At 40.1% G+C, this 72,089-nt stretch overlaps 1 long non-coding RNA gene across 2 annotated transcripts; it reads left to right on the top strand.

Moving 5' to 3' along the window:
• The first annotated feature begins 34,728 nt into the window (after positions 1-34,728).
• Positions 34,729-70,016, top strand: LOC311609258. Of its 2 annotated transcripts, XR_014783332.1 has the most exons (5): positions 36,106-36,145; positions 36,234-36,480; positions 38,124-38,253; positions 41,602-41,694; positions 69,897-70,016. It is a non-coding gene; the product is annotated as an uncharacterized lncRNA (long non-coding RNA). The 2 variants fall into 2 exon arrangements; XR_014783331.1 differs by having other exon boundaries at positions 34,729-36,480.
• Positions 70,017-72,089: the final 2,073 nt, after the last annotated feature.

The raw sequence follows: 72,089 nt of genomic DNA, 5'->3' as shown, positions 1-72,089 counted from the left end.
CATGTGGCTTTTCATGCATCCTTAATTCTACCTCATCCTCCTACTGACTCTCCTGCCTCTCTCATACTCGCTAAAACCTTTCTAACTTAGATGTTTCCTCCTCCAATGATGGCCTCTCCCCCCACCTCCCACCCCTGCTTTTTTTTCCCCCAGGGGCCTTTCTAGTGGCTTGGCTTCTACAGACATGCCGCATTAAACACACCAATTGGAAAAGTTGAAACTAGGATCTATAAAAAGAAAGTCAAAATTTGAACTCAGTTAGATACAAAGCTTGGGTTTTAGCCTATACTTACTTTTAAAAAGTGATGATTGGGTTTGCTTTCTAGTTTTGGAAGCTGATTGAGTTACGTATTTTGATGTTAGAGTTGTAAGCTATCCAAAACTTCATTTGCACAGGCATTTAAATACGTCAATCAGTGACCCGAGCTTTTAAAACAGGTTAGGCTGATTTAGCGTTACTATTAAACACCAAATTGGAGATCAAGGAGAACATAGTAAGCAAAATTTGCAATCATTTCCATGGCAATTTCACATCAATTTATTAATTAAAACTCTGGAAGGTGTTAGTGAAACACTCACTTAGGATATATGAGATCTTTGGTCTGGTCCTTATTACTAAAACATGTGACAGAGAGTAGACAGACTGTTAAATACATCATTGCAAATTATGATTGTTTGTGAAATTGTAAAATTCAGTCATTGCTGGCACATAGAAACATATTCAGAACTAGCCTTTATTGGTTGCATTCAAAGTAAAGCGTACATTTTATTCTGAGATGAGATCCTGTTGATTTGTTACAGCCACACCTTCCAGTTGTACTGGTGAGTTTTTGTAAAAGAGAAGCTCACTTTTCTCTGCCCTGGGTTTTCTTTTCATTAGAATATGTTTGAGCATCTCTTTATGAAATACAGATAGCTTGGGAAAACACATCCTCCTTGCTCACTTCCCTACTCCTTCCTTCCTTCCTTCCTTCCTTCCTTCCCCTCTTTCCCCTCCTCCCTCTCTTTCTCTCTCTCCTCTCACTTTATTCCCAGCTCTCTTAAAATTTTCCCTTAGTAGTTTTGGAAAGCATGCTTCTTCCAGGCATTTCAAAGGCTTTGGCATGCAGTGCAGCCAATGTTAACACTGGCAGTTGTTGTAATTTACAAGGGTGCATTGAATATAAATATGATTTTTTAATATCACTTGCTTAGGTCAATTTGTGATAAACTTGTCTTGGCAGTGGTGGACATGTGTTGGTGATTATTGCAGGTGAGTGAACCATATAGAAGTTGTAGTGAGTTCCTAAAAATTAATTTTGTAGTATGTTTTTTAGTTTTGGATAAAGCTATAGTGAGTTTCTACATCTTTCAATTGGGCAATTCCCCATCTGGGGAACATAACCGCTAAAATAAAGTATTTCAAGCACTTTCTGGAATTTCAAATTAAATTCTGTCCCACTAACTTCTCAGCCTTAAGATTCAGAGTGGCCTCCTAGTTTTTGTGTGTGATTAGAACCTCGTGGGGCGTGTGAGCATGCAGTGGTTTGTTTTGAATCTCTTGGAGTTCCTTCAGGAGTGCGAAGGATTAAAACAGTGTCAACTCTCTTTGGCCCATCGCCTTCTGTGAACTGGGGCATTCTGGCTTCATCTGCACTGTGCTTGATTTGAGTCTTGACTAGTATTTCTGCGGCCCTAACCTTGTGTAATTGTTTTGCTTAGAGCATTTACCTTCCGTGACTCTGACTTTCCTCTCTGCTTTCTTAGTTCTCCAGAGATTTTTATTTTCTTCAATTGTTGTGCCTTTACCAATTCAATTTCTTCTCCGGCTTAACATTCTTTTAGAAAAATAAATGGTGAAAATGACCCTGTCTCTAACTTTTACCAACTTATACCTGAGATTTTTCATGAGAGCTATGAACCCAACTGAAAAACAACTGGAGTTGTTGTTTCTACATCTCAGATTGATGTGTAGATAGTAGCCTTTGGAATGTGCAAGAGAGAGAGACCAATTCAGTATATACAATGATGCCTTTGGGCATTAAACCTTAATTCTCTTGCAGAATTCTAGCTTAGAAAGATAGTAACAGGAAAGAACAGGCTGAAAAGGGCCTTTTCAGTGCCTGTAAGAGTCGGTAACACAAAGCAAAGACCAGAAACAAGAGGAGATGGAGCCATAAGGAGAGGACCAGGAAACGTCAGGAGAAATGAGTTGGACCTAGGAGATGATTGAAAAGTAAGTGTAATGTAGGAATTATGAATGGGAGGAAGCTATACTAGCTCGGAGGTTTAGGATGAAGTACTTACTGCTCAGTAGTGTGCTCTAGGCTACTTAAATAAACCCTAGTCTGTCTGTGTGGTTATTTGGCTGGTTACTAATAACACAAATCAATATTAAATATTAATATTATTTCTACAAGATTATCATGGCAGTCTGCAAATTCACTTGAAGATGTGTGAAAATAGTTAAAACCACTGTTAGTGTTTCTGTGATTGAGTGTGCTTTGAGTGTTCCCCAATAGTTCACCGTGAGTAAAGTCTTGGTCCCCAGAGTGACACTGATGAAAGCTGCACTGCATAGTAAGAGGACCTAAGGTCATGGGGTGTGGGCACATTTCTTATGTGGTCTCTATAGCTGTCCTTACAAGAGAGATGCTATAAAAAGAACACACCTGGCCTCAGTCATTTGCTTTCAGCTCCTGTTTAAGATGTTGCCTCTTGATCCTATGCATGCTGTCACCATGCTGTGTCATCATACACTACCCTTACCCTAGGACAGACAAATGGGGCTCTCCCTCACCTGACCTTAGGCTTTGAACTTCTAAAACTGTTAATTGAATGCATCTTTATACAGTTAGCCACCTTAAATACTATGTTATTCTAATGTAAAGAGACTAATACAAACGTTGGTTACCTATTGCTTAATTATTTGGAGGGCTTATAGTAAACACAGGTTGGATCAACTATGCTGATCATACTGCAGTAGAATGATAAAGCAATAACTCAGTGACCTTTGACCTCTCTGAAGGTAAGGACCTTATCTTTTGCTCCTCTGTTAGTCTTAGCACCTATAGTTTCCAACTTATTAAAGGCATTTGATAAGGACTTTTCATAACAGAAAGATATAGCTGGATATACAGATACACCATACGCATTCATTTTAAATCTCCTCCAAGATGGCCTTACAAAATTTCCTTCACAAATTGAATAGATTATACAGGGAATGTGAGACTGGTCATGGTTGAGTTCCCAACCTTTCATAACACAGGCAAACACCCAGAGAATGCTAAGCCTGAACGGATTTGTTCCATGCATGGGGTGGGCAGGAGAGGTGGTCATGAGGAGGGGGATGTGGTGTTCGCTGTAAGTCAGCTGTGAGATAGGATGCCCTGGTCCCATGGCCTCTGCCCCTAGGGAGGTGAAGCTTTGATTTCAGGATGGTGTGCTCCTCTGAGGAATGATCGTGAATCACTTTTTATTGGGAAGACATTGTTCAGTGACATGAAGAGTCTCACACTAAAGTGACCATCACTGGCAGAGGAGTGTAAAAAGCTGGGAGTCGTTTCAAGATCCATTTGGAAGCAATTACGTTTAGAACAACATCACAGATGCTTCTCTCCATTATTTGCAGCAAGAACGATGTGACTTTGGTGACAGTGACTCAGGTGAAAACTTGACATCTTTCAGAAAATGGAACAAGCCCTCGTAGGCAGAAACATTTAGACAATTTCAACTATTGTGAAGTTTTTTTTTTCCTAAGCTATGTTAATTATGATAGTTATATCTTTATTGCCCTTGGTAAAAAGAAATCAGGGTATGATATAAAACTTCTTTTAAAACTTGTTATTCTATGTCTAAATCAGTATATCATCTTGTTAAATTACACACAGGGCCAAAATGTTGCTGATTTTCGTTTTTGGTTTTTAAATGCCGGAGCTAAGATATCTACATTTATTATCTTCAGAAATATAGCATCAATAGAAAAGATTTACATCTCTTTTTACAGAAAGAGTAAAGTAGAGGTATAGACAAATTTAGAGGGAGTAAATTATTATTAATTTTTATAGCCCAGAGGAACACACCATGGCCTGGGACCAAGTTCCTCTACACACTTATCTTTGAGATACCTTTCCTGTAATCTTAGTCTTTCCTGTTTAATATAATTTCAGGAAAAAAGACTGAAGACCAAGGCAGGGAATGTGCCTCAGCTGCTACAGTAATTGGCTATCATGCAAAAGGCTCTGTGTTCAAGCCACAGCTCTGCCTAATCGAGACATTTTAATTTAGGCCTATAGGAAGATAAAAGGTCAGAAGTTCAAAAGCCATCCTCAAATACATGAGTTCAAGGCCAGCCTGGGCTACATTCAGCTCTGTCTTAAAAACACAACAACAACAACTCCATTGTGCTATGTAGCAGTTATAGAGAGGGAGAACTTAGCTAAAGCCACTCCCTGGGCTGCGCAGGGACAACAGAATTGTCACTAACAGTGAGAAATGTAACTTGAATTGTGAATCGTAAACCCTGAGGAATTCCACATAGAGCCATTGGCGCTTTTACTCAGTTATACCAGGATCACCGTCATCTTATCATCTTTTCCCCAAAATTCTCTCTCTCTCCCTGTCCCTGTCCCTCCCTGTCCCTTTCTCATCTTCCCTCCCCTCCTGCCTCCCCTCTCTAGCTCAGACTCAGGTTTTTAGGCTTGTTATCAAGCACCTTTATATACTGAGCGATCTCACTGGCCCTTATAAATCTATTATTAATTAAATTTGTTCACTGGGAATTCCCCATGTCTATATAATGCAAACTAACCACCCTTCATCCTATTGCCCCAGTCTAACCCTATACGTCTCTTGCTCACATTCATGTCTTCCAACTTTGTGACCCACTGAATTGAATCAGGGCCCTTGGCGTGACCATGGTTTTGAAGTTACGTCTGTAATGGAGTCTGTTGGGTTCAGCAGTGGGCACACAACCAAAAATTACGACTCCCACCTCTTAGAATCTATAAACAGCAAATAGTTCAGCAGTAAGTGGTGAAGCCGCACGAGCCCCTCCCCATTCCGTGACTGATTGTGGGCAGGGCTAGAACTGGGCGGGGCTGGAGCACACATCCACAGTTGTGAGTTCATGACGGCGGTGGTTGGAACTTCACTGGTTTTGCTTTCGGGTGCAAAAGATAACACATCACAGTTCTTCACCTTATCTTCCAGCTGTTACGTCCTCCTCCTACACCCTCCTTAGCAATAGTCCTTGAGCCTTAGAGAGGGTGGCACAAATACCTTGTTTAGGATGAGACTCAACTGTCACTTATTCTCAGCATCTTCAGCATTGATGAGTCTATCCACTCACTACCGTTCACTGCAAAGGCAGGCTTCTTTACAAGGCTTCCCGCACCCCACCTAATGTTTGGCTGTGAATCCCAACATCTGCTTTGATCCATGCTGGGTGGAGCCTCTCAGAAGATAACTATGTTAGGCTCCTGTCTGCAAGCATAGCAGAATACTGTTAATAACCTCAGGGGTTGGCTCTCTCTCATGGGGTGGCTCTGAGGTTGGCCCACGCATTGGTTCGACATTTCCTCAATCTCTGCTCTAACTTTATCTCTGCACATCTTATAGGCAGGGTAAATTTTGAGTCAAAGTTTCTGTGGGTGGGTTGGTGTTCCCCTCCCTCCACTAGAAGTCCTGTCTGTCTAGAAGATGTCCTCTGCAGTCTCTATGAGTCTGTATTTGGGTGTGTGTGGGGGGGATCGAGACCATTAACACTGAGAGTTATCAATGAACCATATTTGTTAATTTCTGTGCTTTTTATTGTTATGATGTGGGTTTCTTCCAGCCTTTTGATTTCTTGGTCTGGGGTTATTTATTCCTTGTGTTTTATTGGGTATGGTTAAACTCCTCAGAGTGACAGCCCCCCTGGGTTTGTGGATGGATCCTGCTTAAATTTAGTTTGAACCTGAATTGCTTTTCTTTCTTCATCTATTGTGGTTGATAGGTTTTCTGGGTTTAGTAGCCTGGGCTGGCACCCGTGTCTCATAGACCATGTGGAACATCTATCTAGGTCCTTCTGGCTTTTACAGATTCCCTTGAGAAATCAGATGTTATTCTAATAGGTCTACCTTTATATGTTCTTTTTCCCTTGCAGCTTTTAAAATTTGTTTTTTTTTGTTGTCCTGTATCTTTAATGGTTTAATTATTATGTGTTGAATGATTAATACTATTGTTGAATGATTATTAATATTTAATATTGATTCATATAATTACTAGGGTGGCAGTTATTTCTTAACCCACTAATACATAAATAAAAGTCACAGAAACCTGTTCGATTTTTTTAAAACAAGCCTTAACGCACTGGGGCTGGGCAGATATTAACCCCGTAAGCTATCTTGCCTACTTTCTATCCTTTACCCCCATAAGTACATGCACATGTCTTCCATTTGGGCTGCTTCTCTCCATCATGTCAATCTTCAGATCAAGCTCCTCCCATCCAGGTGCTTCTAGTTCATGCTAGGCCATGGTGACCTGCTCCTTTCTCTTCCTCCTCCGTTCTCCCTGCCACATGAGCCTTGGCTCTACTTACTAGCCCAGGTGTAGGCAACCTTATTTGCCAGTCAGGGAGGATGGAAAGACAAGGTCCCTGTGATCAGGCTGCATACAGGGCTAATAATGAGGCTGGAACAATTATAGTGGGAATAAGAGTGAGAATGCCTTACCCTTGTCCCAGCCTGCTGTGTATGGACCCTGCTCCTACAGTCAGTTTGTGAGCCTCCTGACGTGGGTCCTGGGAACTGAGCTCAGGGATTTTGGAGGAACAGCAAGTGCTCACCACTAATCTGTTTCTCCAGCCCCATGACTTGGTTATTTCGTAAGAACATCAGTTTAATTTCTAAAGTGCCCTGAATTATTACAGGCCATGAAAAATCATCTCACGTTCTAAGAAGATGGCTATCTTGCTCACAGTCACCACATGCAGACAGACTTATTGGGCCATTTCTTTCATGTAGGTCTCTGATGATAATAAGCTACTTGTTGCTTTCTCTCCTGATGTAGGACGTAGGTTAGTGTGTTTCTGGGGAGAGCACCTTCTCATTTAGAAGGTGTTGCGGATACTCTGATAGGCGAGAAGCATTGCATATCAGTTATTCAAGCTCTGGAATTCATTATTTCTGCACACCCTCCCTATTAAATCATGAAAATCATTTTTTGGGGTTTTATTTTATTTTAGTATATACATATATAAGGAATATCAAGAGGTTATAGTTAAGGCTGCATCCTAGTGTATGACAACTGAAGTGAGTACATCATATAAATGTATACAATTCTAAAAAAAATACCGGAAACTTAAAAGATAGTGTCACATTATGTATATTACTCGGCAATTTTAGTTTGTCTTGTAGAGTGACTTCATGACCTATCTCCAGGTTAGCAAACACATCTTATACTCCAACAGCTGTGTAATAGCCTATAGTTTATAATACCTGGATTTACTTAAGCATTGTCCTACCGATGGACATAAAGATTGCTTCTAATTCTTCAACATTAATGCTATTGTTTTTGCAACATTATGATGTTACATCATGCGAGTATCTTCTCATTGTGTGTGTGTGTGTGTGTGTGTGTGTGTGTGTGTGTGTGTGTGTGTTTAATTACAGGAAAATAGATTCTCTGAAGTACAAGTGTTAGGCCAAAGTATATATGCTTTTTATTTTGGTAGATGTTGCCCCTGCATTGCAAAATATCATATTTATGTGTCTTATTCTACATCTTTGCAAACACTGGATACTTATTATTCTTTTTAATTACAAGACAAATTGATACTTAAGAAAGAGTACGATGTTTTAATTTCTCTTCTCCTTTGTCATCAGATGAGGCCTATACTTTCTTTTGGTTGTTTGGCTTCTTAATTTTATGATCATTTGGATTTCATTTCTTATAAATATCCCATTTATAGCCTTTGCCTATTCTTAGTTTGAATTGTGTTATTTCTTTTTCAACTTGTATGGCTTTGTATTTTAGAGCTAGCAATCTTTGTTGTTGATTTATTTTTGTTTTTTTTTTTTGAGACAGGGTTTCTCCATGTAGCCTTGGCTGATCTGGACTCACTTTGTAGACCAGGCTGGCCTCAAACTCACAGAGATATGTCTGCCTCTGTCTCCCTGAATGCTGAGATTACAGGCATGCACCACCATTTCTGGCTGAGCTAGGCATCTTACATGCATAATAAAAATTTGAGGGGGCCTGGTTAAATAAGCCTAGCTGACTCCATAATAGGCTTCAGTTTCTTGTTAGCTTAGAAGAGGCCTAGGCCCCATTCCTCAGAAATGAGCTCAGTAGTTACGGGAAATACTGCAGAAAATGGGCAGCCAATCAGAGACAGCCTAGCCACCTGCCGGAAGGAAGATACGATTGCTTAAGGTTGGTTTACTCCTGGTCTAATTGCTTAAGGATGATTTACTGCCAGTCTGGAAATCTCTTGTCTTATGATTAACTCATGACCACTGACTAAATTTGTCTGCACCTTTTCGTTTTGAATGCTCCAATTATGCTAAAGATTACCTAACCCCGCCAACCATCGGAATTCTCCCGAATACTGTTAAAAAGAGCCTGTGAGCTCACCTTGGGGTCTCCACTTTATCTAAGTGGTGACCCCAGCATGCAGAATAAACACCCTTTGCTGTTTGCATACTATTTAAGTCTGGAGTCTTTCCTTCAGCACGTTTCAGACCCTAACAAAAATAAGCTTTACAATTTTATTTTTATCTTACTGCTGTTATTTTAAATTTTTCTGTTTAGAGAACAATCATAATAGTAGCATAAAAAATCCCTTTAATACTTTTTTCTCATGCCCGTTACCCTTTCAGATACTATTATTGACACTTTGCATTTGTGGTACATTTGGTAGAAGTAGTGAGTCAGTACAGTGCATTATGATAAGCTATAGCCTGTGGATGCCAGAGATAGTGTCTCCTATTATTTTCTCTTTGCAGTATATCATCCAAAGACTATATTATAATTCATTGTCACTTGTCATTAGTCTCTTCTGTGCTGCTGACACTTTCAGACCTTCCTTGTTTTGGGTGATCTTAACAGAGTTAAGGAACACTCCTAAAGGTTTTATGGAGTGTCCCTAAATTGGAATTTGCTTGATTAAAAAAAAGATCATGACACTAATCACTTTATTCTGGTGCCTAACTCCTGGAAGCATTCCCCATGAACCGAAAAGCAGAAAGAGTGAAAAAGCTATAGGGGATGGAGGACATTGAGAAAATGAGGCCCTTTGAACCAACAGGGTGAAAATATATGATGTCACAGAGACTGAGGCAGCATGCATGGGCTTGCACAGGTCTGCACCAGATGGGAGCCTAGAGCTGAAAGGAGAAGTGACACACATCCTAACCCAGGGGCTATCTGCAATTTATAACCACTTGCAAGTGAAAATTTAATTTTCTCTGGGGGAATCTCACTGGAGACGCAACCTACTCTTAAGAGTAGGTCACATGGCCAGCAGTAGATGACCAACAGAAAATGAACTCAGTAGCATCTTTGGGGAAGTTTGTTGCCTCATAATGTTGTATCTTATTTGTGTGTGTGTGTGTGTGTGTGTGTGTGTGTGTGTGTGTGTGTGTGTGTGCATATATATATATATATGTACATATATGCATATATATGTATTCTCTCCCTTTTTATAATACAGTTCTTTTGCATCTATATTATGTCTTTCAGTTTAGTATTTTAAGGGGATTCCTGGGTATCTGATTCATACTGACCCTAGTTCCTTCTCTTTCAACTCCAGAGCCACGCTTAACACTCTACCCCAAACACTGTGTTCTTTTTGAAATATTTTTATTTTTACCTCTTAAATTTAATAAACCATCTATTCCAATTTGTACCACCCACAAACTCATACATGTGGGACCACTCCCTGAAGAGTGATCTTATCAAGAGCCACACTCTCGAAGGAAGCAAAATTCCCTTCTTGCAGACACCACCAGTTGTCTGTAGCTGTACATTTAGGCATGAGGGCTCATAACCCATTCCTCCTCCATGCTAAAATCTTGAGTGGGTTGGTCTTGTTCAGATATTATGCAGGCAGCCATAGTTCATACGTGTAGCTCTCTTGCCATCTCCAGAAGACACTGTGTTGCTTCAGTCTTCACCAACTTTTTTTTTTTTCTGAGACAGGGTTTCTCTGTGTAGCCTTGGCTGTCCTAAACTCACTTTGTAGATCAGGCTGGCCTCGAACTCACAGCGATCTGTCTGCCTTTGCCTCCTGAACGCTGTGATTAAAGGTGTATGCCACCACGTCTGGCACCAACTTCTTTATCTTAGAATCTTTCCAACTCCTCTTCTGCTATAGTGACCGAATCATGGAAAAGGGATGTGAAATAGATGTGTCATTTGTGGCTGAGTACTCTATAAACACTTATTTTTCTGGTTGTCCACCAGAAATTCTAAGACCCTATTGCTGCGGACAATTTAAAAAATATGTAGCACTAACTTTGCCATTTATAAAATGTGAATTGGATAAAAATTGGAATGATAGGGCATATAGTCTTTAGACTGGTTACTTTTACTTGGCATAATTTATGTAAGACTCAATACCATTTCATAGTTTTATTGTTTATATCTTTTAATTGCTGAATAAACTTCCATTATAAGACTTTACCACATTTGCCTGTCTATTTACTCAATGGGAATTTATTAGTTGCTTCCAGCTTTTGGTGCTCATAAACAGCTATATGCTAGAAAGCTGCTTAAAGCTTCTGTCAACATTCATATGTTGGTATTTTATGTGGACATAGAGAGTTCAGTTAGGTAAAGACCCAGGAGTGCAGCTATTGGACCAGATCGAAAAGCATCTGTCTTTGTAGAGAGTGTCAAAGTTTCTTCCAAAGCTGTTGACCTCACCATCCACCAATGGGAGCAGCATTGCTTTGTGCCCTTCCCAACAAAATTGGTGTTTTCCATTTTTAGATTTTAATTATTTTAGACACCTACACCTTGTTTTATTTTGCAACTCTCCAGAGATTAATTATTTTGACCAACTTTTCATAGAGTTAATTTCTATATGATTTTAGCCTTTCCTAAGGTATCTGTTCCATTTTTTTGTGTGTCATTTTTAAAGTTGATCTGTTCATTTACTGGTCACTTTTAAGAGTCCTTAATACATTTTGGATAAAAAATCTCTTGCTGCATATGCATCTTGCAAGTTTTAATTTTAGTGTGGTTTGTTTTTGTTGTTGTTGTTGTTTTTCACATTGTCTTTCATATAGAAGAAATTTCAAATCTTAGCTTTGAATATAATTTTCCCTTTGATGAGTTGCATTTTTGATGTAAAAATTAATCACTAAACCATAATGCACAAATATCTATTTTCCCATGTTTTCTTCTGAAATTTTTAGGGTTCCATTCGGTATTTGAGTCTGTTATATATTCTGATTAGGTTTTTGTGGCAAATATAAAACCTGAATCTAGATATTTTCTGGGCATGAATACACATATTTTTATTAGCAACATTTATTGATAAGACCATCCTTTTGTATTTAATAGTCCTTTCTGATTTAACCAAGTCCAGATGATTATATTCATAGGTTGATTTCTACTCTCTTTTCTGTTTATATGACAATCACCCTTGCTTGCTATTTAGAGTCAAAATTGGGTGGTGTTGGTCCGTAGGATGCTTTGAATAAGAATGGCCACCATCGGCTTATATATTGGGATTCTGAGTTACCAGGAAGCGGCTCTGTTGAAAAGGGTTAGGAGTGTGGCTTTCAAAAGCCCATGCCTCTATTTCTCTACCCCCTCCTCTGTCTGTGATTCAAGATGTGGGTCTCAGCTACTTCTCCAGCACCCCGCATGCCTGCCTGCCACCATGCTCTCTGCCGTGGTTAAGTGGACTAAGCCTCTCTAACTGTAAGTAAGGCCCCAATTCAATGCTTTCTCTTTTATTTATATGAGTTGCTTCTGTCATATCTTCATAGCAATAGGACAGTGACTAAGACAGTCTTCCTACTTTCTTCTATAGTATTATGGTGGCAATTCCAGAGCTTTTACACACACACACACACACACACACACACACACACACACACACACACACTGAAATACAGCTTTACTATGTGGTCTCCAGTAGTCTCAAACTCATAGTTGCTCTACCTCAGATTTCCAAGTAATGGGATTATTGGTTTTTGCCACTGTGTCTGGATTCCTTTCAAATCATGTAAGTTTAACCTTTGGAGTTTTGATTGTGCAGTGAAATTGTGGGCCGAGCTTAGAAGAACTGATGTCTTTAAAATGAATGTTTCAATTCATGAAACAATATTTCTCCATTTATTTGAATTTTCTTATTTCTTCCATCAAACTTGTGTTTTTTCTACATGTGGAATATATACATGTATATATTATATAGTATGTAATGTATAATGTTTATGGCCCTAGTATACATTGTTTGATTTTAGGTTTTAAAATTTTATTAAAATATATGATTTTATTAATTCTTTGATAATTTCATACAATGTATTTTTAATTTATTCAGCCTTACTCCTCCCCCAACTTCTCCCAGATTCACTCCTCACCCTCTCTAACTACATGTTCTGTGTTTCTTTCTTTTTGTAAAATAATCTATCAAGTTCAGTTTATATTGCCCACATACTTATGGGTGTGGGACCATCCACTGAATCATGGCTGATCTATTAGGGAGTACAGCTTTTAAAAAACAAAACCAAACACCGACCAAACAAAACTCCTCACTTTTTCTTTCCCAGAAGCTGTCAACTGTTGATAGCTTCTCAGTGAGGGGTGCCTGGGGCTCATGAGCCCCTTCCCACTCCATGCTAGTAAATGTATTTTAATTAATTAATTTTTGAATTTTTGACGGTCACTAAAAAGTTGAGTTTTATTCTGTCTTTTTGTGAATTTTTCTCATGTTTGTTTGGTCAATTCTTTGAGAATTTGACACGATGTGTATTGGTTATTTCAGTGTCCTCTTTCCATATCATCTCAGATATGCCTATGCCTCCACTTCTCTTAACCATCCAAGTTTATGCTCTCTATTCTCTTTGTCTTATTTTTAAAAAAATTAATCCATCAAGCTCAATTTTCACTACTCATATACTCTTGAGTATGCGGCCATCCACTGGAGTGTGTTCCATACCATCAAGGAAAACCGACACTGACTCTCTTGCCAGTAGCTTCTCAGCTGGAGATGGGCTGTGCACCCGCCTCTCGTCTTCATGCTGGGATTTAGTCTCGCTTGAGCTTGCGTAGGTCTTATGTTTATGGTAATAACTGGTTGGAGTTCCTCTGTGCAACTGCTCAGTGTTGTCCATAACACTATTTCCTTGTATTATCCACTACGTCTGGTTCTTATGACATTTCTGTAACCTCTTCTGCATCTCTTACCCATGTTCTGTAACCTCTTCTGCATCTCTTACCCGTGTTCTGTAACCTCTTCTGCATCTCTTACCCGTGTTCTGTAACCTCTTCTGCATCTCTTACCCGTGTTCTGTAACCTCTTCTGCATCTCTTACCCGTGTTCTGTAACCTCTTCTGCATCTCTTACCCATGTTCTGTAGCCTCTTCTGCATCTCTTACCCATATTCTGTAACCTCTTCTGCATCTCTTACCCATGTTCTGTAGCCTCTTCTGCGTCTCTTACCCATGTTCTGTAACCTCTTCTGCATCTCTTACCCATGTTCTGTAGCCTCTTCTGCATCTCTTACCCATGTTCTGTAACCTCTTCTGCATCTCTTACCCATGTTCTGTAACCTCTTCTGCATCTCTTACCCATGTTCTGTAACCTCTTCTGCATCTCTTACCCATGTTCTGTAACCTCTTCTGCATTTCTTATCCATGAACTTTGGGAGGAGGGAGTATGATTGATAGAGACATACGATGTGCAACTGAGTTTTCTGCATTCTCTTATTTTCCATACCAGGACAAGCTGTAGGTCTCTGTGTTAACACCATCTTCTACAAACAGAAGTTTCTCTGATAAGGGTTTAAAATATATGGAAACAACAGCAAGTCATCAGGTGTCAGTTTAGTGCTATGTCTACTTAGCAGAATAATAATGGTAGATTCTCTCCTAGAGCCTATGATCTCTCTAGCTCTAGGCCTGATAATGGTGTCAAATACGGGTTTCATCTTGTTGGGCAGGACTTTAATTCAATCAGAAGGTGGTTAGATATTTCCATGATGTTTATGAATTATTGCACCAGTGGGCATGTCTTTCCAGGCTAGTTGTTAACTAGCTCACGCGGCTCACAGCTGGGTAAAACTGGTGGTTGGTTTTCACCTCTGGTACCAGCACAACACCTTTCAGTATCATAAAAGATAACCTGTAGGGATGAAGTTTCAAGGTCAGTACTAGCTTGCCTTTTCCATGTATGTATTATCTTCAGCAGTAGGGTCTTACTTTCAAGTTCTGCAGGGTAGCCAATAGCGTTGGCCCGTAATATTTGAGGGTCTATGGGTGTGTTTGGCAAACAACTCCAGAGGAGGTAGCTCATTTCTGAGTTTTATTTGTTACTTTGCCTATGAGGGCATTTTCTCTGCTCCCTTCCCTTCCCTTCCCTCCCTCTTTTCCCCCTTTTCCTCCCTCCCTCCCTCCCTGCCTCCTTCCCTTCCTCCCTCCTTCTTTAGCCCCTCCACCCCCCATGGGGAGCTGTCACGCCCTCCCGCCGGCAGGAAAGACGCAGACACCAGGATCCTTTTCAATCACGCTTTATTGGGAGCGCCCTTGAAGCTGAAATGAAAGACCCCGAATGCCTGCGAGCACGCCGTTTAAATACTGTCTGCATGTGGCGTGTCAAAGTCTCATTGGTTACATTTGGATGCCTCATTAGCATGCCCCATTAGCATGCCCGCAGTCGAGAGGGCTGTGTTGGAGTGCTTCATTTACATACCCCTGTTCTGGAGGGGTGCATTGAGAGGGCTCATGTCTGCGCTTGCGTGGGAGCGTTAACAGTTGCCTCCAAGTGGTAACAGTTGCCGCCATTATCGGATGTGGCCGCGCCTTACAGGGAGCCGTGCTAAATTCTGCCATGTTAGAAATACCGTGCTTAGTGCTTAGGCTGCACGCTGTGACCTTCGAGGTGCTGATGTTTGCCGGAGGGGGTCTTGTGTTCTAGGGCCACCTTGGACTATTTACCTTTGAAAGAAGTAGGGAAGTCTCTACTGGGAACCACTCAAAGGATCAAGGAAGTTCTTACAGGGAGCTACTCAAAGAAATAGGAAGTTCTTAGAGGGAGCTATTCAGGCTATTGTATTCTTGCCTGAGGCCTAGGGAGAGTGGGATCAGAATAGATCCTATTGACCTTGCTATATATAGTCTTATTCATCTGCCTTAAAGAGAGTCTTGATCAGAAATTTCCAGACTTGACTCATTATTTCTGGTGTCTCTGTACCTCCCTTTCAATCCCCACTCTCTCTTTCAGGTGAACCCTGGTTTGATTTGTCCTGAGGGCCAGGACACATCACCCCTCCTTCCATTTCCTTATTTACCCTCTCCTCTCATTTCCACCCTTATTCAACCCTTACAAATATCTCTTCTTTACCAAGAGGGTATCATGTGACATGCGCACACACACACACACACACACACACACACACACACACACACACACACATAATTGCTGATTAATTCCAATACTTTTTTTTGTCTTTTTGAGACTTTTCTACACACATGATCATGCCATCTACAAAAAAAAAAAGTTTTATTATCTCCACTTTGCTACTTTCATTTTCTTTTCTTGTCTTAGTGCATTAACTATAACTACTAATACAAGCATGAATAGCTGTAATAAGGGCACCCCTCTTTTTTCCTGATGTCAGGAAGCATCTTACTATCATATCTGTGTGAAAAAGCTACAGTTCATTTAATATGCTTTGTCATTTTGAGATTATCTTCTATTCCTACTTTTCTTTTTGTGCCCATTGCCTAATATTTTATATATTATTCTACTTCTTGCCTTATATACATTTTACACTTATTTTTAATAAACTTCATTCTTCTGGATACAGTTAAGACTCTTTGTATCACTTCTATTATCCCTTTATTTTTTCTCCAATGACTGAGAGTCCTTACTGTTTTAGAATTTAGTGTCAGATCTCTACTTACTAGTTTGTAAACATTATAAAACATTTTAACTGCGATAAGATTTAGCTTTCTCCTTTAACACACACATGTACTATGTGTGTGTGGATATGCACATGTGTATTCTATGTTTATTTTTTATGAAGGAAGCTACTATTTTACACCATTTAAATCATAAAGAATATTTTGTGATATATATGAGGAATAAATATGACCAGAGAATGTATAAACACAATCCTTAGTGTACCTGCTTTTCTTTGTGAGCAGGAGGGATTTTTTCGTTGTATTCTAGGGTGAGTAATGTTAACCTACTGTTATAAGCATATAGTCTTCTTCTAGTTATTAGGTTTGACAGGAACAATGTAAATATTACTGTGTTTTAGTTGAAAAAACATTTGGGACAAGGTATGTATGCTTCCATTTGACATGAAGAAAATGTGTTTATAAATTTAAAAAGTTGATTACTTAAATTTTTATAGACATTATAAGTTCACACAAAGAATGTTATTACCACACCAAAGCAAATTCTTAGAATATTATTTTTCAATTATTGGCATTATAGTTGGATTTGTGGTTCAACATGCACAGTGGCTGACGACTGCTTTCTTTGTCACACTAGGTATTTCGCATTTCTCAGACTGACGTCACAAAGTAGAAACTAATGGGCTATAAATAGCTAAGGTTCTGCTGGGAAGAGTGTTTGAATGAGAATGTGCTCCTGAAATTCCTGAATTTGAAGCTATATAATTATTAAAAACATTCCAACTATTCAGAAAGTAATTTTTGCCAGCTATGTAAAACCAGCATGAGTTTTGGTGTTAAGCTGTTTGGGCACTAGGAATCCATTGTTTCCCTTGCTGTAAGCAAATAACCTTTCTTGGGTTTTCTAGCCATAAAACAGTAATCACACTTTCCATTACTTAACTCATGGAATGTTGTAAGAATAAAGCTATGTGTGTCTATGAGTCTTCATTTGTTTTCCATTATTTGTAGGCTGAAATCCAGATTTCTTAGCGATCTAATGTGGCTCCAAGAGCCGACTTGGAGTTACTCAGATGCTAAGACGCCAGATTCTGACTATCGTTCACAGTCATGGCCTTGGGTGCTTTACTTGACTTTTCACTTTCAGTTTCTTCATCTAATGTAGATCACATTAGGTTCTTACTTATAAGACTTAGCATGAAAGTTAAATAGTATGTACTCACTGCACATTGTTTCCAGTAGACAGTGGCTGCAGTGACATGTCATCTGCCATCATTATCACGGTAAATTCACCTCTTGCTTATCTTGCATACACTCCTCCATTGCAATGCCCCTTGATTATCTCTTGGCTTTGAGCTATCATTACTGTGTTTTTATTTGATGTTACAAATGTTGTACTGATTTCCTTTAGTTAATGCAAAGTTGCATCTTCAAGAATATTGTAAATAATTAAATTAATACATTGATGATCATAAATAATAATAATTCTTCATATGAATGTGTATTTGGTCCACCAAAGATACAGAGACTGAAAATCTCTGTTATAAGATGATTATACTGGTGGCCAATGGACTAAGTTAAACGCATGGACTTGTTTGGTCTAGACTGCTGATGTTAAAATAAGTCAGAAGAATTTATAATGTTATATTCTTGGCTTTCCTTGACAAGGGTGAAGGGGATAGCAATAATAAACCCCCATCGCAGCGTAGAAATATCTGGTGCCTCAATTACATCCATTTTATTGTTATTAGAACTATTCTATGTGGGAAGGATTGTAAACTTTGTCACAGGTGAAAGCAATCTTGGTGGGCTTTGCCCTTGGACACACCAGGGATACTCCCTGAGATTAACCTTGAGATAGACTGGGTAGAACCATCCTGGGCCTGGAAGTGTGTGTGTGCACTTGGGTGGGGAAAAGGATCAGTGAACAGGCCGGACCAGCGCACAGGCCAGAGACACCTAGGGACCTGTCCCATGGAACGGGTACTGAAAGGTTCACTCTTGTTTCCCTTTAACCTTTTTTCTCTCTTGTGTAAGATAGTTGGGTTATATAATAAAGTTTAATTGTTAAGAAACAGCCAACAATTCTGTACACCATGAGTGCTTGTCAACATAGACATCAGCAGAGCTTTTTTTTTTTTTTTTTTTTTTTTAAGGATAATTGCAGAATGCTGGGGTACTGCTCTATACTGACTGTGTAGGTGGGATATAACTGGTCTGCCCACACCACATCCCATCTTATCTTGCTAATTGTTCTTGTATGTGTTTGATGTTAGTAAAGACTACTTTTATTTCCACATTAGACTGGCTTTCAGACATTCACTGAAAAAATATTATTGCTAACTTTGCCCTGTGCTTGTCTGAGAAGACTTATGGTTTGTGAAGATGAATTTGAGTTATTTAATCTTAGTAATTTTTTTCAGTGTGGAAACTTCAACTGGCTGTCTTATATTATTTTTGTTTTTTTTTGTTTTTTTTTTACTTTATAATTTTCTTTTATTTTTTTTTATTTGAAGATATATTTTATTTTTTTATTTTTATTTTTTACATTTTTTTCTCCTTTATTAATTTATTCTTGTTACATCTCAATGGTTATCCCATCCCTTGTATCCTCCCATTCTTCCCTCCCTCCCAATTTCCCCTTATTCCCCTCCCCTATGACTGTTCCTGAGGGGGATTACCTCCCCCTCTATATGATCATAGGGTATCAAGTCTCTTCTTGGTAACTTGCTGTCCTTCCTCTGATTGCCACCAGGTCTCCCCGTCCAGGGGACATGGTCAAAGGTGAGGCACCAGAGTATGTGAGAAAGTCATATCCCACTCTCCACTCTACTGTGGAGAGTGTTCTGTCCATTGTCTAGATCTGGGTAGGGGCTTAAGGTTTACCGCCTGTATTGTCCTTGGCTGGTGCCTTAGTTTGAGCGGGACCCCTGGGCCCAAATCTGCCTATCATAATGTTCTACTTGTAGGCTTCTAGGACCCTCTGGGTCCTTCTACTTTGCCTTTCTCCCATGATTCTCTCATCTAGAGTCCCACTAGAATGTTCTCTCCTCTGTCTCAGTTTCCTGGTAAGTGAAGGCTTTCGTGGGACATGCCCCTTGGGCTAATATGCAGATATAAGTGAGTATATACCATTTGAGTCTTTCTGCTTCTGGGTTAACTCACTCATTATGATCATTTCTAGCTCAATCCATTTATCCACAAATTTCGGGAATTCCTTGTTTTTAATAGCTGAATAGTATTCCATAGTGTATATGTACCACAGTTTCTTTATCCATTCTTCTATTGAGGGACACTTAGGCTGTTTCCATGTTCTGGCTATTATGAATAAGGCTGCTATGAACATGGTTGAGCAAATTTTCTTGCTGTGTGCTGGAGCCTCTTCTGGGTATATTCCAAGGAGTGGAATAGCTGGGTCTTGAGGAAGCCCTATTCCTATTTTTCTGAGATAGCACCAGATAGATTTCCAAAGTGGTTGTACTAGTTTGCATTCCCACCAGCAATGAAGGAGTGTTCCTCTCTCCCCACATCCTCGCCAGCATGTGGTGTCGCTTGAATTTTTGATCTTAGCCATCCTGATGGGTGTAAGATGGAATCTCAGCGTTGTTTTGATTTGCATTTCCCTGATGATTAAGGAGGTTGAGCATTTCTTTAAGTGTTTCTCAGCCATTTGATATTCCTCTGTTGAGAATTCTCTGTTTAGTTCCATGCCCCATTTCTCTATTGGGTTATTTGGTTTGGTGGTATTTAATTTCTTGAGTTCTTTATATATTTTGGATATTAGACCTTTGTCAGATGTGGGGTTGGTGAATATCTTTTCCCAGTCTGTAGGCTGTCGCTTTGTTCTCTTGACCGTGTCACCTGCCTTACAGAAGCTTCTCAGCCTCATGAGGTCCCATTTATTAATTGTTGACATTAATGCCTGGGCTGTTGGTGTTCTGTTCAGGAAGTTGTCTCCTGTGCCAATATGTTCCAGGCTCTTCCCCACTTTTTCTTCTAAGTGATTTAGTGTCTCTGGTTTTATGTTGAGGTCTTTAATCCACTTGGATTTGAGTTTTGTACAAGGTGACAAATATGGATCCAGTTGCATTTTTTTACACATAGACATCCAGTTAGACCAGCACCGTTTGTTGAAGATGCTATCTCTTTTCCATCGAATGGATTTGGCTTCTTTGTCAAAAATCAAATGCCCATATGTGTGTGGATTCATATCTGGGTCTTCGATTCGATTCCACTGATCAACCGGCCTGTTGCTGTGCCAGTACCATGCTGTTTTAATTACTATTGCTTTATAGTACAGTTTGAGATCAGGTATGGAGACTCCTCCAGAGCACCTTTTATTGTACAAGATTGTTTTAGCTATTCTGGGTTTTTTGTTTTTCCATATGAAGTTCAGAATTGAACTTTCAATGTCTTTAAAAAATTGTGTAGGTATTTTGATAGGGATTGCATTGAATCTGTAGATTGCTTTTGGTAGGATGGCCATTTTTATTATGTTAATTCTCCCTATCCATGAGCAAGGTAGATCCTTCCATCTTCTCATGTCATCTTCAATCTCTTTCTTTAGGGTTTTGAAATTTTTTTCAAACAGGTCCTTCACTTGCTTAGTAAGAGTAACTCCTGAGTACTTTATATTGCTTGTGGCTAGTGTGAAGGGTGTAGTTTTCCTAATTTCTTCCTCTGCAAGCTTATCATTTGTGTATAGGAAGGCTACAGACTTTTTTGAGTTAATTTTGTATCCAGCCAATTTGCTGAAGGTGTTTATCAGCTGTAGGAGTTCTCTGGTGGAATTTTGAGGGTCGCTTATGTAGACTATCATATCATCTGCAAATAGGGATAATTTGACTTCCTCCTTTCCCATTTGAATACCCTTGATCTCCTTATGTTGTCTTATTGCTCTGGCTAGAACTTCGAGTACTATATTGAAGAGATATGGAGAGAGTGGGCAGCCTTGCCTTGTTCCTGATTTTAGAGGAATTTCCTTAAGTATCTCACCATTTACTTTGATTTTGGCTATTGGCTTCCTATATATAGCCTTTATTATGTTGAGAAAAGTGCCTTGTATTCCCGATCTCTCTAAAACTTTAAACATGAATGGGTGTTGGATTTTATCAAATGCTTTCTCTGCATCCAAAGAGATGATCATGTGGTTTTTTATTTTCATTTTGTTTATGTGGTGGATTACATTGATGGATTTCCGTATATTAAACCATCCCTGCATGCCTGGAATGAAGCCTACTTGGTCATGATGAATGATATCTCTGATGTGCTCTTGTATTTGTTTTGCAAGTATTTTATTTAGTATTTTTGCATCGATGTTCATCAGAGAAATTGGTCTGAAATTCTCTTTCTTTGTTGAGTCTTTGTTAGGTTTAGGTATCAATGAGACTATGGCCTCATAGAATGAGTTTGGTAATGTTTCATCCCTTTCTATCTTTTGGAGTAGCTTGAAGAGTATCGGTATTAGCTCGCCCTTGAAGGTCTGGTAGAATTCTGCACTGAAGCCATCTGGCCCTGGGCGTTTTTGGTTGGGAGTCTATCAATGATTACTTCAATTTCTGTAGGGGAAATGGGACTATTTAGCTTGTTTATCCGTTCTTCACTCAACTTTGGCAAGTGAAATTGATCAAGAAAACATCCATTTCCCTTAGATTTTCAAATTTTGTGGCATATATGCCTTCAAAGTAGGATCTTATGATTCTTTGTATTTCTTCAGTGTCTGTTGTTATGTCTCCCTTTTCATTTCTGATTTTGTTGATTTCAATACTGTCTCTCTGCCTTTTAGTTAGTTTGGCTAATGGTCTGTCTATCTTGTTGACTTTCTCAAAGAACCAGCTCTTGGTTTTGTTGATTCTTTGGACTGTTTTCTTAGTTTCTAATTTGTTAATTTCACCCCTGAGTTTGATTATTTCCAGACGTCTACTCCTTTTGGGTGTTTCTGCTTCTTTTTTTTCTAGGGCTTCCAGTTGTGTCGTTAAGGTGTTTATGTGCGATGCTTCCAATTTCTTTTTAAAGGCACTTAGTGCTATGAATTTTCCTCTTAGGACTGCTTTCAATGTATCCCACAAATTTGGGTATGTTGTTCCTTCATTTTCATTGAATTTCAGAAACTCCTTGATTTCTTTCTTTATTTCTTCCCTGAACCAGGTGTCATTTAGCAGAGAGCTGTTTAGTTTCCACATACGTGTAGGCTTTTTGTTATTTCTGTTGTTGTTAAATTGCAGCCTAAGCCCATGATGATCTGATAGGATACAAGGTATTATTTCAATCCTCTTGTATCTGTTGAGGCTTTCTTTGTGAACTACAATGTGATCAATTTTGGAGAAGGTTCCATGGGGTGCAGAGAAGAAGGTATATTCTTTCTTGTTTGGGTGAAAGGTTCTATAGATATCTGTTAGATCCATTTGACCCATGGCATTGGTTAATGATGTTATTTCTCGGCTTAGTTTCTGTTTCGATGACTTGTCCTTCAGTGAGAGTGGGGTGTTGAAGTCTCCCACTATTATTGTGTGGGGATCGATGTGTGGTTTAAGCCTTTTTAGCAGATCTTTTACAAATGTGGGTGCCCTTGTATTGGGAGCATAGATGTTCAGAATTGTGATGTCATCTTGGTTGACTTTACCTTTGATGAGTAAGAAGTGTCCATCCTCATCCCTTTTGATTAATCTTGGTTGAAAATCTATTTTTTTTATATTAAAATGGCTATGCCTGCTTGCTTCTTGTGTCCATTTGCTTGGAATATTTTTTTCCAACCTTTTATCCTGAGGTAATGCCTATCATTATGGGTGAGATGTGTTTCTTGAATGCAGAAGAATGTTGGATCCTGTTTATGCACCCATTCAGTTAGTCTGTGTCTTTTTATTGGAGAATTGAGACCATTGATGTTGAGAGATATTAACGACCAGTTACTATTAAGAGTCTTAATTTTGATGTTGGTTCCAGTTGAGCGTTTGTGTGGTTGTGTTTTTGCCATGGTATAGTTATCTATTTCCTGAGTAGTTTTGATTGTAGCTTGACCCTTTGGGATGGAGTTTTCCTTCTAGTACCTTCTGTAAAGCTGGATTTGTGGATAGGTACTGTTTGAATTTAGTTTTGTCATGGAATATTTTGTTTTCTCCATCAATGTTTATTGATAGTTTTGCTGGGTAAAGTAGTCTGGCCTGGCATCTGTGGTCTCTTAGGGTTTGCAGGATCTCTGTCCAGGCCCTTCTGGCTTTGATGGTCTCTGCTGAGAAGTCGGGTGTAATTCTGATAGGTTTGCCATTAAATGTTATTTGGCCCTTTTCCCTTGCAGCTTTTAATATTTTTTCTTTGTTCTGTATGTTTTGTGTTTTGATTATTATGTGACGGGCAGTTTTTCTTTTCTGGTCAATTCTATTTGGTGTTCTGTATGCCTCTTGTATGTTTATAGGCATCTCTTTCTTTATATTGGGGAAATTTTCTTCTATGATTTTGCTGAGAAGAGTTTCTGGGCCTTGGAGTCTGATATCTTCTCTTTCTTCAATGCCTATTATCCTCAGATTTCTTATTTTCATGGTGTCCTTAATTTCTTGGATGTTTTGTGTCAGGAGTTTTCCAGATTTGGCATTTTCTTTATTGGTTGCTTCAAGATCTGTTATTGTATCTTCTAGACTTGAGATTCGTTCTTCCATCTCTTGGATTCTGTTAGAAAAGCTCAGCACTGTGTCATTCGCCTTCTTCTCTGAGGCCTCACATTCTCGTTTTTCTTCTGTCTGTGTGTTTATCATTGAATCCATTTTCATTTTCATATCTTGAACAGATTTTTTAATTTCTTTCATCTGGTTGTTTATATTTTCCTGAAAATTTTCCATTTCCACTCTATGTGCTTCTTTTATGTCTCGCACCTGCTTCGCTGCTTCTTCCTGCATCTGATTTTGAATTTTGTTTGTTTCCTCCATTAACATCCTCATTACCAAGGATCTGAGGTCATTTTCTTGTGCTTCCGTTGTATGTGAGTTCTCCGGGTTGTTTTCTTTGGGATAGCTGGGAACTGGAGACGTCATGTTGTTTTGGGGGTTTTTGCGAATGCTTTTACGCTGTCCCTTAGGCATCTTGCCGTCTCTGTTTTTGTTGGGTAACTTCCAGAGTTGAGTGGAGGGAGTCTGATGATAGATTCACTTGTTTTCTCACGATTTCCGTAGGCTGGAAGCCCTGATACTTCACTGGTGTGGATGGCAGGAGGTTATCCCTGTAGTTTTGGGCTTTCACCACCAGTGATCCTCAGCTCCCCTTTGCTGTGGGTCCTGCAATCGTTCTGGGTCTCTGAATGATCGTTGGGTCAGGCCAAGGTATCCACAACCTTTTGGGTCCCCTGCCAAGTCCAGCCAGGGATACTGGGCCCGAGCCACGCGTCGAGCTCAGCTAGTTTCTCAGGGCCTGAACCGTCTGCCACAGCAGGAGAGCTGCGATTGCACTGAGCAAGCACCTGGTGGAAGTGAGCGCTCTGCCCAGCTTGTGTCACCGCAGGAAAACCAAGGCTGCGCTGAGCAAGCACCCAGGGTATAACTGAGCGCTCCGTCCAGCCCGCGTCACAGCAGGAAAATTGCGGCAGCGCTGAGCAAGCACCTAGGTTAGAAGTGAGCGCTTCGCCAGGCTTGCGTCAGAGCAGGGAAACTGAGACCGCACTGAGGAAGCACCCAGGGTAGAAGCGAGCGCTCTGCCCAACTTTCGTCACAGCAGGAAAACCAAGGCTGCTCTGGGCAAGCACCCAGAGTATAACTGAGCGCTCCGCGCTGTTTGCGTCACAGCAGGAAAACTGCGTCTGCGCTGGGCAAGCTCCCGGAGTATAACTGAGCGCTCTGCCCCGCTCAAGTCACAGCAGGAAAACTGCGTCTGCGCTGGGCAAGCACCCAGAGTATAACTGAGCGCTCCGCCCCGCTCGAGTCACAGCAGGAAAACTGCGTCTGCGCTGGGCAAGCACCCGGATTATAACTGAGCACTCTGCCCCGCTCGCGTCACAGCAGGAAAACTGCATCTGCGCTGGGCGAGCACCCGGAGTATAACTGAGCGCTCCGCCCTGCTCGAGTCACAGCAGGAAAACTGCGTCTGCGCTGAGCCGGCGCCCAGGGTAGAAGCCCACACTCCACCTAGCCTGCGTCACAGCAGGGGAGCTGCGCCTCGGGCAGAATAGCCCGCCGAGCCGAGCCAACCTCTCCACAGCACAGCTCACTGAGCAAACCCAGGACTCCAGGCCGAACCGTCCGCTGAGTCCAGTCTGGGTCTCAAGGCACCACGCGACCCAAATCCTGTCCAGAGTCCCCTCTCCCGCAGCAACTCCCACCGTCCACCACACTAATTGCCTCCACTGGAAGGCTCTGAGCTGCAAACCTCAGCCACCGCCGCTGGAGCCGCTGGCGCTGCCGGAGCCGCTGATGGCACTGCTGTCCTCACTGCCGCCGCTCTGATCCAAGAAAGTCCTCGCTCCTCCCGTGTGCAGGGGCAGGCAGGTCTTCCGCACCCTGGTCCCTCCGAACCGTGGAGCACTTCTGCTGCCGTGGTATGGGGACCTTGGTGTTCCTGGCTCAGAAATCTGTGCAATTCCCTGAATTGTTCGCTGGAGCTTTCAAACACGGTCCACACTGCTCGCCGCCATCTTGGATCCCCTTATATTATTTTTGAACTTGAATTGTGTACTTTTTACTGTTTACATCAACTAAATTGCACATAAAATTTCCAGCTCATTTTGCTCCATATTTTATAGCCACAACATTAACTGTAGATTAAGTAAAGAGATTGTATTTTCTCTGGGAAGAGTGTGGGAATTTGGAGTTCTTGTCAGACTTTTAAACTTGTAAATGTTGATTATATTAGATTGGTACTTCTTGTTACTATTCAGTGAATGTATTTTTTTTCCTCTGAAACTGTAATTATTAGTTTCTCGCCCCTGTGCCCCCCACCCCCAATATCTCCTTTGGAAAAAAAAATATAGTAGAGGTGCAGCAGGAAAATTCCTAAAACTTTACTCAAATAAATGTACCATTGAGATCAATGTGTGAATAAACATGCTCCGTGTTAAGCTTGGTGACATTACCTCTTTCTTTCAGAATAAAGCATATTAGATGTGCCCTCGTGGAGCATGCACACATGGGCTCTTGCTTTTTGCCAGTTATTGTACTATTACCTAATCTTATCTAGTCAGAAATGAAAAAGGAAGCTCCCTTCCAAGAAGCAATATGATTCAGGAGATTAGGGGCAGGAAACTGCCATGTGACTCTCTGTTGTTACTTAGTTTACCGGATTCTTGAAACTCTAAGTCAAAACCACAATGTCTGAATTTCAGTAAGGAATAATGGTTAATTCCCCTTTACCTCCAAAATGGTGATAATTTAGCACTTAGAAACAAACTCTTCTAAAGAAAAAATAATATAATAGTTCAATGAGTACCATAAGAAATAATGAATTATGTACATAAACAATATCTGTAAGAGATTTACTGACAACGGTGCCTCAGGTTTTGCCTCCACATGACTCAGCCACAGGCATTTTCTTTCTTATGTAAGCAGCAATGCATGTAGTCTTTCCTTCCTTGTGAACCCAGCAGGCTATGCTAAGTCAAGCTCCACTCAGGAGGGAATAGTGCTCAACACAAAGGAAAACCCTCTTGTGTGACGTCTGCTTCTGACCCAGGTGGGTTCGTTTTCATTAGTGAGACAAGATTCTCGAGGAAGCTATGACTCAGGATCACATTTTTCATTTTGTATGAACCTGTCCTACACTGAATGCTATGATGGCAGGGTGAAACCTTTTTATGTATTTTTTTTTTTAACCAAGAGTGAAAGGTACTGTTACTCATCTGCCTGTTCAAAATTTAATTATTGAATAGATGGATCTTTCCATTAACAATGATGCTTTTTGTTACTTTAATGAAGCTAAGTTACTTATAGACTCTTGATTTGTGAGATGAAGACTTATCCTAACTAGAAATAAAAATCCCTTTGCATCTACAAACTTTGGCTATAATTTTATGTATTATAAAATGTGTTTAGGAGACCCTTACTTGGATATTACGTTAAAAAATACAAAACAGGATACATGAAGTAAAATAGTTAAATAAGGCCTTCAAAAGCCTCAGGGACACATAGAATATGGCATTTAAAGATGTTTTTGTTATCCTAAAGTTTCTTTGCCAAGACAGGTTAACTCCTGACAACACCCAGCTGACCTCAAAGAACATGATGAGCATCAGAGAATCTCCTTATGGAAATGGCTTCAAATGTGGCAAACCAGCCACTGGGCAAAATGTCCATGTTCCTGCCATAAACAGAATTCTGCCTAAAAATGGGCAGCTTAGATGCAGGCTGAGTTAACAGCTGAACTCTGCCAAGACAAGGTAAGCAAGTCCTCAATAGTTCCTGCCTTATGATTAAGTCTGGCAGAGACATTGGGCCAGAAGGGCAAAGATGAGGCTCCAACATTATAGAGCATGTTGGGTGACTGACTGTTCAGGCAGTAAACTGTCTCTGTCATTTTGTTTACTTTGGAAGCTGCTAACCTGCACTGATGGTTCACTCAGGAATTTAAGTCTTATTCCTTCTCAAGTCTCTGAGGGGTGTTGAGGAACAGATAGTTTAGTTCTACAATCAAGTTTAGTTGGTTAGGGGATAAGATCTTTTTAGATCAAGATAAAGAATTTAAAGTTAATGGAGATGAGATAGGATAGATATTGAATTCCATTCAGAAGTTTAGACCCAACAAGACAGGAGAGATATTTACTTAAAATTTGACATATACAAATAGCCAAATCACTATGAATGTAACATTTATAGAACTCATGATTGTCACATGCTTCTCTCTGCTGTATGTAGTTTGTTTTATGCATGTGTAATAAAATAAATGTATATGAAAAAAACCAAAAAAATACAAAACAGGAGTCCGAAGTATTATTAATTTTTATCTATTGTTCTACTTATATTTTCTTGTATTTCATAAAACATTATTAAATTATGAGAGGCAACTAGGTAATCAAACATAGTAGGGGACATTTATCAGAACGTGTGTACTTGATAGAGTAGTCGCTGAAGACTGCAGCAAGAAAATGACGTGTGACTTAGCTAATGCATTTATATATATATAAGACCGATAAAAAGAAATTGAAATAAAAAAACATATTGATTGTCTTTAAAATATTTATTTTTTATTTACACGTGTGGATGGATACTTATGTGAATTTTTTTTTTTTTTTTTTTTTTTTTTTTTTTGTATACTGTGTATGTGTAGCTGCCCTCAGGGGCCAAAGCACACTGGATTGCCTAGGACTAGCGCCACCTGATGTGGATGCTGGGAAATGGATACGGGTTCTTCTGCGAGAATGATAAGGGCTTTTGATGTTGAACAATCTCTTCAGCTAACAAGCTCACAAGTATCAGACATGATGATTAGCACATGCTCTTCCCTTTCGGTGAAAGTTTTGAAGTTTGAGAGTTTTCAATACCTTTGATCAAATTTAAAATTCTAAGAGTGAAAAGGGTTCTCTCTATAGAAACCTGATGATCTCTTATTCTAGATGACCCCTCTTAGATGGATTCTATCCTTTAAAAGATGTGAGGACTGTGCAGGAAGGAGTAAGAGGCTTTGCTCTTTTTTTTTTTCCCCAGAGCTCTACACCCACCTTTAAAAAGTATTTTATACCGAGAGTCTCAGCATCTGTTTCCATCTGCTGCTGGGTGGAGCTTCTCATAGGACAGCTATGCTAGGCTCCTGTCTGGGAACACAGCAGAATATTGTTAATAGTGTCAGGGGTTGGCTCTCTCCCATGGGGCGGGTCTGAGTTTGGCTGCTGGTTGGACATTCCCTCAATCTCTGCTCTGTCTTTATCCCTGCGTATCTTGTAGGCAGGACCAAATTTGGGCCAAAGTTTTGTGGTTGGTTTGGTGTTCCCCTTCCTCTACTAGGAGTCCTGTCTTATCAGAGGGTTGCCTCTTCAGTCTTCATGACTACTAGGAAGAGGGAGGAAACAAGGAGACAAGGAGGAGAGGAAGGAGGGGGCTACGATCAGCATGTGAAGCGGAAGAATAAATCAATTAAAATATTTTAATTGAAAATAGTTTTTTTTACACAATATATTCTGATCAAGGTTTACCCTCCCCCAACTCTTCCCAGCTCCTTCTTCCCTCCCCACCACTCAACCCCCATACCTCTTTTCTCTCTTTAGAAAAATGAGGTCTTTTGAGGTACCAAAAGCCTCGTTTCTTCTCTCCCAGAGGCTGACTTGTCTTGGAGAGTACAAAGCAAAGTTTGTAAGCCAACGGCTTTAGTAATGTCTATTCCTGGAGGTATTCGAAAGTCTTCCTTTTCTTTCTTTCCTTTCCCATTGGCCTCTTCCTCCTTCACCATGACCATCATTTGTTTGTTCATTTATAGCCACATACCAGGTACCTTTCATACACCATGCACTCAGTTAGATTTTAGATGAAGAGACAAAGACATGTCACTCACACTTGGAGACCTGCTTGCCCCGAGGCCCTGCTTGTGTGGTACAGAATGTTAACCAGACCGCCCCATGACTGGCTGTAACTCCTGGGGATGTACGCACATTCTGGCTCCTTAGCTCTCGCGTCTTTGCTTTAAACAATGTTTTGCTCACTTCTTTTGGAGATCTGTGAAAGTCGGCCTGTTTAAGTTGTCTTTCGCTTTCAGTTAGTTAATAGATACAGCCACTTAAAATATGTCTTTACTTGTATTTTGCGAGTGTAGGCTTTCCAAAAGGAAATTTGAAACTGGGATAATTTCTTTGCAGCTTACACTTTCTGATAACAGTTTCTAATCTTGTTTGGTGTGGAAAGGAATATTTTTATTTAGGGTACAAAGTCTGACTCCTCCCTCAACTAAAGTCTATTAAATTCATGGAGAGGACTGTGGACTTCTGCCTTACATTTTTTCTTTTCTTTTCTCTATACTCAGGATGACCGTAGGAGATAGATTCAGGCAGCCATTTGAAACCTATCTACTCATTTCTAGTGAAACAATTACAAGCTGCTAGAGTTGAGGTGAAGAATCAACTTATGGTTATTGACTTATCTAGGTCAAAGGGTAGGGAAATGTTAAGAAAAATGCCACTGTAAAAAGTCACAAACCAGGCAGAAATTTTGGTAAATATAGTATATTAAAATTTCACTTTGACAACATTTTTCAAAAAACAATGAAAGTTGAATGTTTTAATTCTTCGTTACTTTATATCTTCCCTTTCCCCTTCAAACTTGGCTTAAAGTACAACCATTTTATTATGGATATTTGCTAATTCTGTCAGTCGCATGGGTGTCATTGCGTTGTTCTGCTTCCCATGACATCATGGGAGTTTCAGCTACCTTGGATCCCTACTGGGCCAGGGCAGTCAAGATTTCACACTTGCATAGTAGACAGTTAACACTGGCTGGCGGCTAGCAGCTCAGCTAAGGCTGTCAGTGGGGGACCTTGATTTCTTCCAGCTATGATCTATGGTAACTTAGGTTTTCTCCCACATTGTTGTTGGATTTCAAAAGGCAGAATACAGAAACTGTAGGTTTTCATAAAAACTGAGCTTAGAAAAGTCACAGCATCACCTTTTCTTCCCCTTTTTTGTGCCATTTTCTAGTCAAAGTAGCTTCAGGACCTGCTTCTATTCAGGAAGCCCGGAAAGCTTGGGGCATGTGGGAGCTGAATAGGCACTGGGCCACTCCATTTCTCATTAAGAAAAAAAAAATTAAATTTTGGCCAAGGAATCCTAAGAAGCCAAGAGGCAAAATGTCATCACGTACATGTTTGTGCAAACTTGCTGAGGAGCACACGAAGTAGTACTTGGTGGCTTCAGCCAATGTTGCAGTTTTCTAAGAAGTGCTGAGAGAGATGCACATACATACTAAAAAAGAAAAAAGAAAACTGGACACTACAAAGACCAACATGAAACATGAAAGAGAAATGAATTGATTGCATATTCAACCCCCCATACACACACACACACACACACACACACACACACACACACACACACGGAAATAGAAAAGTCCAAGGATCACAATGTACCCAGGAAGTCTCTTTGGCCTTCTTGTTCTGTTCTGAGTATCACCCCCAAATCAAAGGACAACATCCTGGCTTATCTTCTGATGATGTTACAAATAAAGTGGGAGAAATGGGGCAATGCTGCTGCTGATGACAGGCAGCCTTAGGAAAAGAAGACTGCCAAGTGGAGGGCAAATCCAGAAACAATGTTGCTACCTTCAGAGATGAGAGGCCTGAAGCAGCAAGAAACGGAGTTGTGAGGATGAAAAGAGCATGGAAAAGAAGGTCGGGGAAGGCGAGGGAAGAAGGAAAATGAGGAAGAGGAGAAGGAGGTGGGCATGCTGCTTGGTTTCCGCCCCCCTTTTTTGTACAAAACACTTAATCCCTCATGTATCCAACTTGTTCTTTTTAAAGGGGAGAAAGGGGCATGAATGCCAGGCTGTGTAAAGTTTGCTTTTAAACTTTACAATGTGTTGTTATGCTCTACCTAGTTGGTCTAGCTAGCCTTTTCCCGTTATGTTTTCAAAAGCTACTAACCTTGCTTGATGCAGGATGGAGGTTGTAAATCATCAGGGATATTTAACGCAGGCTCTTGGTGCACAGTATAGATCAGTTATATATGGGGAATACTAGAGGTTTTTTTGTTCATTTGTTTTGTTTTCTTTCATTTTTGGTTGTCTCTGCCTCAACTCTTATGGAATATTTGTTTTAGTAACTGAATACTGCTCTGTAATTTCAAAAACAAAAAACAAAAAAGGAAGATATTCTGTTGACACTCAGAATACATTTATGTAAAGAAAATTTAAAAAGCATCACTAAATATGTGCAGGTGAAAAAAGAAAACTGGAAGGTACATAAGAAGATTAGGGATTTGAGCATGAAGTCTCTGCTTGCTGCATGCATATAGGGTATACAAAGGAACAAATTTCCTGTACAGTAATCACATTCAGGTGGGTTCAAGGAAAAACCAGCATTGCTCAGTAGTTCTCAAACGTGTGTACTCAAAGTACAGAATTTTGTGATCTGTTTTTAGAGTTTCTGACTTAGCAAGTGTCAGATGAGACTAGAGGACCTCCCCTCCCCTGCCCTGCCCTCTCCTTCCCTTCCCTCCCCTCCTCTCCCCTCCCCTGCCCTCACCTCACCTCCCCTGCCCTCACCTCACCTCCCCTGCCCTCACCTCACCTCCCTTGCCCTCCCTTCACCTCTCCTTCTCTTCATTCTCCTTCCCCCTCCTTTCTTTTTAATGTTTTTTGAAGACAGGTTCTTACTTTTGTCCTAAGTTGATGGCCGATTCATGGGTGAATCCCTACCTTAGCCTTCCAGCCCTCAAATTTCAGGTATAAGCTACTACTGCTAGCTAGGAAGTTATATTTTGAATCAATCCCAAAATTATCATGAAGATTGTGTTGTTGTTGTTGTTGATGATGATGATGATGATGATGGTGCTGCTATTGCTTGCCTTAGGCAGTACACTTTAAAAGTCACCATGCAACTTTATACCAATTAAAACCAGCAAGAAAAATTAAAACAGGAAAAAAAGAAAAAAGAAAAACTAAGGAAAATATTGTTCATCTCCAGTATTTTTTTAAAGCCTAGTATTTGTTGCTTAAGTTTTATGCCACTGGAAATGAATTAGGATAGTTCTGGGTGATTAATTTTATTGCTGCAAATAAGCCAGTGAAAAATCATCACAAAGAAATATCTTTATTTATGACCAATGTGAGTCAATAGCTTTCTTTTCAATGGCATCTGATCATCTGAAACATGTGGCCTCAATGCTGCAGGAGCAGAAGAAAGGAGGAGAGAGAAGTGAATAATCTACACACAAGCTCTTAACCACTGCTGCTTGGAGGTGGCATAGAGTAGCTTCCTTCAGAGTTCATTGGAAGAATTAGTGACATACTTGTAATCAAAGAGCGAAGGATGCTGGGAGATTTAGGGAGTGTGTAGATCGTTATGTCTACCCAGCATTTGAGATGAATTATTATCAAACACTCTGTGATCAAGCACAGGTCCAAGTGGAAGATGGTTCATGAGCCTTCAGAACTGTGTACAATTGTTTCACTACTATAAGTCTTACCTGAAATATGCTTTGTGTTCTATGAGTATTTTGTAATTTTCTGGGTGGCATTAGACAGAACATCTAGTGATATCAGTATCCCTTAAAGAAAATGTTCTGTGGAGTTTTTTTGTTTTTTGTTTTTTGTTTTTTTTGCAATTAAAAATAGCTTGGTCAGCTGGGTATGGTGGCGCATGCCTTTAATCCTAGCATTCAGGGAGGCAGAGGTAGGCACATTACTCTGAGTTCAAGGCCAGCCTGGTCTACAAAGTGATTCCAGGACAGCCAAGGCTACACAGAGAAATTCTGTCTTGAAAAAGAAAACAAACAAACAAACAAATAACTTGGCCAGCCTTAACTATCAGGCCATTTCACTTTCTTTGCTCGAGACCGAATAGATAACACACTGTCCACAGTTCTCTACTGATTTTGCCAACCACAACTTTTGTTTTTGGTAACTGTTAGTGTGATTACTTATGCTGCTGCCGCAGAACAGACAGCCTGTGCCAACTGGCAACATGGCATGATCAGGACTTTAAAACCAATTTGTGAGCATTTTTGAAAACAATGAAGTGAAAGTCATTTTTGTCCCATTTGTCCCAGCATTAACTCAGTCTTAGAAAACGCGATCAGGAAATTGTCAGTGAGAAACTAAATACGATTTGGGCTCAGTTTTCTCCTCAGATTCATTCTGCCTGCTGATGCTTACCTTTGGGCTGTTTTGTCTGTTTCTTTTTAATATTATTACTATTATTGTTGCAGCTGCCACTATTATTATTACTACATGTGCACACATGCTTGCATGTGTATGACGTGTGACTGTTGGGTATATGCATGCCACAGCACATGGGTGAGAGTCAAAGGGTGGCTGTGTGAAGCTTATTCTTTCTTCTACCCTAACGGGAGCTCTAGGGATCAAACTCAGGTCAACAGGCTTGTGCAGCATGCTCTTCCCCCTCTTAGCCGTTGCCCTGGGATTGCTCTCTTTTCAGACAGTCCTACTCTATGGTCTGATTTGGCCTTCTCGAGCTTTCTGCTTCAGTTTGGCAGCACCGTGATTACAAGCATGAACTACCACGCCTAATTTTGGAATTTTGTTATTTTAAACAATGGTGGCGCACGCCTTTAATCCCAACACTCGGGAGGCAGAGGCGGGCGGATCCCTGTGAGTTCGAGGCCAGCCTGGTCTACAAAGTGAGTCCAGGACAGTCAAGGCTACACAGAGAAACCCTGTCTCGAAAAACCAAAACAAAAAAACAAAACAAAACAAAACAAAACAAAACAAAAACAAAAAATAAAAAACAAAAAACAATGAATTAATGAAAAAAATTTACAATGATAGGTAAGACTAGTGGCCAAGAGAGACCCTTTCACTATGGGAAATCAGGTCTTAATTTTGCTCTGCCCCTGATAAGATACTATGAGAAGATAAAACCCAACATGTTTTATACGCAGTCGCATCAGCTTTGAGCCAAATTACCATTTCAATCTTCTTTCTTTCTTTTTTAAAAAAGATCTATTTATTTATTATTTATACATTGTTCTGTCTGCATTGTGAGCTTGCAAGCCAGAAGAGGGCACCAGATCTCTGTATAGGTGGTTGTGAGCCACCACGTGGTTGCTGGGAACTGAACTCAGGACCTTTGGAAGAGCAAACAGGGCTCTTAACCACTGAGCCATCTCTCGAGCCCCTCAATCTTCTCTCTTAGGGTATATTGCCATGACATTCGAAACAAGGCGAGATGCTTTCTGTAGGAACATTACTGACGTATAGCAGCCATCTGGTGATATGAAATACTCTGTGTCGTGGTATCAAAAGCCTCTCTGTTGTTCTATCTGCTGTCTACTGCTGTGATAATCATGACGACCAACAACAATCTGGGGAGGGCTTATTTCCATACAGCGTTCAGTCTTTCATGAGGGGGATTCAGGCCAGGAACTCAAATCAGGAATCTGGAAGAGAAGCTGAGGTAGATAGAGGCCACGGAGGAATGCTGCTACCCTGCTTGCTCCACAGGACTTGCTCAGCCTGCTTTCTTATACAACCAGGAACACCTTAGTCAGGCACCCACCTCCACCAGCCACTAATCAAAAAAAAATGCCCTACAGAGTCGCCTACAGGCAATCTCACAGACATATTCTCTCCATTAAAATTTATCTTCCTAGATAATTCTAGCTTGTGTCTAATTGACAAAAACTAGCCAATTCAGCTATCTATTGTGGTACTTACTAGTTACACTGCCCCCGTTTATATTGAGAATATTCATAGGATTTTCTCAAGGATTATTTAGTTGCTACTGGATAGGGCACTTTTGTGTGTTTATGCTCCAGCACTTCATGTCATGGAAAAGTTAGCTTTCTGGAAGCAGAGATAGTCTCTTAATGTGTAGTTGCCAGAGCAGCAAAGCATGTACTATTGTGTAACCAGATTATTTCCATAGACTTGTCTGATCTGTGTTGAAGTATAGCCACAATGCCGTGCCCTGTCTGGAAAGAAAATGGGTGTACATGAAAGGCTGGATGATAAAACACAAAGAGCAAAACAGTAAAGCAGAAGAAGTGGACTCTCACGCTGCAGCCCTCACTACAATCTGGTTTGTGACACTTCTCTCTTAAGAGCTGTAGTGTTTACTGGCAAAGTGCAAGGCACCAGAGTGAGTATTCTCTAAGGGCCAAATTTATATTGCAAAACATGCAGACTCATATATTTGAGTCTGAAAGGCTTTCTTAGCCAACTAACACTTTGACTATTTTAAAAAATTATCTGCTTTTTATACTGTAATGCCGTTACATCATTCCTACCTTCCCTTTCCTCCCTCCGAACCTTCCCGTGGACCCTCCTGCTCTTTCAAATTCGTGGTCTCTTCTTTTCATTAATTTTCAAAGACTTATTTTTAGTTGTCAACTGGCTCAGGAGGCAGTTTTTCTGTGGCTCAGGCGTCCACTCTCTGCCTTTGGGTCAGCGGCTTACTTGCAGAACAGAACTGGGAAATGAAGTGTATGATGAAGTTAACTGCAGAGGGCAGGCACGAACATGTAAGGCAAGGCTGTACAGCCTAACCCTGCTTCCCGATCTTCCCAGGGCTGGGGGCTGAACTCTAAACTGTTTCTTCCTACCTTACAGTGCTTTATTTGTGGACAGTAGGATTTTTTTCACGGGAGTGCCACCTAGGTAAGCTCTTGTCTGCACCCTCCTGCTGGAGCACTTGGTCAGCTTGTCATAGAACGAATCTGTGGGAACTTGCTTTTTAGCTTCTTTTTCTCCTCCCACTCTTTTGTGAGATGTGAAGTCAACCCCGCCAAAGTGCAGCAGTGCTTCCTAACTTCTTCACGTGTATCCCTGCGGAGGCAGCTTCATGAGACGCAGAAAGGTAAAGCCGACAGTCAGGGCTCATTGGGAGAGTTTTCCTTGCAGGGGTCCAGATTTGTTGCAAACTGTCAGGATTCTGGATGCCAGTTTCACATCCTGCAAATGCTGTCTGAAAGCGTGTGTCAGCAGAATGGGTATTGCATGTCTAGACAAAGAATTGCTATTAGCATCATCAGCCAGCATCCAATCTGTTAACTCTTGTGTAAGCATTTGCTGTCTCTGCCTCTGGCAGCTGGGGGAGGGATGGCGGGGGCGCTTTAAATAAGAACTTTAGCTCTAAGATTTAGACTACGGTTCTCCAGGAGCTTCTTTGATGAGAAGATACCTTATTGTAAGATTAGAAATTGTACTGATAGATATCAAAGTCTCTGTCGTCTTTTATAAATCTTTAGTTAAATGATGGTATGTCTATATTTTATTATATATTCAAGAACGTTTTGTAAAGCAGCCATTGGAATCCAGTGCAGAGCTTCCTGCTGGGCTCTGCTGATCTATCCGTGAATCAAATAGCCACGGTCCTTGCCTCTAGGGATTTATACCTTAAAAGAGGTGACTGACCACAAACAAGAGTAACAGGATCTCTTCTCAGTTTCGGCTGAGGCACCAAAGAACAAAGCAGTAGGTGTCAAGTTCCTTGGCTTTCTAAATTGAGGTGCCAGCTCACTACCTCTGTGGAAAAGATACCTCAGAACTTGTTCCACCAGTCTTAACCCAGCATCTCACCCCTGGGCAACGAAGAGACAGCCCAGGCCCAGTGGCCCAGCGGCCCAGCGTTTGGAGTTTCAGGTTCCCCCTAAGAAAGCTTGCTTGAGGAGAGTTGTCATAGTGCCCTGTGGCCCCCATCACTGCAGAGGGGCTGTGTGTCCCACTCATTTAATAAGAGTGGAGGGAGGAGTTTGCTTCCATTCTTGGAGTGCATCGTCCTGTGTTGCTCAGAGTTGGGGAACACTGTGGTAGGTAGACAAGGCATCCTGGTTCCAGTTGGGGATCAGAGAGGCAAGAGCTGGTGCTCTGAGAGTGTGGCGTGTTCAAAGTGGCCTGGGTGAGATCTGGCTTTGATGAAGGGACAGACTGGGGCAGCTTGAAAACATGTCCCCACGGAGAAATGCGGGTAAGAGTGAGGTGAATCTGAGAACGTGGTGTGCCCTCAGTGTGGAATAAGGAAGGCAGGAACTTCTCTTGGGCTAAGAAGAAAGAGCATGGCTCAGGCTGTTGGGACAGATATCGCCATGATAGGAATGGTATTTCCTAAGTCCCAGAAGGAGCAGGCCAAGTAGGCTTGGCTGCCAGTCAGGTGCAGAGACAACCCCCTCTCCCCATCACAGTCTTATCTCACAAGTAAGACCTAGCTTCCTTCTTAGCCTCCCAACACACCCCTCCCTTCCTCCCTCCCTCCCTCCAGAGCTCACAGCAGAATGAGAGGCAAGGCTGCCTTCCCAAGAAGCTCCTAGGCATGATCAGGACCTGAGCATGGAGGGAGGGAAATTGTAGGTTAGCTTAGATTTGGCGTGTAGATACTAAAGTCACCTGGGCAAGATGATGATTTCTTTGTGACTTGGAAGTATCTGCATCAGCTGATAACCTGCTTCTGTCTGAACCACACCTACCCTTTACTGAACCACACTGACCCCTGTTCTTTACTAGGCTGACCTGGCCAGAATGCTACAGCGGGGGCCCTTAAGGGGCAGGGGAGACTCCTTAGAGATGGTAACAGCAACAACCTCTCAAGAAACAACATGCAATGAGTTGAATCACTAAGGGCCAGCCAGCTGTGGTAAGCATGCTATGAAAGTTGCTCACCTTCCGCCAGAGGGAACAGCATTTGTGTAAAGTGTTTGAGAACATATACGAACAGGAGTCAATATGTATTTGGTTTTCATTATAAAGCCAAGAATATTTTCATTCTTTGTCCAGGGCAATGGATTAAATACTCTCTCTTATAAACATACTATATTTAATTGGTCAGTGTTAGGGGCGGGGGGGGGGGAAGCTTTGATAAAAGGTAGAATCTAAAGGTCATGAAGATCTAAAGAGCTCCTTCCCTCTTTACTCAGCTCCTGATGGCTCCAGATTGCACTCTCACTCTGCCATGATTGGCGGCAGCCTCACCTAGCATGCTGGATACCGTAGAAAAGCCCTGGAGGTGCATGAGCTGTCCACGCCCCACGGGAGCGTGTCTGCTGCGGTCCTTGTTCGGGTCTCGTTTAGGTATCTTGTTAGGCCGTGTCGATGAAGCTTCATGAGTATAGCTTCTCTGATATTGTTATGATACAATCTCACTGCAAACTCCCTGTTCATCGTCTGCCTCTTACGGTCTTTCCTGCCCCTCATCCAAGACGATCCCTGAGCATCTGGTGTAGAGGTTGTGTTGTAGATGTGTCAGTTGGAGCTGGGGGCCACATCATCCCTGGTTTCTTGTTCTCTGCGGTTTGATGGCTTATGGTTCTCTCTAATGGTCTCTGTACAAAAAAATTATAGGTAACAATAGTAGTTAATATATATTAATATATGTAGTTAATATTATATTATTATTCTGCTAGTAGTGGAGGAAATATTCTTTCCCAGAGAAGAGCATCCTAATTGGTTATCTAATACCAAGTTGTCAGCCATGAAATTATATATATACAAATAACATTATATTGACTTATAAGGTTATATTTATATATTTATGAATATATATGTATTACACACACATATCCACAGCTATAAAATGGAAGCCATGAATTTTAGAGAGAGCAAGGGGATTTATGGGAAGGGTTGGAGGCAGAGAAGGAAAGTGGACAGTGATGTAATTATAATTTTAAAAAAAGAAAGAGAAAATACCCACAATTTCCCTGGCAGTCTCAGGAGTCAGGGAAAGGACTTCATTTGTTCTAGGGCTCTGTTCATGTGTAAAGCTTTGAAAAGACTACTTGTTGTGACATCCAGAATAATAAAGGTAAGATATGAACTTCAGTGGAGTGGAAGCTGCTGCCACTCCTTCTGGACTCACAATTGGAAAAGCAGGCTTGCCTTGGCTGCCAAACGCTTGCTGACTCAGGAAAGAGAAAAGCAAAAGATGAAATGTTGACCTGCTGTAGGGCAGAGTTCAGAGGAATGGGGACTCATCCAAATAAAGCCTGCATCCTGAGTGAGCTCTGCCAATGCTAGTATTGATGGCACTTCCCCAGAATTCCCAGAGTTTACAGCTGGTACTCAGACACCACCAGTGGATGGAACATCTCAGGACAGGGTATAACACAGCATGTCTGTGGGGATCTGGGAAAGGTAAACCGATGGGCAGCTGTTGCTTTCAAGGTATGATATCTCATATTGCTAAGTCACATAGGTGAAATTAACTGAAGGAGATGAAGACTGAGCTAAAATGTACCCCCAAGAAATATCAGGAAAAGACAATTTAACATAAATTTGCAGCTTTCTAGCTTTTAATTTTATATTTGCATTCCCCAGTAATACACACTCAATAAAGAAACTGCCAAGGGCAGTGTGAAAACAAAAACAAAACCAGAAATCAACTATTTTCATTTTTAAATGATGCTCTGTATATAGAGAAGTAGCTTTTCATGTCAGAGCAAAGAGTTTGTGCTGTCTATAATTTTGCTTTCACACCAGTAGAGCACAGTAATCTGCCCCTTCAAGACCTAGGACCCTTCAGAAAGGAACCAATCTCCAAATAAGCTGTCCAGTGCACAAAATATCCTGATATACTTAAAAATCAAGGTAAAGAGTTTCACACTTGAAAAGAAATTTGGATCATAGTGCTTTGTAATTAGTTGATCTTGCCAGCACTGCAGGAAAATCATTAGGCTTTAATCTGTGTTCTTTGATGTTTCTTGATTTACAGATAAAAGTAGTGTGTCAAAGTTTTCACAAATCATCCTCCAGGTTGATATTGTAGACACTGAGTCCATTTTATCCTCAGCAGAACATCAGGATAGAAAAAAGGTTAACAATTGGGCCAGGCAAATAAATTTGTGTTATAACCCCAGTCTTGGGGGCTGGACAGGCTTAGGGGTTAAGAGCCTTCCAGAGGACCTGGGTTCAAACTCTAGCACTCACATGGGAAAACCCCAGCCTTATTACCCTTAAGCTAGATGTTGGGACTCAGGCTAGAGACTCCTGCTTTGGAGGGTCCATGTGACTTTCTCTGATTGGTACAGTCCTCTGCATAAAGCGAGACAGTTGAGGGGCCAAGAATAATGCTCACCTCACCTCCCACTCCTGTGCCCTCAGACTCCGGGTCTTTCCCAAGCAGGTGCTTCCACTAGCCTGGGCAGGAGAAGCTTATTTTCTCTATCACAAACTTACATACTTTTATAACATACTCTTATACATACTTTTATAACAAATAAACATACATACTTTTATAACAAACAGTAAATACTAGTATCAGTCTTGGTTAGAGTTTTAGGCTAAGCTGGAAGTGTCTGTTAGTTACCGTAAGATTAAAGTGCAGTCATGACAGTAATTGATTGCACTAGCAATGTGTATCTGAAACATTTAGGGCCAAGTATTTTTAGAATTCAGCACTTTTCATAAATTCAATCATTTCTAAATATATCTATCTGCAAGATGTGTACTGCACTGAAGCTAGAGTATTTGAGGAAGAGTTTTAATGTATTATCTTTTTGGTTATTAAAATTTCATAGCAACACCTATGGAAGAAACGTGTTAAATACATAGAAATAGCTTTATGGCAATTATGTTTAGTTTTAAGTAAACATATTTTGAAAGTTTAGAATAGCTTCAAGTCTGTAGGAAACTTGTGAAGAAATGTAGAGTTCTCACATATTATGTGTGCAGTTTTTCATATTAGTACATTACATGTGCATTTGTTAGTCCAGCAAGATGTCTCAGTGGGTGAAGAAGCTTAGCACCACACTTGATTTCCCGAGTTCAATCCCTGTGCCTCACATGGTAGAAAGCAATAACCCACAGATTATCCTCTGATCTCTACAGATATGCCGTAGCATGAATGTTCCTATATACACGCACATCCAAAATAGGTAAATCTAATAAAAATAATTTGGTATGTTCCCTTGTCACAGGCAATCAGCATAGATACATTTGCTGAAGTCTGTATTATATTTCTTAGTACTTAACTGTTCTTTTTGTCTTCCAGGGTGTAATCAGGACACATCTTGTTACATCTCTAGATAGCTGATGGCTGTTATGACTCCTCACTTCTCTTGTCTTGGATGACCTTGCCAATCAGGTAGGTATATAACATTAAGTTGAAATGTCTGATTTTTTTTTCATAATTAGCCCAAGGCTATTGGATTTTACAGAGGAGGTATGGGAAGACGGCAGAAGTACCATTTTCAGCATTCACTAAGACAAGCTTTCAATATGGCACCACTGTTGATAACCTTGACACTCTGGCCGAAGTCTCTCTATCAAAACGTTCTTTCCTTTTCACATTGTACAGTTTGGAAGAAGTCACATTCCCTACCCACATTTGAGCAAGAGGGACATTTTTGCTTCGTTTCCTGAAGAGCAGATCACCTGAGTGATAGTCTACATGGGAACTTGGTCTCTTCCTCCCATGGGTCAGGTGTTACTGCCAAATAGCCTGAGAAATCTTTTGGTTGTAGTTCCTGTTTTAAATTTTGCTATTACAGGTAAAAGATTATAGACCAGAGCCAGCGTTATATTTAATATTTGAAGGTTGCCTTGCATGCTTCTACCCATCACTCCTCTCTGGTGATGGAGGAAGCAGTGTAATTATCCTCACAAGGCAAATGACAAGGAATTAGTAGTGAAAGATATGAAAGTAGGAACATTCCTGTTCCCAGAGTCCTTGATGGCCCCACCCACCACTCATGGTTCCCATCTCTGCTGAATAAGAAGCATGCTTAGGCGCTGTCTCAGTCACTGTTCTATTTCTGTGAAGAGACATCATGGCCAAGGCAACTTATGAAAGGAAGCCATTTAATTGCAGCTTGTTTACAGTTTCAGAGAACGGGTCCATGATCATTACAGCAGCCAGGCAGGGGCTGGAGTAGTAGCTGAGCGCTTATATCCTGAGTCACAGGTAGAAGACAGCACAGACACAGTCTAGGCCTTGCATAGGATTTTGAAATCTTAAAACCCACCCCCCCCCCCCGACCCCCAGTGACACACCTCCTCCAGCAAGGCCACACTGCCTCCAACAAAGGCAACACTTTCTAATCCTTCCTAAACATTCAAATACATGAGCCCATGGTGGGAATTGGGGGGGGGGGAGCATTATCATGCAAACCACCAAAGGTGTTTCCCCACATTCTTAACAAGATCAGCCTGAAGGGAAATACTAGAAATATAGTGATAAATGCCAAATTAAAAAAGTTAAATGTGAAACACATATCAGGCTTTTAAACATAATATTTTCAGAGAAACCCTAAAAACGTAATCATTTAGGACTAATAGGAATCCATGTGCTTCTTGTCCAGCGCTCACGTGGTCTCTTCCCACTCAACCGGTCTCACATCCTTCTGTGGTTCCGCATTCCTGCTCCTAGGCAAATCGATTTGCCTTTCTTCCTTTTCAGGGTCAATTTTCTCGTCTATACTTTTTTTTTTAAACTTCCTTTCCTCCCTTTCCTGTCTCCCTCTTAGGTATGAGATGCTCAGAATTTCATTCTTTAATAAACTCCTTTGCTGTATCTAGAAAGCTTATACAACTTGGTTCTGCCCAGGGCAGTGTCCTATGTATTGCAGAATAGTTAGGCTTTTGTTAGGCTTTTAGTAGACAGTGCACATTTAGGGGCCTTGCTGAAGGAAGGGTCTGCTAAGGGACTTAGAACAGCTGAAGAAAACAGTTAGTTATCAATCTGCAGAGATGTATTTGGATAGATGAATAGATCTGGAAAATAGAGAATTTTTTTTGTAGTTATCAGATTGATCATTAGAACTTTCCAGAATTAAGTTCTTTCCTTCTCGGTAATTATTGGCATTTGCCAATATGTTCCAGGGTTAGGTCTCCAGCTTGTGGAATTTCTTGCTGAAGCCCTGAAGGGGCGTTCATTTACTAGAACAACAGTGTGAGCTGATGTAATGTGTACCTGTTAAACTCAGTGCTGATGCTCAACAGTCTATGTCATTGTGAACTGGTGACTAATTCACAATATGGTCAGGCTGTGGACAACACCAGAATTGTTAACTATTGCCTGATGGGAAAAAGTGGTGTCAGGTACCAAAATTGTAACAGAACTTCATTGTTAACTGAGATTTTTTTGGGGGGAGTATATTGTATGTCTCTGTAATTTTGATCAGATGACTTCAGAACCTGGAAAATTTGATGTTGCTAAATAGTACAGTGAACTGCTGTCACTGACATTTTTACACACACACACATGCATACACACACATATGAGTCCCTACACACACACACACACACACACACACACACACACACACACACACACTTTGAATTTTTGGGAACTAGCTGTCAAATTTGTAGAAAGAATCTCAGTTCTCAATGTTGAGTTGACATTATACATAAATTAACAACTGTATTGATCTAGAAAGATTGTATTTCCCCATCTGTACAGGGCCAATGGACTACATAAACTATTTAACTTATTATCTATGTGGATTTGATTAGAGAAACTAATAAACTATTCTTTAAGCAATGAGGGAAAACAGCTGATGGGATGTACTCCAGTATAGCTTCCCTTCGGTCATTAAAGGAGGTCAGTTTTTTTTCTTGTGTTCTTCCTTTTGCAGGTTATTAGATCTCTGCCTGAGATAGCTAGTGTCCCTTTGGTATCAGATGGGTAGCCTTATCTTTTCTAGCTAATTTAGAGGAATATGTAGATGTTTAGAAATGGTACAGAGTTCTGAGGGAAAAATATTATATGCAGTTTGAAAGATGTATAATCTTCAAATAGCTCCACTCCTTGAATATGAGCTCCCAATTAGGGAGAAATAATTAAGCATCCTGACATTAAAGAAATAAAATATTTCACCTTACTCTCTGATCTTGGTCATGTCTCCTTTTCAAAGTCCCAAAATTAGACATAATGATGGATGGATAATAATTATCCATATAAATAATTTTTATTCACCATCTGCTTATGTTATCTGATGAGTTGATGGGAATATTTTAGAGTCCCTTTTTAAAGATTTCCCCCAGAACACAAAATCCTTCTAAACCCAGTTTCTGGGATGCCTTTGAACTTCCTGCATAGCTTTCTAAACTTTAAAAAAATTAATTTTATTCTTTGAGTATGAATATTTATGCATATATATGGTATATATATGGTATATACCATGTACATCAGAAGAAGGCAATGGATCCCCTGGAGATGGTTGTGAGCCACCATATGTGTGCTGGGAATTGAACCTCTGGAAGAATAGCCAGAGCTCTTAACTGCTGAGCCACTCTCCAGTGCCCTAAGCTTTTTAAAGTTGGCACCCAATGTGGGGCAAAGAACCCTCCAGTTACAGTGGAAAAAAAGGGTAACTGTTCCAAAGCCTCCATCTCTGAGGGAGGTGACTCTATTTTTCTACTTTGTTTCCAGTCTGCAACTTTGATAGGCATGCTTTCTAGAGTATAAGATGACCCTCAACTTTTCTAGTTAAAATATAGAGTTTGGAATATATTTGCCGTATAAGACTATCCCTTTTCCAATGCACACCCTGTGCAGCAGACTCAGGCATGTGTCTGTTGGAAGGATGGGCACAGCCAGACAGGTGCTTTATTAAATGCTGGAAGACAGCTAGTGCCAGCCTGCACTGCCCCTTTAAGGTGTGCTCTACACTCAACCCAAACACATTCAGCCCTCTGAATTGAATAGGCTGGTTTGATGGAGATTCAATCCACACTCCTTGAAGTACAGGAAGGTGTGTGCAGTTTGCACCTCCCTGCTTCATACTCCCTGCACAGAGTGGGGAATCGGCCAAGGCACCCCTTCACTATATGCCCCGGACATATGAAACAAGGGGAAGCAAGCTGCAGGTAAGTATCCGGCGTATAAGATGACCCCCGACTTTGGCATGGATTTGGGGGAGGGTGTTAGAAAGTAATCTTATATGCCATAAAATACGATAGATATAGCTGTGGAGCAGCTAAAGCCTCACATTGAGTACTCCCTGGTATTAGCCTAAGGTTCCCTTACCCTCTTTCTGGACCTGACAGCCCAACCTAGGTGTAGGCAATGACCTTTTAGCCTCTCAGAAAATAAATAAATAAATAAATAAATAAATAAATAAATAAATAAGTCCTGGAGACTCAGTGGCTATATAAAATTTTTTAGCACAGCTGCCAGATTCTTAAATCTGCAGGCAGAACTGTGTTGGTGGGGCATGCAAACTGGCCCCCTCCCTGGCAAAACTGCCTGGAGACTGTTGACTGTCACCAGCAACACTTAATCCCCCCCTTTTTTAGGGCTTCTGCACCCCTGTAATGATTGTTCCCCAGGTCTATCTCTACAAGCCTGAGGAACTTGCCTTTCAGGCAGGAGGAAGCTGGAAAAGGAGATAAGTCTTCATCCCCCTCATTATCAGATTGGGTTTTGCTGTCCTGTTGGGGTGGCCGCTGGAGCCACTGGAGCAGCCCTTGTCCAAACCCATTATCTGTCCAGTGACTTCCAGGACAACCTTGACAAGGCGATGGCTCCCACTACAGACAATCTCAAAGTCCCTTCAACACCAGATTACCTCCCTGGTGGGAGTTGCCCTCTAGAGCTGGAGACCCCTGAACCTCCTGACTGCTGAGTAGGGAGGGACTTGCATGTTGGTGGAGGAGGAATGTTGTCTTTATCATAATGAGTCTGGGCTGGTAGGACAAGATGTACAAGTGTTCAAACATCTCCGGTGAGACCTCCAGGCACACTGTGCCCCCGACACCCCTACCCTATGGTACTCAAACCCTTTTGTAGCTTGGTTACTTCCCCTTCTGGCCCTGTGGGTCTGCTTCTCCTTGTACCCTGCCTTACCCAATATTTAAAACTCTAAATGAAGAACATGGCTGAAGTCACTGGCAGTCAGGTTCTGGTTCAATATCAAACAGTCCCCAGCTTAGAAGCTGAGGGATATGACGAGACCTTTGTAAAATGAAACAGGGAGAGATGTGAGACTCAGCAGATAAGGCTGAAGTCTGACTTCTCTTGGTACCACTTTGTGCCCGGTCTATAAGAAAAGACTCCTTTTCTTAGTGGGGTTCTCACTCCTTTTATAAGGGGTGTCACATAGCTCTAAAACAAAACTACAGGCCAGACCCTTTCCTGATAAGGAACTTTAACGAACACAGGGAATTCCTAGAGGTGCCCTACAACTTCTGAGGTCCTAGCTTCCAGAAAACAGCCCTCAACTGTATCTAGAAGCCATGCCTTCACACATAGGATATTAAATACTGTTTCCTCCTTCTTCTGATAGGGTCCCATGTGACTGACTGTAAACGAGGCACTGTATGTAGATTAAGTATCATGGCACCCTTAGATCTAGCAAATGAGACGCATTCACCCTCAAAACCCCTCCCCACTTCCCAGAGCTTATAAATTCCTGATTCCTAAGTAAAGTTTGGCTTGCTTTCTCACTCCACCATGACTGTCTCAGGCTCATCATTCTGGGACTCGCTGATCTTCCAGGACTTTCTGCCATTTGCTGGCAAGCAGAACTATCTGCTCCATTGTGGCAAGAGCCGGGTGCTGACTTCTGGGGACGCACCTGCTGGACCTGCATCTCACTGGATCTGCCATCAAACATCCTCCACAGTAGCTTAACCAGAGAGCCTGACACTGGGGTATCATCGCAGGCCTTTGGAATGCCTGTGTTTCCATTGCCCTCTGATACCAACAATTTCGTTGCCTTTTGGCTCGTGTCAGGTGCTTGTCTGCTTCCTGTGCCGTGACCTCAGCATGAAGGGCTGTAACACTTATTGGTGGTGTGGGACTCATAAGTCTTCACTTACTAATGAGACCTGTAGTCTCATTCTAAGAGGAACTAACTGTAACACTTGGTGGAAATTCATTCCACCTCCCCCAGAGAGGCCGGTAACCTGGCCTAATGCCCAGGCCGTGAACCTTACCTTAAAGTGCTCTAGCTGCCCCTGAGTGAGAAACAGGACCTCTGATCTCAAGGTCCATCAGCTCTTGTCCAGAAGCAAGCAGCACCTGGACAGACCTGCTGTACATGGGCCCCAGGACACCCATTGGACACTGAATGACATAAAGTGAATCGTTTATGTGCGTAAAGTTAAACAGCTACTTATAATGTGTACACAAACATATAAAAGGGATTTCTAATAAGTGGCTTACAGGCTGTGGTCCAGGTAGTCCAACAATAGCTGCCTAGGAACGAAGGTTCAAGAGTCCAGTGGTTGTTTAGCTCACGAGGCTGGATGTCTCAGCTAGTCTTCAGTATGTGCTGGAATCTTGAAAAAGTGGGTTCTAGTAAAAGAGTGGACTTGCTAGTGAGAGGAGAGCAAGCAGGCAAAGAGTATACGCTTTCTTCTTCCATGTTCTTAAATAGACTTCGAACAGAAGGTGTGGCCCAGGTTAGTGGTGGGTTTTCCCAGCTCAGAAGATCTGTAGTAAAGATGTGCCTTCCATCCTCAAGATCTGGATAAAAGGCTTGTCTTTCTAATGTAAAGATCCAGATTAGAAGTAGATTTTTCCACTTCAAACTAACCAAAATTCCTTACAGATGTGCCCCTCCACCCACAGGCTTTAGTTAATTTCAGACAAGTTAACAACCAAGAGTAGCTATCACATAATGCATTTCATTTTTAACTCATTGTATACATTTTTCTACTAAAATACCATATATACTATAAAAGTCTCCATAGTAAACTGGTTCTCAATCTGTGGCTCATGACCCCCTCAGCCTATCAGATAATCTTCATATCAGATATTTATATTATGAATCATAACAGTGGCAAGATTAAAGTTATGAAATAGCAATAAAATAATTCTATGGTTGGGGGTTACCATAACACGAGGAACTGTATTAAGAGTGACGACATTAAGATGAAGGAGAACCACTCATTTGAAATTCACACAGTTTGAACTTCATTTCTTTTTACTTTTACCTTGTGACAAATCTTTTGTGTGTGGTGTTTGTGTGTGTGTGTGTGTGTGTGTGTGTGTGTGTGTGTGTGTATTTAGGGCCTTGGGCACCCATCCTCTCTTTTTTTTTTATCTGTCTGAGACAGTGTCTTTCACTATTTTTCTGTTGCATATGCCTGGTTAGCCTGGTCCATGAGTTTCTGCGTCTCTATTACTTGTCTTTTAATGAGAATTCTGGTAACACAGAGACCTCGCCATGCTCAGTTTACATGGGTTATGGAGATTCAAACTCAGGTCTTCCCACAACACTGAGTTATCTCTCTAACCCTGGTTTGTTTTTTAAACACTTAGTTGTGATTTACATGTCGATATATTAATGGATTTATAAAACTACTAATAGATTTATAAGTTTTTTTTAGGCTCAAGAATTAAAAAAAACCGATCCACCTCTATTCTCTGTCATGCTGTTTAGACTTCTCCTTTCAACCAGACCTCTGTGCCACTTTTTATCATCATTTCACTTGCCTTTAGAACCGGGTTGTTTATTCACCAGAGAGATATTATTTTTAAGGATATGTGCAATCTATAGCAGTAAAATGCAATGTGAGAGGGGGTCTTGTCCACTTTTGTTCTACCTACGTGTTCAGCAACAAGCTGTGTAAGTGTCCTTGGACGCTGCATTTCATCTGTAAGAGAAAGGGTTGATCAACACGATTTCTGTGATCCCTCTAACCTTGCCATTTAGATGGTATAATTATATTTGGCAAGTCTCCTAAAAGAATGTTCTCCAAGTCTGAGAAAGCTATCCTCCTTTCACCTCAGAAAGTACAGATATGGAGAGACTTTTAATAGAAACCTTCACCAAGGAAGAGTGTGCTCAGTACTGTAGGGACATCTTTCTATAGCATAGCTCTTTGTCATGATGCTCGGGAATCCCAATGTGGGATGCCACACACATGACATCATTGTTGCTGGGGCTGGTTACACATTAGGATTGAAAAAAAAAACTGTTAGCAACAGCATTATTCACAAAGGGGACATCAGCTAGCAGCTGAGTCCAGCAATTTTTAGCCTAACTAGCCAATATTTGGTCTTCTCAACCTTACTGGTTGTATTTTGCACAAAGTAAAGATAAAATAAATAAAAAGCATGTGGCTTTCTAAATCTTGTGTGCAAGTCATAATATTTACAGAAAGAGATGCATAAGATTATAAATTAAGCTTTACATTTATGTATGTATTTATTTATTTGTGAATTTATTATTAATTTATTTGTGTTGGGTGATATATCTAGAGATCAGAGGACAACTTCAGAAACTGAGTAACTGAGCCTTCCAATATGCCAGCTCTGGGGTCAAATCAGGTCCTTAGGCTAGTAGCACGTACCTTTACACAGTAAGCCATCGTACCAGCCAAAGAATGTAAATCAAAATGTCATTTCTTTTTAAACATACCATAAGCTATTTGTATTTGTATTATTTTCTTTATCCAAGCCGAGGGATTTAAAACCTAATTCATAGCAGAGATTTTGAGCAAGGAAGCCCTTTGTGGGAGTTATATGTAATCTGTACTTTGTTGGCTTTTCCAAGGGAAAATTTACACAACAGGAAAAACTGTCGCTCTTGAAATACAATATTAGTAAAACGCAATCAAACATGAAAACCAAACAAGAGCAAACAACACAAAGCTGACCTTACACATAAACCGTGATTTTAATACAACCTAACCACACCTCCGCAGCCATCCACGTTCAGTCTACACCAAGGCAAGACTTGTGAGTAGTTACACAAGAAAGAGCATAAAAGGAGTTCATCCTGGATTTCTAAGTTGCAAGCACACACTAATCCAGGGAAGACTTACATAAACTTTTATTCTCATGCCTATTGTTGGTATTCGTTTCTTCTAGGTCATACAATTAGTCTCTGTCAGCAATTACCTTTCATTGCTTCTTTAGCCAAAATGCAATGTTGGGAGGGTCCTTGTCTAACCTGTTTTATTAACTGCATCTCAGTGCCACTCAGGGAGTCATTTCCTTAGCCTTCACTACTTCATTCTTTACTCATAAGCTATTATATTCAGGGAAACGCTATATATCTACACTGGTATAACGAAAGGATAGTAATTGCATGGGAAATGAAAAACTAAGAATTTCCTATTTTGGCCACTGGGCAAGTGCAATAGAGCATGGTTCTGTATAGTGACTCCTTTCCACAGGAGCGCTGTTATAATAGTGAGGACACATATATGACATTTTGGATTTGTTATATAGGCAAGGCCTGTGTGTGGTCAACACTGGCATCTGCTATAAATGTAGATGTAGACCCTGTGGATAAGCAGAAGAAGAGACTTTCCCTGAAAAACAGATGTGTGTATTTATGAAAATTATTATCAGCATTGCTCTAAGTAGACAGTACTATGGTTAGTTAAAGGAATATAGAGTGAGTGCAGTGTGTTTCAATTTCAAGGCATAGTTTTATATTAAATGGTGTGAAGTGTCCTGATTACACAGTTAGTGCCTAAGCTGATTTAGAAGCATTAACCATTTGAATTTGAGACCTTCCTATTGTTTTAGCTGTTTTGTTTGTTAGGTGTGCTCAAATTGGAAAATAGGCGACTTAGGAAGGCAGCTGGAGTTTGATGTAGATTTTACTTCAATCTAACAAATAAAAATAAATAAATTATGAAATTTCACTGTGAGGATTATACTACCCCTTAAAAACATCTTTGCGTATATGAGTGTGGACCCATGTGCACGTGGTCCTCGCCTTCCACTTTATATAAAACAGGTGCTCTCGCATTTGCTGCTGAGAGACCAAGCCAAGCAACTCTATGAGCTTTCAGGGATCTTTCTTTCTTTGCCTCTTTTCTAGCCATGGAGCACTGGAACCACAAGTGTGCTACAGCCTCCAGCTTTGTGTGGTTTCAAGGGATCCAAATTCACACCCTCACACTTGCTCGGTGACCGCTTTTCTCCCCAGCTACCTCTCTATCCCCTATCGTATACTTTTGAAAATGCCAATTCAATGCCCTCAGTGCGCGTTCAAAGCTACAGAAGCAGAGAGGATAAAGGCACTCACAGCCTTGCTCCTTGTAGAGTCAGTCCTGGGCCCCTTGCTGAGAGTGGATTCATTGAAAGTGCTGGCATGTTTCTGAAGAGTGTATAATTTTCCTTAAAATATTCTCTTTTTCCTATTTTTAAATTCCAAGAATAATTGTTTATAAAGTAACATAACAAATGCTTAGTTGTGTATAGCAACATAATAAAAACAGTGCCCCTTCACTTGAAGAAGTGAATGTTTTCCTCTTCTATTCGCGTAGCCCTTTGTCATCCTCCTTTAAATACACAGGGTAGATATATACACATGCATGTCTGTTTTAGACCTTTACACAAGCACATCTAATAAACTATTTTAGAAGGGTATGATGTAACCTTTCTTTACAGAATAAAGACATACTTCATTGAAAAAATTTTCCGTTTAGTCCACTGTTAGTCCCCCCTTTCTTTTTTGTTAATTTTCTATGCCTTTTATATAAGAAACTTTATTTTTAAATTAACTACTTTAGTAAGCTATAGTTCAATATAAAGAGTAACTTTAAATTGGCTTCTATTTTCATAGACTTTCATGCCCTAAACATTTGACATAAAGGAAAGCACACAAAAATTATATAATCTCATGTCTGTGGCTTTTTGCTTAGCCTAACACCAGAGTTCCTCCATTTTACAACAAGTTTCAATACTTTGTTGATTTTTATGGGTGAATAAGATTGCATCATATGAATGCGCAGAGTTCTTCCATTCATTAGTTAATGGGCATTTTGGTTGTTTCCACTTTTGAACTGTTATAAAAAATGCTTCTATGACATTTGTATAGAAATTTTGTTTTCTATTCTCTTGGATCTCTACTTAGAAGTATGTTTGCTGGGCTCTGTGGTAGATTCATATTTAAAATTTTGAGGGAAGACTGAACTATTTTCCTCAGTGGCTGCACTATTTTACATTCTGACCAGCAATGTGGAAGAAGGGCACTAGTTTCTTCTTTTTCTCACAAACACTCATTATTTTCTGTTCTTCTTATTTTAGCCATTCTACTGGGTATAGCACGGTATGCCATTTTAGTTTTGATTTGCATTATATTTGTGTTTATCGGCATTTGCCTATTTCCTTTGGAGAACTGCCTGTTAAAGTCCTTTGTTAATGTTTTACTTGGCCTATTTTATTGAGTAATGAGTCCTTCATGTACTCTGGATATAAATCTCTTATCAGATATTATTTGTAAATCTTTCTGTTTTCTTTCTTTTTATTTTCTTTATGCTGTCTGTAAGGCTCAAAAAATTGAAAACTTTATGAAAGTCCATTCATACTTTTTTCACTGTGATTTTGATGTTATAGCAAATAAGTAGTCATTGCTTAAAGTCATGATATCTTCAAAGACTTTATAGATTTATTATTTATATTTATATTGGCTATCTGTTTTCATTTAAATTTTGTATATGCTATAAGAGTTTCCAGCTCTATTCTTGTGGTTGTACTATTATTCTGTTATAAAAAATTGTTTATATATCACACCAGAGCCATTTGTTGAAAAGATGTTTTTCCTTATTGACTTGTCTTAGAAACCATTTGAAAGCTAATTATACATAAATATTTATGAATTGTAATTATAGCCTATTGACTTATAGATTGTTTTTATGTCATCACACTGTTCTGATTACTATAACTTCATAAATTTGACTTTGGAAAGTGTGAATTTTTTTGTTGGAATACTTTGATTTTTCCACCAATAATATTTTGATTGTTCTTATATTTTTATATGAATTTTAAAGTCTAGTTGCTAAATTTATGAAAAAAACAGCTGAAAAATTTACCAGAGCTGTATTGGTTCTATAGATCACCTAAATGTATTACTAACCTGTTAATTTTTGTGATCTTTGGACATGGTGTGTCTTTCTATTAATTTGTATTTAATTATTTCAACAGTGTTTTCTAATGGCTAGTCAACAGTATTTTCCACTCTAATACATTATCTTAGTCTTTTATCCTAAATTTATTTTGAGGTATTCTATTTTGTGAATGTTATTTTGGGTAGAATTATTTTCTTAATTTAATATTCCAGTTGCTAATTGTTTATAGAGATAGATAATGCAGGTCTTCAAGTATGTTTTATTGTGTGGTATTTGCAGATGTTGAGGATAAGCAAGGTAGGAAAGGTTATAGTTTATTAGTGACAATCCTGGGTAGGTGGTCCTAGGTTGTATTTTAAAAAAAAGCAAGCTGAGTAAGTCATAAAGAACAAGTAAGTAAGCAGCATTCCTCTACGACAATTTATTTCTGCCTCTGGGTTTCTGCCTTGACTTCCCTTTGTGATGGACTGAATCCGTCAGGTAAAATAAGCCTTTGCCCTCTCAGTTTGCTTTGGGTCATGGTATTAATCACAACAATAAAAAGAAAACTAGGGCTAACTCTAAATAAACAACACTATTTGTCGGGCTCACAGACTGTGCCTCCCCGGGAACTGGCATGGAACTGCTGAGCATATTCAAGCTGTGGAAGTCTCAAACTTGAGATTTCACGTCTCATCCTGAGAGCTGAAGGTGTGGGACAAAGTTCTCTCCTTGTTTCCGAGCTTGCCTCAGGAGCACGTGACACAACCCCTATGAGGTTACTGGTGGTCAGGCTCATGAGCTTGCCTCCTGTTATCTTTCCCTATGTAAACAGAGCTTTGCCAGCATCCTAGTCCCAGCCAATGACATGCATTCCTCCTCAAAGCCCCGCCCACTGCCCAAGGTTTATAAGTCACCATTTCGCAGGCAATAAAGCACACACAGCAGCACACCTTCTTACATCTACTTCATCAAAGATTGTTTGAGACTGCCTGTTTATCCTGAGCTGTAATACTGGGGAAAAGAAGGACTCCCCTTCGTTGGGAAGAATTCATTGCTGTCCTCCCCCAACCCCCGCGCCCACCCCCACCCTCTCCACAAACACACTCAACTGCCAACGAGGCAGTCATTGCAGGCCAGACCAGGCGCTTGCTGCAGAGAGGCCCGCAGTCACCACTGGAGTTCGCCCCGCCACCCCAAGCTTCTGCTGTTCACCTGCAAATTAGCACTGATTACATGGATCATACAGTTCGCTCCTCTCTGTCTACTCGGCCACACAGTCCACCTGAGGGAGTGAGCTGCCGAGCTGTTGGCTGTTGCTGAGGCAGCCATTTCCGTTCTCCCTAGTCAGGGAGTCAGGCTGGCCTCTGTTGCCGCCTGAGTCTGACTCAGTCTCGGAGCCCTGAGCTCCCACCACCGCTTGGCTCAGCTCCTGACGAAGCTGCATTCCAGCTATAACTTGATCAAGGCGAGCTACATTCACCTGCACCGTCTGCCGCTAAAACAGCAGTAACACTTATTGCGGAGAAATCTCTTTCACCCGCACCTCAAGCTGGACCGAAGGTCCTGTGGCATGGACCTCATTTCTGCACTCCACTCTTCCTTGTCAGAGGATGGTGATGTTCCTGAGGGAGAAGGAACTCGGGACACTGTGCTTCATCCTTTTCTGACTGAAGGAGGTGCTTGGACCTTTTGCTGCGCTCTTCCGGTCCCGACATGGAACCACAGTGATGCGAAATGATACACCCAGGAGAAACTTCTGTTTGAATTTGGATCTTTTCCTTTTCTAGTGATATCACAAGGACAAACAGCTGATAATGAGCAGAATGTTGTATCGCCAGTGGTTTTTTGTTTTTTGTTTTTTTGGATAGTTTTTTCTATTTTCACATTGTGTTATGTTTACCTCTTGTCTGAATTCTGTCATAACTTTAAGTGTAATATTCTTCTTGGTGATTTTGCTGAACCTGAGGCTAGTGTATGGTTGGAGCACAAAAGTAGGCCAAGATAAAGGATGGTGTTATTAGATTAGGTATATTAAAAATTAAAAAAAATGTGCGAAGGGTTTATGAGATGTAACTCTACTGGAAATTGAGAAATATCTATAGAAATACCAATTTCTGACTACTGATCTTGTATCTTGCAAACTTACTGACCCCCTCTTAGTAGTTACAGTGGATTCTGGTTGCTGTCTTTGGGTTTTCTAGTTACAAGATTATGTCATTTACAAAAAAAGGATATCTTAACACAGCCGAGGAACAAGAAGAAGAAGACAACCTTAAGTCCGGTCTCATGAAGATGATAGAGGCCTTTAAAGAAGAAATGAGTAAATACCTTAAAGAAATACATCTGCTGCGAGAGAGTGGGGCAGGGGGCAGGGGGCAGGGGGGCAGGGGCAAAGGGGGCAAGGGGGCAGGGGGTGGGAGGGGGCGGGGGCCAGGGAGCAGGGGGCAGGGGGCAGGAGCGGGAGGGGGGGTGGCAGGGGGCAGGGGGTCAGGGGGTGGGGGGACAAGGGGGCAGGGAGTGGGAGGGGCGGGGGGCAGGGAGCAGGGGGGCAGGGGGCAGGGGGCGGGGGGTGGGGCAGGGGGCAGGGGCCAGTTGGACAGAGGGTTTGCAGAAAGAAGAGGAACCATGGCCCGGGGCATCTCTGAGATAGGCTAGAGACCTTCAACAAGGTAGGCTTCTGGGAGGATATGGTAGTGACTCTAGTTGAGACCCTTATTAGCCGCGGACATGGAGATTGAGCAGTCTACCCTCTAACTAGACAGGACTCCTAAAAGAGGGAAGGAAACACCAACCCACGCCTCCCCCCCCAAAAAAACCTCTGATGCAAAATGCACCCTGCCTACAACATGTCCAGGGACAAAGAGCAGAGATCGAAGGAATGTCCAAATAATGTCTGGCCACACCAATGCAAGAGACCCAAGCTCTCACACTATTAATGACACTCTGCTACACTTGCAGACGGGAGCCTAGCATAGCTGTCCTCGGAGAGGCCCCGCCCAGCAATGGACCAAAAATAGATGCTGAGACTCACAGCCAAGCACTGGGCAGATGTGAGAGAGCCTTGTAGAAGAGTAGGAAGGACAGAAAGACCTAGAGAGAGCAGAAGCTCCACAAGAAGACCAACAGAGCCAAGTATCGTGGGCCCAGGGGGGCTTGTGGATACTGAAACATCAACCATGGGAACTATGCCCCTACACATATGTACCAAATGGGCCGCTTGGTCTACATGTGGGTCCTCTAGTAAGGGGAGCGGGGATTGTCTCTGACAAGGTGGGGCTGCCTTGCCAGGCCACCATGGTAGAGGATGCGCTCAGTGCTGATGTGACTTGATGTGCTGGGATGAGTAGGTGTGGGGTGGAGGCTCCTCTTTTCTGAGGGGTGGGGGAGGGAGAGTGAGACTGGGAGGAGAGAAGGGAGGCAGGTTATGATTGGGATGTAAAGCGAATAAATAAACAATTTAAAAATTAGAGATATTTGTACTTCTCTCTTCTGAAAACTAATACATTAACTCACCTCCCTACCTGGCTTGATTTGGATAGAACTTACAGTACAATATGGAAAAGAAGTGGCAAAAGCAAATGTCTTTGTCTTATTCTAGATCTTAGGGATGAGGAATATAATCTTTATATGAGTTACAAGGCTAGGATTATCAACGATAGGATTATCAAGTATGCCCTCTTATCAGGATCAGAGTCTTTTCCATTGCTACTTGTTACTTTTTCTGTGAAAGATAGTAAACTTTTGTAAGATGCATTTTAGTGTTCATGGAGACGATCATGTGGCTTTAATATTTTAATGAAACTACAGTATAACACATGGTTTGATTTATATGTGTGTTGTATATACATGGATGCTCATGTGTGTCTGAAAGTGTCTTTGCTGGTACATCATGCATTGTGTGTGTAAAGGCTAGAGGTGAATGCTGGATGTCTACCTTGGTCATCCTCTAGTTCATTTTATGAGATAGTTTCCAGCTGATCTCAGAGCTCACAATTCTGCAAACTCCTACAATCTGCTTGTCTCTCTTGCCATTCTTGGGATTAGATGAACATGCCCTTGCAACAGGTTTCATTGTTGGACTTTGATAAGCTAGATGAACTTGTTCTTAGGACAGCTGATAAAGGTGCAAAGTCCTGCTAAATACATTGCTTTATGATGCTTGATGCTCCATGCTGAGAATCTGTGTGTGTGTGTGTGTGTGTGTGTGTGTGTGTGTGTGTGTGTGTGCAAGGAATACTGTCATATAGTCTTCAGTCCTAATTATGTTTTTATCTGACTTTACTATTAATTATAACAACCTCACAATGAATTAGTTAATTTTCTTTCCTCTCTATTTTTTGGGGGAAGTGTTAGTAAAGTTTTACAGTAATTATTTTTATAGTTTTAAATAGAATTTAACAGTGAAGCCACCCAGACCAAAGCTTACCTTTGAGGGTAGATATTAAATTGAATATCTTGCCATTTTATGGGTTTATTTGGATTGATTCTCTCTCTTTCTCTCTGTCTCTCTGTCTGTCTGTCTCTCTCTCTCTCTCTCTCTCTCTCTCTCTCTCTCTCTCTCTCTGTTTGTTTTTAAGTTAGCATTGGAGGTTTGTGTTTTTCTAAAAATCTGCCCATTTGATCTAGGTTATCTTATTTGTGGCATATCTGTATTCAATATTTTATTCTGTTAATTATTCCTAGTTAGAGATGTTTCTTTCATGATTTTAAGAGTTTACCTCCTTGCTCTTTTAATCTGTTTTTTATCTTTTAACCTAATTCTTACTGGATTTGTTGATTATTGAAAAGAGTCAAGATTCATTGTGTTGACAGTCTTCATTTTCTGTTTAAATATTGATGGATGCTCAGACTAATCTTTTGCCATTATAATCAAAACAAAAAGGAATTATCCTTACAAAACTGAAATCAAATATCTTCATATTCTGATATTTTAATAATTCTGTAAAACATAGTCTTCAGCTATAGTTCAGAGGTAGTGTACTTGCCTAGTATTCATGAGGCTATAGATTGAACCACAAGCACTGCAAAAACAAACAAAACACAGAACACCCCAAACAAACATACAACAAACCCCTCAAACAACCAGAAAACAAAAGTCACTAATCAAAAATCAAAACAAGTGGCTGGGGACATGGTGCAGTGATTAAGAGCATTATCTGTTCTTCCACAGGACCCAGGTTCATTTCCCAGCACCCACATGGTGACTCACAGCCATCTTTTAGTATAGTCCTAGGGAATCTGACACTCTCTTTTGATCTCTATGGGCACTGCATACAAATGTTACACAGAGAGAGACATGTAGGCAAAGCACTTATACACATTAGGAAAAAAATCTGAAACATAACAAAACAATGAAACAAAATACAACACACACACACACACACACACACACACACACACACACACACACACACACGTACAGACATGCAAAGAGAAACTACAAATACTTCTGGACAGATTCATGAAATACTATTGTTAATATGTTTTATTTACTATTAATTATTTTATAATATGTCATAAAGGCTATGTGTCTTAGCTAGGGTTTCTATTGATGTAAGGGGCACCATGACCATGGCAACATTGAAGGAAACATTTAGTAGGGGCTGGTTTCAGAGGTTTAGTCCATTATCATCATGGTGGAAACATGGCGGCATGCAGGCGGACATGGTGCTGGAAGAGGAGCTGAGCGTTGTATATCTTTATCTGCAGTCAGCAGAAGGAGGCTGTGTGTCACACTTGGTGTAACTTGAGCATATGAGATGCCAAAGCCACATCTCCTAACAGTGCCACCTCCCTATGGGCCACCTATTCAAACTCATGAGTCCAGTGGAGGCCATTCCTATTCAAACCACCACGCTATGTAAATACAGTGTTGCGGAAATAGTGACAAAAGAAATGCTTATACTGGGTTCAGGTGTAATTTCTCAGATGTAATTTTAGTCCTCTTCATCTCTCTGTCCCTACTTCTCTACTCCTTTTTCCCCACAGTGCTTTCCTCTAGTCCTTTCATATGCCAAGTTCTGTTGTATCTCCCATGCACTCTCTATTTCTCCCTCTCTCCCCCTCCCTCTTTCCCTCCCTCCCTCGCTCCCTCCCTCTCTACTTTATGATCCCCTTTATAGTTTCCTGGCTTCAACCCACACTTCCTACGACTTAAACATACATATTTAACATCTAGAAGCTGGGAACATTCAGTATTTTCCTTTCTGAGCTTGGATTATCTTAACTTAGTATCACCAGTTCTATCTACTTTACTTTGAATTTTATTTTTCTTTGTAGGTGAATAAAACTCTATTGTGCGTACGTTTTGACATTTAATTGATTTCCTGGCTGAATGGCACTGTTGGAAATATAAAGAAGCATTACTGTCAGTAATTCTCTCTTATCACTGTGTTCAAAGTCCAAACAGGTATCCTAGGAATATCCTTAACATTAAAATTGGGGTCATATCATTTCGGATCCAGTATTAAGATTTTTTTTTCTTATTTGCAGTATAATCTTAGATAACTTACTTAACTTTCTGAATCCTTACTTTCTTCTTCTCTTTTAGGCATCCTCTAACTACCCCATAAGACTATTGTGACCTTCAGATAAAATTCCAGCAGCAGTGTTATTGTGTGCGCTTATGTTGAGGTCAACTTTTTAAAAGATATATTATTTTATTGATTCTTCATATATTTTATTACAGGCATACACACAATGTATTTTGAACATATGCACCTCCCCTAACTCTTGCCAGATCAGCAGCTACCTCTTTAGTTCATCTCAGCTTTGTGTACTCTTTTTCCATAACTCGCTAAGTCCAATTGTGCTACCCATATGGCTCATGGGTGTAGGGTATTCACTAGAGCATAGCCAGCTCATCACAGGCCACATCCTTAAAGAAAACTGACTCTCCTTCTCCCAGAAGACATCAATTGTCTATAGCTCCTCAGCTAGTAGTAGGGGCTCGTAAGCTCTTGCCTAGTTCATGCCAGAACATCTACAGGCTTGATCCTGTGCAGGCAACCACAGCAACTGTGAGTTCATGAAAGCAGCCATCTTGTTGTATCCAGAAGACACTATTGTACTCAAGTCTCCCCAAACTTCTGCTCCTTGTATCTCTTCCACCTCTTCTGAAATGACCTTTTGGACAGACGTAAGATATAGACATCCTATTGTGACTGAACGCTCCACAGATACTTATGCATACATTCAAAATACATTGTATGCTTGTAATAAAATATAAAAAGAATCAATAAGAATATCATATCTTTAAAAAGTTGATATCAACAAATTGGTACTGTTGTCAGTTATGAACTTTTGGTTTAACTATTGTTGATTGCAAAAAAAATTTTTTTTCTGATGTGGTCTGAACGCTGCACTCATTTATAGTTATAGAGATACGAATTTAGAGGGCAGGTTGATATTATGTCCATTTAGAAAAAAATAGAGTGGCATATGAGCTTCCAATCATAGTTTCTTGACCAGATAGATTTACAGTACTAGGAATATGTTTCCTCCTGTGGAGAAAGGCTTAAATCCAATCAGAAAGTACCTGGTTACTCTCATAACATCCGTGCCGCTATTGAACCTATGAGCATATTTTGACATTCCAGTAATTCTTGTAGCTTACAAAATTTACAACTAGGAAATACTAGTGGTGATTTTTTTTCTCTTCCAACAGCTTATATAACATCATCTTGTAATATCAAAGCTAGACAGCAAGAAAGGAGATTCCTGGCCATACCAACCTGATTTTTCCTTGCTTGTGACCAATGTGTGTGCTGTTTTCAGTAGTAGGGTCTTACCACCAAGTTATTGTACGCAGCCAAGAACAACAGCATTACCTTCTATTGTTTAGACAGTGGGGAGGGGTTCTACAAGGACATCCTGGACTAATAACTCCGGAAGGTATCACATACTTGTCACTGACCTTTTATTTGACAACCTATGGCTCCTGGGATGAGGATAATCTCCAGTGTAGCCTAAATCCAACTAAGCTTCCTATGTATATGAGGTTCCCAAATAGAAAGTTCCCATACATATTTTACAAATATTTCTAATGTTAATTTTCCCTTCCCTACCCATACTCCATCCTGCCCTCTGATCCCTCTCCCATTTCAACTTCCCTTCCAGTTACTGTCACTTCCCATAATAACACCTGTATTCTACTAGTCTTCGTCCTTTAAGATCTTTACCTCTCCACCTCCTACCAATGGTCTTTTGCTAGCTTCCAGGATTATGCACGTACTCCAAGTAAACTTGGGTATGAAAAAAAGAATGAAAATTTCAGCTAAATAGATGGAACTGGAAAACATACTGAGTGAGGTAACCCAGACTCACAAAGACAAAGAGTGCATGGTGTCACCAGATTTTATTATTTGTTTTTTGTTTCTGTAAATATTTGAAGGTAACCTTTTGTATTTGAGTTCCAGCTCTGTCTCTTAAAATCTGTGTAACTGGTCAAATTATTTAATATCAATATTTCATCATTTGTAACAGGCATGATGGAATTATTTTAATGTCATTATTGTAACTGTAAAATGGGTTACTTGGTTCATAATCAGGGAGCCAACAGAGATGGTGACCTCCATAGAGGTGCCTGACCTCCCTGGGTCATAAACAGGGAGTCAACAGAGACTGATCTTATCAGAAGTGAGTAGGGGACAGGACTGAAGCCCATTGTCTATACCTACACCCAAACTGACCATCGGAGACTACCAAACCAGCTAGCACCAGAGACATCACAACGGGAAGAGATCAGTGTAAGAATACAAGCAACAATTCCCAGACCATTTGATACCACCAGAAACCAACAATCCCACCACGAAAACAAGCACTGGAGATACTATCACATCCAACACACAAGAGATAGATTTCAAATATGAGGTTATGAAAATGATATAGGACTTAAAGAAGGAAAATAAATCTCTCAAACGAGAACAGGAATAACCAAAGAAAGAGATGAAAGAATTGAGCTAATTGCTTAAAGAAATTAGTGAAAGACAGGAAATTACAATCAAACAGGAGAAGGAAATGAATAAAAGGATTCAAGACCTAAAAATGGAGATAGAAGCAATGAAGAAAGCAAAAATCTAAGACAAGCCTGGAAAGGGAAGACCTAGGGAAGAAGACAGGATCTACAGACACAAGCATCACCAACAGAATACAAGAGATAGAAAAAAGAATCTCAGGTATAGAAGATATGACTGAAGAAATAGATACAACAGTCAAAGAAAGTGTTAAATCTAAAAAGCTCCTGACACAGAACATCCAAGAAATCTGGGACAGTATGAAAAGACCAAACATAAGAATCATATGAATAGAAAAAGGAAAGAAAAGAAGACTCCCAGCTCCAAGGTCAAGAAAATATTTTCAACACTAAATGTACAGACCAAAGAAAGGCAAACCTATTAGCATTACACCTGACTTCTCAACAGAAAAAAATGAAAGCAAGAAGGACCTGGATGATGTCATGCAGACACTAATAGACCACAGATGCCAACCCAGACAACTATATCAGAAAAACTTTCAATCACCATATATGGAGAAAACAAGATATTACATGGCAAAACCAAGTTTAAACAATACATAACCACAAATCTAGCCTTACAGAAGATACTAGAAGCAAACTCCCAAGGAGCCTAACTTCACCCATGAAAACAAAATAAATAACCCCACATCTGCAGAACCAAAACAAGTAAACACACACATACACACACACACACACACACACACACACACACACACACACACACACAAAAATAAACACCACCACCACCATTATATAAAAAAAACTAGGAACCAATAACCACTTGTCGTTAATATCTCTCGACATCAATGGCCTCAGCTCCCTAATAAAGAGACATGGGCTAACAAAATGGATGCAAAAACAGGACCCATCATTCTGCTGCATACAAGAAACACACCTCAAAAATAAAAATAGATATTAGCTGAGAATAAAGTGCTGCCAAATGATATTCCAAGCAAGCAAGAAGCAAGCTGGAGTAGCCATAGTAGTATCTAATCAAACAGACTTTCAACCAAAATTAATCAAAAGAGATAGTGAAGTACACTTCATATTTATCAAAGGAAAAATATCCCAAGAGCAAATCTCAATTCTGAACATCTATGCCCCAAATGCAGAAGCACCTACAATTGGAAAAGAAACATTAATAAAGCTTGCATCACAATCAAACCCCACACATTAATAGAGGGAGACTTCAACAACCCAATCTCCCCAATAGACAGATCCTCAAGACAGAAACCAAATGGAGAAATAATGAAAATGACAGACGTTATGAATCAAATGGACCTAAATGGAGAAACAAGGAAACTAATAGATATCATGAATCAGATGGGCCTGATATCTACAGAACATTTCACCCAAACACAAAAGAATTCACCTTCCTCTCAGCACCTCACAGAACCTTCTCCAAAATTGACCATATCCTTGGTCACAAAGCAAACCTCAGCAGATACAAGAAGATAGAAATAATCCCTTGTATTTTATCAGACCACCATGGATTAAAGCTGGAGGCCAACAAGTCAACAACAACAACAAAACAACAGAAAGCCTACAAACTCTTCTCAGTGACCTCGGGGTAAGGAATGAAATAAAGAAGAAATTTAAAACTTCCTAGAATTCAATGATAATGAGGGCACAGCATACCCAAACTTATGGGACACAATGAAAGCAGTGCTAAGAGGAAAGTTCATAGCACTAAGTGCCTTTATAAAGAAACTGGAGAGATCCCATACTAGCAACTTAACAGTACACCTGAAAGCTCTAGAGGAAAAAGAAGCTGACACACTAAAGCAGAGTAGATGGCTGGAAATCATCAAACTCAGGCCAGAAATCTGTTGGCTCCGTTTCTCAACTATTAGACTTTACTATACAATCCAACTATTCTATACAAGAGGGGAAAAAAGTTAAAGGGAAACAAGAATAAACCTTCTGGTATCTTTTCCACAGGACGGATCCCCAGGTGTCTCTGGCCTGCACGCTGGTCTGGCCTGTAAGCTGGTCTTTCCCCAAATTCACTTGAGATCCTGCTCCAAAAACTGCAGGCTTCTCCTCTCTCCTCTGCCTGTATCTCTCCAGCATGCAATGGCTGGTCTGGGTCAGGATCCCTGCCCCCATTGATGTTTGATTAGAAACACAATAGCCCGGTTGGAGTCCCCCGGTCCACTTCCTGAATTTCAGACCTAGGATGGTTCCATTCAGTCTATCAGAATGTATCCGTGGTGTTTCTAAGGGGCAAAGCCCACCAAGATTGCTTTCACCTGGGACAAAGTTTACAGTCCTTCCCACACTCTAGTCCTAGCTAGAGTAATAAGACAACTAACTAAAGGAGATAAAGAGGATACAAATTGAAAAGAAGTCAAATTATCACTATTTGCAGGTGATATGATAGAAATTTTTCCAAGGAACTTCTACAGCTGATAAACACCTTCATCAAAGTGGCTGGATACAAAATCAACTCAAAAAAGTAAGTAGCCCTCCTATATACAAATGACAAATGGCCTGAGAAAGAAAGTAGGGAAACTGCACCCTTCACAATAGCCACAAATAATATAAAGTATCTTGGTGTAACTTTGAAAGAATTGTATGAAAAAAATCTTCAAGTATCTGAAGTAAAAAAAAAATTGAAAAAGATATCAGAAGACAAAAAGATCTCCCAAACTCGTGGATGGGGAGAATCAATATAGTAAAAATTGCCATTTTACTAAAAGCAATCTACAGATTCAGTGCAATCCCTATCAAAATACCTACACAATTCTTTACAGACCTTGAAAGATAAATTCTCAACTTTATATGGAAAACCAAAAAAATGAAGAATAGGTGAAACAATCCTCTGCAATAAAAGATTTTCTGGAGAAATCTCCACCCCAGATCTCAAGCTATGCTATAGAGCAACAGTAATAAAAATAGCACACTACTGGCATAGAACATGGCTGATTGATCAATGGAATCAAATCAAAGACCCAGAAAGAAAATACACACACACTTGATTTTTGACAAAGAAACCAAGTCCATACAATAGAAAAAAGATAGCATCTTCAGCAAATGGTGTTGGTCTAACTTGAGCTACAGGTAGATAAAAGGAAAATAGATCCATATTTATCACCCTGTACAAAACTTATGTCCAAGTGGATTAAAGACCTTAACCATCTCTCTCTCTCTTCCCCTCTCCCCCCTTCCCCTAAATCTGTGAGTTGGGCAAAAGTGCTAAAAATTGTAGGAAGAAGATTCTGGGATGTTTCTAGGACCTGGCCTGGTAAGGGACAAGAGAGAAAGAACAAAGGTCAATGATAGACAGACTTGTAGTGGATGGGACATGAATAGGAATTCTAGGATGGGATGGGCATGGATACATGTCTCTCTTCATGTATGAGGATACAATTTAATTGTTATGTTTAGCATGTTTCTATTTTGAGTAGTCTATAAGCGGCTGAACCGTTAGTGGGACTGTAAAAATGGGTCAAGCAAGATGGCAAGTGGATAATAGGGGTGAAGATTACAGCACTGAAATCTGGCCATTCAGAAAAAAAACCATCCTCAATGTGTCCTCTTACTTGCAAGAGTTTGTGTCTTTGGGTTGGTATTAAGGATATATGGAGGGAACAGAGAAGGAGGTAGAATGTAATCCCAGAGCCCCACGTGAACTGCGTGCCACTTTTTGAGGAGACAAGATTAAACCAGAAAAGTCCATGTAGAAGTGGATTAAGAACTTATCAATTACATGCATTTTTCATTTGCCAAGTTTTCTACTCTTATGTTCCTTCCTTGCTATCACTTTTTTATTATTGTTGTTGTTGTTGTTGTTGTTGTTGTTCTGATTTAACTTCTTTCTCAACCAAAGTACTGTGCAATAACGTGCTTGTAAAGGAATCATTCAACTGTTGATACACAAGTGTAGTATATGTTTTCTCATAGAAAAGATAAATTAATATTAATAATAAACTATATAACATTCTTTATTGCATATTCCTTAGAGCCAATTGAGCTTTACTGACAGCTTTTCATTGATTTTTTATCAAACCATTCCTTCTACAATAGTCTCTGTGGTAAATGATAAAAGAGCCAAGGTGACAAGAATGTGAATATATTTTATTAATATTAACAAATTAAATAAAAGTAAATGAAAATATATGTTAGCTCTTCATGATTTGTCAATGATATAAATTATTTCTGTGTTTAATCAGATAATAGTTTTGATGCTAGAATATGCCTATATATATTTCTTTTTCTTAGTTTCTCTTAATGTAATACTCACACACAAGGTAGACTTCTAAGCTTAATTTGTATTATAAGTTTTTCCTTACCTTAAGTGTCAATTATTAACATTTTAATGCTTTAGTAAGCCCAATGCATTAAGAAAACAATAAATAAAACTTTGATTGGAAACTTGTGTCAGTATTTGTGGTGAAAACACGTCCATTATGGTGCCACTGAATACTTATTTGGGAAGCAAAAATCAGCAGCAACCATTTCATAGTATCTTCCCCACTGAGATGTAATACCTATACCCCTGTAGAAGCATAGGATAAATATGGCATGTTTATGTTAGATAACCATAAATAACATAGGATAGATAAAAGGAACTGATTGATCTTTGTACAGGTGTTGCTTTGTTTTAATATTTTGAGAATTATTATTAATTTAATGAATATAATTATAAATGTATGTAATTTAACCACTAGTAACAGTGATATATAGCAAATGGTGACCTGAATATTTTATACTCAGCTATTATGAGCTAGAATGACCTTGGTTCAATGCACAGTGCATCTGTCCATCCCTGTAGGAGTATGTTCTTCAGGTCAGTTTATTCATCATCAAATAGCTCACTTACCTTCCAGACATTATTAAAGGACATTATTTAAGCATGCCATTTAAATATCTTTTCATAGAGGTGAAAATTTCCCAGCAATAGTTATATTTAATGGTGAAATATAATTGTTATCTTCAGAGAAAAATATTTGCTTGGTATTCAATTTTATCTATTTAATTGAAGAGCAATATTCACAGTCTCATGGTGTCAGCTTGATTAGTGTTTCAAGGATCATGGGCCATGTAGTGCCCATGTTCATAAATGCAGATTTGCAAGGTTTTGATAGGCACAATTAGAGGCATTTTCCAAGTTTCTTAGTCCATTGGGACTGTTGACTACAACATCCTAAATTATTCAGTGGTGGTCTCAAAAGCAGATAGTGCATGGTAATATCCAGCTGTGGTTGTATGTAGTTCAAAGTATGGCTGACATTCACAGAAAGAGAAATAGCTGTTTCTCTCAGACCTGGCTTACGTGGGAAAGTTTCAGACCTAAGAAGAAAATGGCCTTTCTGTACCTTTCAAATATTTCTGAGTCAATTAAAAGAGAATAAATAATTCCTGGGTATATTGGTCTGGTTTGTTTTTTGAGTTGCAAATGGCAGCTCCTTCTCTGTTTAGTGTAGGAGATGAGGAGTGTATTCTGTGGTACTGTGTAGTTCACACCTTTATCTAGGGGAGTCTGCATTAGGCTCAGAGGCCGTGCAGCAGGAAGTAATGCTTACACAAAGCTAATGATTCTGTGTCATTGTGACTTTTGCTCCAGAAAAACATGTAGTGTAATCGTTTCTTGACACCATAACTTTCATTGCTGAATCCAGTGAGTGGATCTCAGCATGTCTATTACTGCTGCCCCCAAATGCTGGCACATACGCCTCCTCGTGCTGAGGGCTAGGTCTATGTACTTCTTGATTATGAATCTACTGTGTTTTCTTATCATTAGAAGGTGCATATGAATTTTTCTTAGAGTCCCACACCTGCTAAATGACACTGAAGAAATCCTGAACTCAAGTTTTGTACATGTTAGGAAGAGTTATCCCAGAGACCCTGAAGAACTTCCTATCGACTGTAACACAGAAAAGGCTATGCAGGGCTTTCTGGGAGTGAGCGAACCTTTCCTCTTCTGTCCTTTCTCGGTGTCTGGTCATATTTCATTAAAGATTCTGATTCTGAGTCTTCTGGGAAGAGAAGCATCTAAGTCAGATTGCTGAGTGACGGCTACAGTGGATGTAATCCTATTTGTAAAACCAGCCAGTGAAATGATCAATCAGTAAGTAATTGCCGAGGCGTGAACAGAGGCTGATGCTGATGCAGCAACCACCCTTCTACCCGCTAGGCTTCTGTCAGATTGGCATTCCGCCAGCTTCTGGAAGGCATCTAAAGCCAAGTCAGGATCCCTGGTGGCAAATCTACTCACTATTTTCTAATCTAGGAGATTATAAAGCTTGATAATTCAATTGAAATTTCTGTTTTCAATGTTTCCTCCTCTAGATGGACTTAGTATTTAGAATTAGGAGACTTTGGGCTGTCTAGTTTATTTTAAGAATTTTTAGAGATAAAATAATTGTATTCTCTTTGCATAGTTCTCATTTCTTATTCACAATGTGTAATGTTAACTGTTTTTCTTATAATTAAATGAATAAATTCATACATTCATAATAGAATTTCCATAGAATCAATAGCTTTTAACACTTAGTTTCTCATTATTTTTCTACTAATGGGTGTATGCATTGTATTTTAACATTACTGAAAAGCTTTTGGTTTTTTAAAATTTTAGTGAATCCAAAAGATTTTTACCTCAATCATTTTTTCTGTTCCTTGTAGATTTGTCTAGGGACACCACTAACAAATGCTTTCTAGTTAAGTAGATAGTGCACTTTGACTAGATATTACTATATATGTAAAAATTTTTACAGTTCAGTTTTTATAACTTTTATTAAACTTCTTTCACAGTTTCATACCTGTACTTATTTACATATCAAAACAGGAAAAAACAACAACGCATTTTAATGTTGAAGCCCTATCTCTTTTTAACTTATTAGAACCCTAACAACAATACTCAGGAAAGTATAGTACAAAGTAATGATAAATTAGGATGCACAACTGAGCAAAAACAATGCAATATGTAGCAGCCTGCCATTGAACAGGACTTCTGGGTTGATGAAGAGCCTATTAGTGAACGTGAACTTTGGGCAAGAACATGCAGTGCTGTCTGTATGTGCTTCCAGAGTGCCGTGTGATATTCAATACATGTATGCACTTTCCAGCATTCAACTCAGATTAAGCATATACAGCTCCACAAACGTTAATCATTTCTTTGTGGAGAAAACATGTGCTTGAATTACAAGCATTCACTATCACAACTGACATTTGTGTGTATTCTGGGAAGCCAAACACAGGTACTTCTGGCTTGCAATGCAAGCATTACTGAGTGAGCCATCATCACTCCTGTTTCTAGTATTTTAGATGACAGCCAAGGAAACGGATGGAAACTGACTGGAGTAACTGCACACAGGTTTGACCAGTGGTTTGCGTGGGAGAAGGTGTTAACTATGTAGGCAACTGGTAGTATTTCACAAGGCTGCCGTGCTTGCCTTTACTTGTAAGGTTGGAATGATGCCTCTGTTACAGTGACTGAGCATTACGTTTAGACACGTGCGAGTTTTCTCACAAGGTTGTGGTTCTCCTTTAACGCTTTCCTGCTTATTTTTCTTGAACACTCTTAGGCCAACACGAAGCTAATTCCTAAAGAAGCTCCTGCTTGAGGCCCAGCTCCTGCTGTACACTTTCACAGATATCTTGTGTTCCTAGTGACACGTACATTTTCCTTGCAACAGTGACTGTGAAGAAGGGGAAGTAATACCTTAGTGGAAAGGACTGGGTTCTCAAAGCCTGCTAGGATTGGATCAGGTAAGACTTCCTGAAATCTAAAACTTTTAAACCGGTATCTGAAGGACAATGTATTTTTTTAGGTAAGGAGACAACTGGGCAAAAAAACAAAAACCAACCAACTAAACAAACAAACAAACAAACAACGACAACAAAAAAAACAACACCAAGTCTACACAGAGGACCTGTGCAAAGAGACCAGCGAAAACAGGGCAGGACAGGTGTACAGTTTGGAGAATTCAAATCACCTATGTGTGAGCAAAATGTACAGTGTAAGAGGGAGTGCCCTAGAACAAGGTGAAGAAGTTACAGAGGACACAGTACACCTTGCAAAAAACTTTAGGCTGGTAAAAGGACACCTCATTTGCTGATTTGTTATCCACTTTTAAAAAAAGAGTCCTATATGTCATGTGCTATTTTAGATGTTGGGAGGCATCAGTGGGCAAACAGAAACTCCTATTTGCACCCTGTTTACATTCTAGTGGGGAAGGTAGAAAAGAATATAAGAAGGTTTAGTTGAGTGAGATATCAGGAATTTGAAGCTTAATACAAAGAAGTCTTTTCTGGGATTGGATGTTAACAGCAAAAAAATGTGGTCTTTTTTTTTTTTTTTTTGAATTTTTCTTACTTCTTTTGTTTTTGAGATTACACTCTAATTACATCATTTTTCACTTCCCTTATCTCCCTTCAAACCATCTCGTATTCTACTTCTTTCTCTTTCAAATTCATGGCCTCTTTTTCATTCATTGCTGATCCTTGCATATACATATATATTTCTAAACACAACCTTCTCAGTTCGTATAATGTTATATGCCTATAAATGTACAAGAGGGCTACAAAACATCAAATAGAGTGGATCAGAAATAAAAATCCTTCCACCAAATAATAATTAAAACATTAAATATACAGAGGAAAGAAAGAATAGTATAAGCCACAAGGGATAAAGGCCGAGTAAGAATATAAAGGCAGACATATTAGAATTACACCAGACTTCTCAACAGAGATTTTAAAAGCCAGAGGGGCCTGGGAAGGTATCTTGCAGACCCTAAGAGACCACAGATGCCATCCCAGACTACTATACCCAGAAAAAATTTCAATCACCATAGATAAAGAAAACAATATATTCTGTAACAAAGCCAAAATTTGAAAAATCTTTCTACTAACCCAGCCCTACAGAGGATACAAGAAGAAAAAGTCTAATACAACAAGGATAACTACACCCAAGAAAATGCAGGAAATAATTTCATACCAGAAAAAAAAAAAAAAGGAAGGGAAGCATGCACATACATGCTACTCCCACCAATATCAAAATTACGGGAATCAACAATCATTGGTCATTAATATCTCTCAATATCAGTGGGCCCAATTCCCCAATAAAAAGACACAGGCTAACAACAGAATAGATAGGAAAATAAGATCCATTATTCTGCTGCATACTAGAAACACATCTCAGCAATAAAAACAGACATTACCTCAGAGTAAAGGATTGAAAAAAAGGTTTTCCAAGCAAACAGACCCAGGAAGCAAGCAGGAGCAGCTATTCTAATAGCCAACAAAATATACTTGTAAACAAGAGTAATCAAAAGAGATGGGAAAGGGCACTTTATACTCATTGAAGGAAACATCCACTAAGATGACATCTCAGTCCTAAACATTATGCCTATAATTCAAGGCTACCAACATTCATAAAAGAAACATTATTAAAGCTTAAATCACACACTGAAACCCACCCATTACTATTGGAAGGCTTCGACACCCACTCTCCCAAGTGGACAGGTCAGCAAGACAGAAACTAAACAAAGAAATAATGAAACTAGCTGGTTTTATGAGTCAAATGGACCTAACAGATATCTACAGAAGATTTCACCCAAACACAAAAAAGTATACCTTCTTCTCAGCATCACATGCAACCCTCTCCAAAGTTAACCATATGCTCGGTCACAAAGCAAGCCTCAACAGATACAAAAAGTTTGAATTAACCCCTTGTATTTTATCAGATCACCAATGGATTAAAGCTGGAAATTAACAAC

The sequence above is a fragment of the Acomys minous genome (genome assembly GCF_964271855.1).
Source record: "Acomys minous genome assembly, chromosome: 11".
NCBI lineage: Eukaryota > Metazoa > Chordata > Mammalia > Rodentia > Muridae > Acomys > Acomys minous.
This window is presented reverse-complemented; position numbering and strand designations above follow the sequence as displayed.